This window comes from Alosa pseudoharengus, unplaced genomic scaffold (genome assembly GCF_046254945.1).
Source record: "Alosa pseudoharengus isolate Yale_2024_CS ecotype anadromous, Long Island Sound unplaced genomic scaffold, YU_APseudo_1.1 YU_APseudo_1.1_scf_2, whole genome shotgun sequence".
Taxonomy (NCBI): domain Eukaryota; kingdom Metazoa; phylum Chordata; class Actinopteri; order Clupeiformes; family Clupeidae; genus Alosa; species Alosa pseudoharengus.
This window is the reverse complement of record NW_027468663.1, coordinates 14,321,178-14,392,570: the sequence shown is the minus strand read 5'-3', so window position 1 is coordinate 14,392,570 and position 71,393 is coordinate 14,321,178. Positions and strand designations below refer to the sequence as shown.

The window sequence follows — 71,393 nt, the reverse complement described above, 5'->3', positions numbered from 1 at the left end:
CTAATCATTTTTAGCAGTTTTGTAAAAAATGCTAACTAGCATGCTAACATGCTAGCATGCTAACCATGTGACTTAGCTAACTTAGCTAATCATTTTTAGTAGTTTTGCTAAAAATGCTAACTAGCATGCTAACATGCTAGCATGCTAACATGCTAGTATGCTAACTATGCTAACCATGCTAACTAGCTACAGTGGGTAGGAATCATAGTTGATGACAAGTAACAGTTACAATGGCTGAACAGTTAAAAAGTTCAGTAGTTTAAAGGGTTAAATTGTTTAACAGTGAAATATTGTAGTGAGGACTTTTATTTTGAAACAGTTTTTGGCAGAGGAAGCAGTTGAACAGGATGTGTAGTCTTAATAGGGCCAGTTTGTATGCTTAAAGCCTGAAAGTGGCAGTTGATCCAGGTGGCCCGAACACCTGCCACAGGATTCTAATTGCTGTGATGTCATAAAGGGCAATGTTAAGTCAATGGGGAAATTTTTATAGTTTTTAATTAATAGTTTAAAAAGTATAAAAGTTACAAAGTTGAAAAATACATAGCACCCATGTCCTAAGTAAGACCTACGTAACATAGTTTGAATGAAGTTTCTACGTTAAACGGTTGAAGCTGCATTAAACGCGTTAGAAGAAGAATAAGAATAAGCATAAGAACTAGAAAAGCATTTCCTGAAGGAAATACAGTGCATGAAAATGCAAAAATATGATGAGTTCATATGGTTAAATTATTTGCTTGGTAGATAAGGTTTAATATAGTTGGAATGACTGAACAGTTAAATAGGTTGATAATTGAAATTGTTAAATTATTTAGGCAGATAGTTGACGATAACTGACAGTTGGAATGGCTCTAATGTTTGCTAGCAGTTATGCTAACTATGTTATCAAAGATAATAATGTTAACTAAGTTACTTAACTTAGTTAACTTAGCTAATGTTTTCATTTTTAGTAGTTATGCTAACTATTCTAACTAGCATGCTAACATGCTAACTATGCTAACCATGTTACTTAGCTAACTTAACTAATCATTTTTAGCAGTTTTGCTAAAAATGCTAACTAGCATGTTAACATGCTAGCATGTTAACTATGATAACTATGTTACTTAGCTAACTTAGCTAATTATTTTTAGTAGTTTTGCTAAAAAATTTAATTAGCATGCTAACATGCTAGTATGCTAACTATGCTAGCATACTAACTATGTTACTTAGCTAACTTAGCTAATCATTTTTAGCTGTTTTGCTAAAAATGCTAACTAACATGTTAGCATGCTAACTATGCTAACCATGTTACTTAGCTAACTTAGCTAATCGTTTTTAAGAGTTTTGCAAAAAATGCTAACTAGCATGCTAACATGCTAGCATGCTAACTATGCTAACCATGTGACTTAGCTAACTTAGCTAATCATTTTTAGCAGTTTTCCTAAAAATGCTAACTAGCATGCTAACATGCTAGCATGCTAACTATGGTAACCATGTGACTTAGCTAACTTATCTAATCGTTTTTAGCAGTTTTGCAAAAAATGCTAACTAGCATGCTAACATGCTAGCATGCTAACTATGCTAACCATGTGACTTAGCTAACTTAGCTAATCGTTTTTAGCAGTTTTGCAAAAAATGCTAACTAGCATGCTAACATGCTAGCATGCTAACTATGCTAACCATGTTACTTAGCTAACTTAGCTAACTAGCTACAGTGGGTAGGAGTCATAGTTGATGACAAGTAACAGTTACAATGGCTGAACAGTTAAAAAGTTCAGTAGTTTAAAGGGTTAAATTGTTTAACAGTGAAATATTGTAGTGAGGACTTTTATTTTGAAACAGGTTTTGGCAGAGGAAGCAGTTGAACAGGATGTGTAGTCTTAATAGGGCCAGTTTGTATGCTTAAAGCCTGAGACTGGCAGTTGATGCAGGTGGCCCGAACACCTGCCATAGGATTCTAATTGCTTAACGGCCGTATTGTGATGTCATAATCATAATGTTAAGTCAATGGGGAAATTTTGATTCGTTTTTAATTAATAGTTTAAAAAGTATAAAAGTTACAAAGCTGAAAAATACAAAGCACCCATGTCCTAAGTAAGACCTACGTAACATAGTTTGAATGAAGTTTCTACGTTAAACGGTTGAAGCTGCATTAAGTGCGTTAGAAGAAGAATAAGAACTAGAAAAGCATTTCCTGAAGGAAATACAGTGCATGAAAATGCAAAAAATATGATGTAAAATATCATACAGAGTAAAAACAAACTATATTGGTTGCTAGGTAGATGAGGTTTAATATAGTTGGAGTGACTGAACAGTTAAATAGGTGGATAGTTTATATGGTTAAATAATTTGCTTGGTAGATAAGGTTTAATATAGTTGGAATGATTGAACGGTTAAATAGGTGGATAATACTTAACTTAGTTAACTTAGCTAATGCATTTTTAGTAGTTAGCAATACTAACATGCTAACTATGTTAACCATGTGACTTAGCTAATCTAGCTAATCATTTTTAGCAGTTTTGCTAACTATGCTAACTAGCATGTTAACATGCTAGCATGCTAACTATGCTAACCATTTTACTTAGCTAACTTAGCTAATCATTTTTAACAGTTTTGCTAAAAATGCTAACTAGCATGCTAACATGCTAGCATGCTAACTATGCTAACCATGTGACTTAGCTAACTTAGCTAATCATTTTTAGCAGTTTTGTAAAAAATGCTAACTAGCATGCTAACATGCTAGCATGCTAACTATGCTAACCATGTGACTTAGCTAACTTAGCTAATCATTTTTAGCAGTTTTGTAAAAAATGCTAACTAGCATGCTAACATGCTAGCATGCTAACTATGCTAACCATGTGACTTAGCTAACTTAGCTAATCATTTTTAGCAGTTTTGTAAAAAATGCTAACTAGCATGCTAACATGCTAGCATGCTAACTATGCTAACCATGTGACTTAGCTAACTTAGCTAATCATTTTTAGCAGTTTTGTAAAAAATGCTAACTAGCATGCTAACATGCTAACTATGCTAACCATGTGACTTAGCTAACTTAGCTAATCATTTTTAGCAGTTTTGTAAAAAATGCTAACTAGCATGCTAACATGCTAGCATGCTAACTATGCTAACCATGTGACTTAGCTAACTTAGCTAATCATTTTTAGCAGTTTTGCAAAAAATGCTAACTAGCATGCTAACAAGCTAGCATGCTAACATGCTAACTATGTTAACCATGCTAACTAGCTACAGTGGGTAAGAGTCATAGTTGATGACAAGTAACAGTTACAATGGCTGAACAGTTAAAAAGTTCAGTAGTTTAAAGGCTTAAATTGTTTAACAGTGAAATATTGTAGTGAGGACTTTTATTTTGAAACAGTTTCTGGCAGAGGAAGCAGTTGAACAGGATGTGTAGTCTTAATAGGGCCAGTTTGTATGCTTAAAGCCTGAAAGTGGCAGTTGATCCAGGTGGCCCGAACACCTGCCACAGGATTCTAATTGCTGTGATGTCATAAAGGGCAATGTTAAGTCAATGGGGAAATTTTGATAGTTTTTAATTAATAGTTTAAAAAGTATAAAAGTTACAAAGATGAAAAATACATAGCACTCTTATCCCAAGTAAGACCTACGTAACAAAGTTTGAATGAAGTTTCTACGTTAAACGGTTGAAGCTGCATTAAATGCGTTAGAAGAAGAAGAAGAACTAGAAAAGCATTTCCTGAAGGAAATACAGTGCATGAAAATGCAAAAAATATGATGTAAAATATCATACAGAGTAAAAACAAACTATATTGGTTGCTAGGTAGATGAGGTTTAATATAGTTGGAGTGACTGAACAGTTAAATAGGTGGATAGTTTATATGGTTAAATGATTTGCTTGGTAGGTAAGGTTTAATATAGTTGAAATGATTGAACGGTTAAATAGGTGGATAATACTTAACTTAGTTAACTTAGCTAATGTTTTCATTTTTAGTAGTTATGCTAACTAGCATGTTAGCAATGCTAACATGCTAACTATGTTAACCATGTGACTTAGTTAACTTAGCTAATCATTTTTAGCAGTTTTATTAAAAATGCTAACTAGCATGTTAGCATGCTAACTATGTTAACCATGTGACTTAGCTAACTTAGCTAATCATTTTTAGCAGTTTTGCAAAAAATGCTAACTAGCATGCTAACATGCTAGCATGTTAACTATGCTAACCATGTGACTTAGCTAACTTAGCTAATCATTTTTAGCAGTTTTGCAAAAAATGCTAACTAGCATGCTAACATGCTAGCATGCTAACTATGCTAACCATGTGACTTAGCTAACTTAGCTAATCATTTTTAGCAGTTTTACAAAAAATGCTAACTAGCATGCTAACATGCTAGCATGTTAACTATGCTAACCATGTGACTTAGCTAACTTAGCTAATCATTTTTAGCAGTTTTGCTAAAAATGCTAATTAGCATGTTAACATGTTAGCATGCTAACTATGCTAACCATGTGACTTAGCTAACTTAGCTAATCATTTTTAGCAGTTTTGCTAAAAATGCTAATTAGCATGTTAACATGTTAGCATGCTAACTATGCTAACCATGTGACTTAGCTAACTTAGCTAATCATTTTTAGCAGTTTTGCTAAAAATGCTAATTAGCATGCTAACATGCTAGCGTGCTAGCATGCTAACTAGCTACAGTGGGTAGGAGTCATAGTTGATGACAAGTAACAGTTACAATGGCTGAACAGTTAAAAAGTTCAGTAGTTTAAAGGGTTAAATTGTTTAACAGTGAAATATTGTAGTGAGGACTTTTATTTTGAAACAGTTTTTGGCAGAGGAAGCAGTTGAACAGGATGTGTAGTCTTAATAGGGCCAGTTTGTATGCTTAAAGCCTGAAAGTGGCAGTTGATCCAGGTGGCCCGAACACCTGCCACAGGATTCTAATTGCTGTGATGTCATAAAGGGCAATGTTAAGTCAATGGGGAAATTTTGATAGTTTTTAATTAATAGTTTAAAAAGTATAAAAGTTACAAAGATGAAAAATACATAGCACTCTTATCCCAAGTAAGACCTACGTAACAAAGTTTGAATGAAGTTTCTACGTTAAACGGTTGAAGCTGCATTAAATGCGTTAGAAGAAGAAGAAGAATAAGAAGAAGCCTAGGAAGAACAGTACAGTGCATTTTCATGCACTGTAATAAGAAGAAGCCTAGGAAGAACAGTACAGTGCATTTTCATGCACTGTAATAAGAAGAAGCCTAGGAAGAACAGTACAGTGCATTTTCATGCACTGTAATAAGAAGAATAAGAAGCCTAGGAAGAACAGTACAGTGCATTTTCATGCACTGTAACTAGAAAAGCATTTCCTGAAGGAAATACAGTGCATGAAAATGCAAAAAATATGATGTAAAATATCATACAGAGTAAAAACAAACTATATTGGTTGCTAGGTAGATGAGGTTTAATATAGTTGGAGTGACTGAACAGTTAAATAGGTGGATAGTTTATATGGTTAAATGATTTGCTTGGTAGGTAAGGTTTAATATAGTTGAAATGATTGAACGGTTAAATAGGTGGATAATACTTAACTTAGTTAACTTAGCTAATGTTTTCATTTTTAGTAGTTATGCTAACTAGCATGTTAGCAATGCTAACATGCTAACTATGTTAACCATGTGACTTAGTTAACTTAGCTAATCATTTTTAGCAGTTTTATTAAAAATGCTAACTAGCATGTTAGCATGCTAACTATGTTAACCATGTGACTTAGCTAACTTAGCTAATCATTTTTAGCAGTTTTGCAAAAAATGCTAACTAGCATGCTAACATGCTAGCATGTTAACTATGCTAACCATGTGACTAAGCTAACTTAGCTAATCATTTTTAGCAGTTTTGCAAAAAATGCTAACTAGCATGCTAACATGCTAGCATGCTAACTATGCTAACCATGTGACTTAGCTAACTTAGCTAATCATTTTTAGCAGTTTTGCTAAAAATGCTAATTAGCATGCTAACATGCTAGCGTGCTAGCATGCTAACATGCTAACCATGCTAACTAGCTACAGTGGGTAGGAGTCATAGTTGATGACAAGTAACAGTTACAATGGCTGAACAGTTAAAAAGTTCAGTAGTTTAAAGGGTTAAATTGTTTAACAGTGAAATATTGTAGTGAGGACTTTTATTTTGAAACAGTTTTCGGCAGAGGAAGCAGTTGAACAGGATGTGTAGTCTTAATAGGGCCAGTTTGTATGCTTAAAGCCTGAGAATGGCAGTTGATGCAGGTGGCCCGAACACCTGCCATAGGATTCTAATTGCTTAACGGCCGTATTGTGATGTCATAATCTAATGTTAAGTCAATGGGGAAATTTTGATAGTTTTTAATTAATAGTTTAAAAAGTATAAAAGTTACAAAGATGAAAAATACAAAGCCCACATGTCCTAATTAAGACCTACGCGGCAATGTTTGAATGAAGTTTCTACGTTAAACGGTTGAAGCTGCATTAACTGCGTTAGAAGAAGAAGAATAATCAGAAGAATAAGAAGAAAAAGCCTTGGAATAACAGTACAGTGCATTTTCATGCACTGTAATAATAATAAAATGCCTTGGAATAACAGTACAGTGCATTTTCATGCACTGTAATAATAAAATGCCTTGGAATAACAGTACAGTGCATTTTCATGCACTGTAATAAAATGCCTTGGAATAACAGTACAGTGCATTTTCATGCACTGTAACTAGAAAAGCATTTCCTGAAGGAAATACAGTGCATGAAAATGCAAAAAAATATGATGTAAAATATCATACAGAGTAAAAACAAACTATATTGGTTGCTAGGTAGATGAGGTTTAATATAGTTGGAGTGACTGAACAGTTAAATAGGTGGATAGTTTATATGGTTAAATGATTTGCTTGGTAGATAAGGTTTAATATAGTTGGAATGATTGAACGGTTAAATAGGTGGATAATACTTAACTTAGTTAACTTAGCTAATGTTTTCATTTTTAGTAGTTATGCTAACTAGCATGTTAGCAATGCTAACTATGTTAACCATGTGACTTAGCTAACCTAGCTAATTAATTTTATCAGTTTTGCTAACTATGCTAACTAGCATGCTAACATGCTAGCATATTAACTATGCTAACCATTTTACTTAGCTAACTTAGCTAATCATTTTTAGAAGTTTTGCTAAAAATGCTAACTAGCATGCTAACATGCTAATTATGCTAACCATGTGACTTAGCTAACTTAGGTAATCGTTTTTAGTAGTTTTGTAAAAAATGCTAACTAACATGTTAACATGCTAGCATGCTAACTATGCTAACCATGTGACTTAGCTAACTTAGCTAATCATTTTTAGCAGTTTTGCTAAAAATGCTAACTAGCATGCTAACATGCTAACTATGCTAACCATGTGACTTAGCTAACTTAGCTAATCAATTTTAGCAGTTTTGCTAAAAATGCTAACTAGCATGCTAACAAGCTAGCATGCTAACTATGCTAACCATGCTAACTAGCTACAGTGGGTTAGAGTCATAGTTGATGACAAGTAACAGTTACAATGGCTGAACAGTTAAAAAGTTCAGTAGTTTAAAAGGGTTAAATTGTTTAACAATGAAATATTGTAGTGAGGACTTTTATTTTGAAACAGTTTTTGGCAGAGAAAGCAGTTGGACAGGATGTGTAGTCTTAATAGGGCCAGTTTGTATGCTTAAAGCCTGAGACTGGCAGTTGAGATCCAGGTGGCCCGAACACCTGCCATAGGATTCTAATTGCTTAACGGCTCTATTGTGATGTCATCAGCCCATGTTAAGTCTATGGGGAAATTTTGAACAGTTTTTAATTAATAGTTTAAAAAGTATAAAAGTTACAAAGATGAAAAATACAAAGCCCACATGTCGTAAGTAAGATCTACGCAACGCAGTTTGAATGAAGTTTCTACGTTAAACGGTTGAAGCTGCATTAACTGCGTTAGAAGAAGAAGAAGAAGAAGCCTAGGAAGAACAGTACAGTGCATTTTCATGCACTGTAATAATAATAAAATGCCTTGGAATAACAGTACAGTGCATTTTCATGCACTGTAATAAGAAGAAGCCTAGGAAGAACAGTACAGTGCATTTTCATGCACTGTAATAAAATGCCTTGGAATAACAGTACAGTGCATTTTCATGCACTGTAATAAACAATAATGTCAAATTAATTAACAGCCCAATTAAAATAAAACAACATTATATAAACCATAACACATAAGCGCTTAAACAACTAAGTATATGTTGAATAGGAATGTCTTTAGACCCCTCTTAAACGACCCAAAACTACCACAGGAACGGAGAGCACTGGGCAGTTCATTCCACCAACATGGAACCACTGAAGAAAAGAGTCTGGAATTAGACCCAGTTTTTATGACTGGTCGACACAACATACGCTCACCAGAAGACCGCAGTGGGCGGTTGGGGATGTAAGGCTTGATTATTGAATTAAAATAACTAGGAGCAGATCTAGTTAGTGTCCTATAGGCCAAAGTGAGAGATTTAAATTTAATTCTGGCTACTATAGGGAGCCAATGGAGAGTAACTAGGAGAGGAGTTACATGTGTCCTCTTTGGCTGATTGAAGACCAGGTGTGCTCCAGCATTTTGAATCAGCTGTAATGATCTTGTTACACAAGGGGGTAAGCCAGCTAATAGTGAATTACAATAGTCCAGCTTAGAGATGACCATGGTCTGAACAAGAAGTTGTGTGGAATCTTGTGTCAGATAAGGTCTGATCTTCCTAATGTTGTAAAGCATAAACCGGCATGATTTTGCAATAGAAGCTATATGCTCAGAGAAGTTAAGTCGGTCATCAATTACAACGCCCAAGTTTCGTGCCGATCTAGTTGGGGTCAGTGAAGTTGAGTCAAGCTGGATGTTAATCTGTTGGGGAATAGCTGTTTTAGCTGGAAACACCAAAAACTCTGTTTTTGAGAGATTAAGCTGAAGGTGCCGATCTTTCATCCAGGCTGAAATATCCTTAAGGCATGCAGAAATCCGGTGGGAAACACTAGAGTCATCAGGTGGGAAAGACAGGTAAAGTTGAGTGTCGTCTGCATAACAGTGATAGTCAAATCCATGGGAGCGAATGGTATCACCTAAGGAAGTGGTGTAAATAGAGAAAAGCAAGGGTCCTAATACTGATCCCTGAGGCACACCTGTGGTGAGGGCATGAGACTTAGATACCTGTCCCTGCCAAGACACGTTGAAAGAACGCCCTTTAAGGTAAGATTCAAACCAGTCAAGAGCTTTTCCAGAAATTCCCAGTTCAGATAGTATAGATAGGAGAATGTCATGGTTAACAGTATCAAAGGCTGCAGATAAATCTAGTAGAATTAATACTGATGACTGAGCAGAGGACTTAGCTACTCTCAATGCTTCAGTCACAGACAGAAGAGCAGTTTCAGTAGAATGACCACTCTTGAAACCAGACTGCATAGGGTCTAGTAGATTATTCTGATGAAGAAAGTCACAAACTTGCTTGAAGACCACTTTCTCCAAAACCTTTGACAAGAAAGGAAGAAGGGAGACAGGTCTGTAGTTCTTCACCTCAGTTGGATTAAGTGTACTTTTCTTTAGCAGAGGTGTAACCCTAGCCTGTTTAAAAGAATAAGGAACTATTCCAGAACTGAGAGAAGCATTAAATACATGTGTGACTGCTGGTAGAACAGCGGGTGAGATAGACTGTAGAAGAGTGGACGGGACAGGATCTAATGGGCATGTTGTTGGACGACATCGCTGAAGCAATTGAGAGACTGCTTCCTCATCAAGAGGAGAGAAAGAGTCAAATGATGGGGTCATACTAACACAAGGCAAAGCCCTCCTTATAGGAGCATCAAACTGAGCACTTATTTTAGCAACTTTTTCAGTGAAAAATGTTGCAAAGTCATTTGCTGACAGTGAAGTAGTTGATGGTGGTGGTGGAGGATTGAGGAGAGATTTGAAAGTAGAAAAAAGTTGTCTACTGTCAGTGGCGCTCTCAATCTTGCTTTGATAGAATGCCTTTTTTGCAAGTGTAACAGTGGATGAAAAGGATGACAGCAAAGACTGGTAGTTACTAAGATCATTTCCATCTTTGGATTTACGCCATTTCCTCTCAGCAGCTCTAAGTTCCTTTCGTACTGAGACTATACTGTTCGTCAGCCATGGATGGCGAGGTTTAGAACGAGTAGGTCTTGAGGAAAGAGGACATGCTGCATTCAGACAAGATGCCAGTGTAGAGCAGAGAGTCTTTGTAGCGTCATTAACCTCAAGTGTCAAGAATGAGCTAGGAGTAGGTAAAGCAGATGTTACTAATGTTGCAAAATGGTCACTTGAGAGGCTTCTGAGATTACGCCGGAACGAAATTATCGGAGGAGGAGCTGCTGGGTTATCCAGGAGACGCACAGAGAATCTGATAAAGTGATGATCCGATACATGTAATGGATTAACCAAAACGTTGTCTGTATTACAGTTACGTACCAGAATTAAATCAAGATCTTTACCAGCCTTGTGAGTAGGAGGACTGTGGACACGTGTGATATTAAATGAGGAGAGTAAGGACAGGAAGTCAATTGCAGACGAGTTATCCAAATGAATATTAAAATCGCCAAGGATTAATAATGGGCATGCATCCATTGGAATAGCAGACAGTAGAATGTCCAACTCGTTCACAAAGTTCCCAAGTTGTCCTGGAGGGCGATAAATAACCACCAAGTATAATTTGTATGGTTCAGTTATCATGATGGCATGATATTCAAACGAGTTGTGGACCTGAGCAGGCAGCAACTGTGTAAACCTCCAATCATCAGAGACGAGAAAGCCTGTCCCGCCTCCTCTACCAGACGAACGACTGGTATGCGAAAAAGCATAACTGGTCGACAACGCTGCAGGCGTGGCAGTATTCTCCGGCCTAATCCACGTCTCTGTAAGCGCAAGCAATTGAAGAGATAACTGTGAGGCCAGAGCAGGAATGAAGTCCGCTTTATTCACTGCAGATTGGCAATTCCACAACCCTACAGAAAAAGTAGGACAAGCCTGCTGAACTGATTGTTGCCTTTCAACACCAGTACGCTTATTAACCTGACCGGATACAGGGATATGTTGAAGGCACATTATTAGAAGGATTGTCAGCTAACAAGACAAGGTGAGACAAGAGTGAAACTTATCTGAGAGGTGCCTTGCTTGTGTCCTTGCTCGGTGGACTCGTCGCAGGTAGACTCGATTCGTCTTGACACGAGTAAGTCTTCACACGAGGACGGCTGCACACGAGCGCTGACGCCTCCGCTGACGCTCCAGCACAATAACCACTTTAAATGCTAGTCCTAATTGATCACGCGGATCATTGTTATAACAATATATTTTTCACGTTTTAACAAGATATGTGTCACGTTATTACATGAAATTATCACGTTATTTCATGATAATGATATATATCATGTTATTTCAAGATATTATATTTTCACGTTTTTACAAGATATTTGTTACATTATTACATGAAATTATCACGTTATTTCAAGATAAGATGTTCTAGTCTAGAATTCTATTGTCTTTCACGTCATGCTTCTCCAACTGGCAGTGAGTGTTCCAGTGAGTGAGTGTCGCCATGGCTCAGAATGTGGATTCTCCACTTTACAGACTTCTGCGAGTTCGTGGAGTACCCGAAGAATGTCTTGTTCGAATGGAGCAAGAACATGTAAGTGTGTTTTTTTACACCCACCGTCTAATTTAAAGCATTGTGTGTGGTTAGCTTACGGTGTCTATTGCTTTACCCAGTTAATAGATAGTATGCAATTACTTTCATCTGTAATATAGGCTACATATTTTTTTAGAATTTGTGATTTTGATGGCCTGTTACGCATGCGTGCATTGGTAGCCTACCTGTATAATGGCTAGGCAACTAAACAATATAAGCTGCTTGTCCAAGAAGTCTCCAGAGAAACAGTCATTGTCTTTAAGTTCCTAACGATTAATCCAGTACTGAGTATGATGTCTTCTCAAAAAGGCCCACCAGCTTTCGATCCGCTGGTTGTGATTACTGGACTGGAACAATTACTGACTGACGATGATCTGTACTCAATCGTAAAAACCTCTGCATTTCTGCCATTGTGACATTTTCTGTTACCAAATCTGCGCGAATTCTGGAAGGTGTCCCCATCTTCCTCTCAACTTCTCGTATGAAATAACCAGCGATTATGTTGGGATCGCTGTTTGTAGAATAGGCATGAAGCCATATCATGAGTCTTGAAAAGCCATCTGTGGCTCCATTTATACATACACCATATGGCTTTAGTCTGTCGTAAGAGTCAACATGCCACATAAAATTAGGCCCAGTGTTAAAGTACATGTGTTGCATCAGGCGATTTCTCCGTCTTTGTTCAACACCACGGGGGTCGAGGAACTTTAACAAATGCCTCACCATACTTTGGGTGACAGCATATCCAGCTTGGATGCAGTTCAGATGGTGGATCCTGTACCCATGGAGCCTTCCATGCCCCTCCAATTGATCAATGAGGAATGAGGCTACCTCAAGAGGGTCGGATTCGTTCTTCCGTCGGTACAATCCCAGGCGTTTTAAAATCCTCCTGAGTGTGTGCATACTTATAACAACGTCATCCATTGTGTTCAATAACTGGAGAATGTCACCATGTCTTAAACCAAGTTTAAAATAGAATGTGATTAACTCGTGTAAAGAAGCCATTTTTGAACTCGTGTAAGCCTATTCTTACCTCTAAATAGCCTACGTGAATGTGAAAATACCATAGCCTAGGCCTATCTTGAAATAACATGATATTTTCATGTTATAACATGAAAATATGTTATAACATGAAAATATCATTATCTTGAAATAACGTGATACTTTCATGAAATAACGTGATAATTTCTTGTAAAAACGTGAAAATATCATATCTTGAAATAACATGATATTGTCATGTTATAACGTGAAAATTATCATGAAATAATGTGATAAGTTCATGTAATAACGTGATGCATATCTTGTTAAAACGTGAAAAACATATTGTTATAACAAGAAACTTTCACGTAATTACATAATATTGAGCCCTTTTTTTTTTTAGTGTGGCAGCAATAGGCTTCCGTAAAATTGTGCTCACGATTTAGTAAAATGTGCACAAGATTTAGTAAATTGTGTAAATTTAGTAAATCGTACGTTTTACTAAATAGTGCGCTCATTTTAATTGTTGTAAATTGAGCGCACAATTTAGTAAAACGTGCGCACAATATAATAAAACGTGCGCACAATTTACTAAATCGTGCGCACGTTTTACTAAATTGGGAGCACAATTTAGTAAAATGAGCGCACTATTTACTAAATCGTGTGCACGTTTCACTAAATCGTGTGCACGTTTTACTAAATCGTGCACACAATTTACTAAATTGAGAGCACAATTTAGTAAAACGTGTGCACGATTTAGCAAAATGAGCGCACGTTCTCTCGATACACAAAAATATCTTGCAATGACACCTCCTGGGCTCCGTAGTTGTCAGCCTATTGCAGCCTACAACGATCTGATTAAGGTCACTACCAAACTTTTCTCAGTTGATCCTATAGCCTAGTACTTTTTTGTGTAGAATCCATTTCTGCTGGAGACATTTTTGTATCACGCATAGATAATAAGATAATTTGCATATTTGAATAAATTAGCAGATATAAATATAATCTCAAACTCAAAGACATATATTGATCATTTGAATGTAGATAGACAGTCATGTCTTCTGGCCTCAACATGTTTAAATTTAATCAAATAATTATGAAAAATTATGTTTTATTTCATGTAGTATTACAGATACAGTAGAAAAATCTAAATGTTTATTGTCAATGAATGAGTTCCTCTTTATAATTACAACTCAAGGACATGTATTGACAAAGTATTTGACTCAAGGTAGACTGAGCCCTGTCTTCTGGCCTCGACATATTCAAATTGTATCAAATGGTTACACAAAATTATGCGTTTTCATGTAATATTACAGATATGCAAATTAGGAAAATGTAAATGTTTATTGTCAATGAATGAGTTCTTCTTTATAAGTATCATACAAAGAGAATATTGATATTCTTTCACCAGATTAGTCTAGATATGCATTCTGTGCATTATTTTGTTAAAGTTAATATGCATATAAATGCAAATGTATCAACTAATTTGCATACAAGGATAGATTTATGAATTGTGAATTATATGAGAATTCCATCTCTCTTTGTTTAAGACATCCCAGAAACTCAGTTCATAATGGTCTTTTGGATGGGTTTTAATGCACATTCATGCATTTACCTTGGCATTATTCCGACAACTCTTTTTTGTTCAGTTCCATTATTTTTCGCTATGATTCTTTATCATAAGACAAAGCTCTACGTAAAATCTTCTTCAGCATATCTGAAAGATGGGAAGTCAGTACTCTGTGGTGGCCAATTTATCTGTGGAGATGATTCTTCATTCTGATGATCCACTCTTTCACAGGTTGAGGCAGATGATTCCTGGCATTGTCATCCGGACTTTGAGACATCCTGAGAAATATTCAAGGATGCCAATGTTATCCATGACATTATATGTTATCCATGACTATCCATCAGTATATATTAGGGGTGTAACGGTTCATGTATTCGTATTGAACCGAAACGGTACGGGCGTCACGGTTCGGTGCATGAATTTACACGGAGAATACACGGTATAAAAATACATAAAACTCGTGTGCGGATTAATTAATGTCATGCGCAATTACTGTTAAGTAGCGAGAGTTACGGGAGTTCTTTAGCGACACCTAACGCTAATCTGTAGCCTCGCCTTAGCTCTGAAGCTCTGATTGGCGCCTATGTTTTTTTTTGTCAGGTCGTCGGTCGAGTCCGTCAGTCATTAGCAGCACTAAGGTTAGACCTACAAGAGTTAGAGGATCCGCTGGTCTCTTTAAGATCGCAAGTTTGAGAACTTCAGTTACAGTAACGTTAGTACAGGCGAAAGAGTGGTGGATAAGATGAAATTGTGTGTCGGCGTTGTTCAGAATTGGGTATGTGAGTGGAAAAAATGCTACACATATTCGAAGCCATCACCCAGATGATGTAGGCTACCAATCACTGAAACGAGGGGAAAGAAACTTCCCGTGCGCTTCAGCAGCCTTTGGATACACATAAAAATAGGCCAAAACCTATGGCTTAAATTAAATGATTTCGTAATGACAGAAAGCTATGTAAATCGCGTGGTAATTACCTTTATGTTGGGGTAACTCGTAACTTCTCACATGAGGAGCTGGTAGTGTAAGTGCAGACAGTAAAATAAAGTGACAACGCTAACCAGGCTAATAAACAAACCATGCTACGGTGAGTTAACGTCAAAGGGCAAAGTCACGTGACTTCTAGTTGTAGTCTGTTTATGAAATGAACAATTTCGTTTTTTAAAAAAAGGCAAAATAGTGTGATATTTTCACAGTTAGTAGGCTAGATTATTACTTTACACACAATGAAAAATATTGAGGCAAATTGTAGACCCTTCCATATACAACTAAACACAGATGTTGAAGGTCTTGCTTAAGTGGATTTTTAAAAATCATTTTCTATGTAATTTGCACTTTCAGAAATAAGAGATGCTGTAGGCCTATTTTCAGTTTTATAGCTGATTGTCTTATTTTGTTTACAAGTTACAGATTGAGTCTGGGCACTTATTGTACTGTTTAGCCTACATCTTACACACTTCAGGCTGTTGCAGATAGCTCAGGGAAGAGACTGTATGACACTAGGTGGTACAGCCTGAGACATGTACAAAAAAAATGCTTTCTGCATTTTTGTTTTGCTTTTCCCTCCATTGTACCGAACTCGTACCGAACCGTGATGTCCGAACCGAGGTATGAACCGAACCGTGAGTTCTGTGTACCGTTACACCCCTAGTATATATCATCACTCCCTTTAATGTCCACGACTTTTGACCTCCTGCAGGGTGCTACAGTTTTTACTAAGTTGGACTTACGCAATGCCTACCACCTTGTCCGCATACGGCAGGGTGACGAATGGAAGACTGCCTTCAACACGCCTTCGGGGCATTATGAATATCAGGTGATGCCTTTTGGTCTAACCAATGCTCCAGCAGTTTTCCAAGCCTTAATGTTCTTCGAGACATGATTAATATTTTTGTTTTTGTCTATCTCGATGATATTCTTATCTTTTCTAGGACCCTGCAGGAACCCCATCAGCATGTGTGCCAAGTTCTTCAAAGACTCCTGAGGAACCACCTGTATGTCAAGCCTTTTAAATGTGAGTTCCATGTTCCAGAGGTGTCCTTCTTAGGACACATCCTGAGAGGGGGTGAGGTGCAAACATGGGCGAAGGACGTGTCCACACCAATATCAAATAATGACTGAAATGTCCCCACCAATATTCAGGTTGAAACAGGGGAAATTAGCGCCTCATGCGGTACACAAAAGGTTAAATAATTTCCCACTTCAGTACCGCCACCCAAAATACATCTTTGAGACAGGTCTGTTTTTTGATTGGCTTAGCTCCCTGTAGCCTATGCTGTCGATGCTGACTAAGTTTTTGGCACACTTTTGGCACGATATACTAAATTGAGAGCACAATTTAGTAAAATGAGTGCACAATTAAGTAAAACGTGCGCATGATTTAGTAAAATGTGCACACAATTTAGTAAAATGAGCGCACGTTTTCTGGATATATACCAAAAAATATCTTGCAATGACCCCTCTAGGGTTCCGTAGATTTGTTACTTTGTCAGATGACAGAAAAAGCAACCCAGCCGCTCCCTTTATCAGACAGCGGTGGTGTGGCAGGGTCACTCACAGCAGCAGGTGAACTTTATTAAGGACATGGTGTTTTTTTAGTGTTAGCTAGTTATAGGCTAGTTATAGACCTAGTGAATACTACTGGTCTTCGATATTTGAGTCATGCTATGTCACTGCTCATGACATCAATATTTTATTTATAAAGTGACAGAGGAACCCCGGTAAATACAGGTAAATTTGACATGGTGTTTTGACTAAATGTTTTACTGCATATGCATCAGTAGGTAATGCATCATACAAAGTTAAAGTCAGGCATGCATCATACATTATTTCAAAATTTTTTTTTGGGGGCTGGGGGGGGGGGGGCTGGGTAGTGTCCCCACCAAAGCTCAGACCAAACCTACGCCCTTAAGTGCAAATGGATCCTAAGAAGGCCCAGGTGGTGTGGGAATGGGCCTCTCCCAAGTCTGTTAAGGAGGTCCAACACTTCTTAGGGTTTGCGAAGTTCATAAGAGGTTTCAGCTCCGTGGCAGCCCCCCTCTCTGCTCTTACCAAGAAAAATGGAGGCTCATTTCGCTGGAATCCCCAGGCAGAGAACGCTTTCAAGGACCTTAAGCAGCGGTTCTCTTCAGCACCTATACTGGTTTTCCCTGACCCATCACAGCCTTTTATCGTTGAAGTTGACGCTTCAGATGTTGGGGTTGGGGCTATTCTTTCTCAGCGCTCCTCTGGAAAATTGCATCCCTGTGCCTTTTTCTCACATCGTCTAAGTCCTACAGAATCCAGTTATGATGTGGGGGATCGTGAGCTTCTGGCTGTGAAGATGGCTCTTGAAGAGTGGAGGCACTGGCTGGAGGGGGCTTAACATCAATTTTTGGTGTGGACTGATGACAGAAATTTGGAGTACCTGCAGCAAGCGAAATGTCTGAATCCCCGTCAGGCTCGCTAGGCCATGTTCTTCAGCCGTTTTGACTTCACCCTCTTGTACCGACCTGGCACTAAGAACGGCAAGCCTGATGCCCTGTCAAGACAGTTCACTGCCAACAATCAAGAGGATGAACTGAGGCCAGTCATCCCAATGTCAGTCCCTCCAGGAATTCGCAATGTTGCGATCGCAACAATTAACGCAAATTCAGCTAATTCTCGTAATTTCTGGGCAACCGCGCAATTTTGTCCAAACACTGCAACTTTTTCGCAAATTTGACCAATCATCATGGTTTCCCCGGGAAATGTCACCTACCACAACAGCCCCTCGCGCAGAATATTGACTCAGATGCCACACTCACTTCTGCAGACACCAGAGACTGCCCTATAACTTGTTCACTCCTCAGTTTTGATGACAATAAATAGAAATAGATGATCTGCTTTACTTGCATCTGTCATCTCAACCTAGTGTTGCTAACCTGCCTAAGCTATGAAAGTAAGTTAATTAAGGCCTACTTGGTTTACTGACATTTGAGTAGACTACAATATGCAACCCATTGGCAAACGTTTACACCTGGAGATGTCCTTTTAGCTCGTGTCATGTTTGCTAGCTTGTGGGCTCAGTTTGTGTAGTGCAGTGCTACCAAAATCATAGAAATGAATAACATTGTAAGTCATTTACCTCTTCTATTATCCAAGAATGATTTCATACGAGTTATTTTTAACATTTATTTTAACTAATGACAAAGAAAACATCCCGAATTCTATCTACATATCGTAATGCACTATGCAAAAAGTTATTTCCAGTCGTAACCGAAGTCGTATGACGCTACTCTCACGTCCTTAAAGTGGCAGGCAGTCAATTAGACTTACACCAATGTAATAACATTAAAGAAAAGTGAAGTCTAATATTTTAAATCAATATGAAATTACTAGATACTTAGTTGGCTATTAGTAATTATGCAAGTCACAGAATATGAATTATTAAAAATATATGAACTTAATATGAATTACAACATATATGGATGTATTGAAACATATGGCATTATGCCATCTCTTTAGGGGGCTTTCTTTTTTGGACAGTTCTACGAAAGGTTATACTGCTTTGTGAATTACCCCAGTCAAAGTATTTACACAAATAAAGTAGGCCTACTTTGATTTTCTGTAACCATTACTATTTACCTTTACTTATCATTTTAATAAGCATCAAGATGATCAGTGTAATTTTGGTCTTACTAGCCTTAATTACCCTCAATTAAAAAATAATAATAAAAAAAAGATCGCAACTATTTTTGCAATTTTCACTTCTCGCAATTTCTTCGCAACAAACGGCTAAAAACACCGCAACTTCCATCGCAATTTTTTAGAAAAGTTGTCGCGAAATCAGGCATTTTAGATCGCAACAATCTCAAAAAATCCTCGCGAAATCCTGGAGGGACTGCAATGTTCAGAATTGTGGCTCCTGTTCGGTCGGGCATCGAGTCCACAGTTAAACAGGCACAACGACAGGAGCCAGGCCCTGGAACTGGTCCAGCAGTACGTCTGTTTGTTCCCCAACGAGTGCGGTCCCAGGTCCTCCAGTGGGGACATTATTCCCATCTCACAGCACACCCAGGGGTCCGGAGAACGCTGGAGTTTCTGTGAAGAAAGTTCTGGTGGCCTGAGATAGAGAAAGAGACCAGGGCTTTTGTGATGGCCTGCTCAGTGTGTACCCACAGCAAGAATCCTCGTCAGCGTCCCCAAGGATTACTGCACCCTCTTCCCATCCCTAAGCGCCCCTGGTCACACCTGTCTTCTGACTTCATCGCCGGTCTGCAAGTCTGAAGGTAACACTGTTGTTCTTGTTGTGGTCGACAGGTTTTCCAAGGCCTGTCGATTCATTCCATTAAGTAAATTACCTTCTGCCTTTGAGACTGCCAAACTAATGTTCGATCATGTGTTCCGAGTGTTTGGGCTTCCTCAGGACATTGTCACAGTTTTCCTCTTGGGTGTGGCGGCTTTCTTCAAACTCCTCGGGGTGACAGCCAGCCTCTCATCCGGCTATCAATCCCAATCCAACGGGCAAGCGGAGAGAGCCAATCAGGAACTCGAGGCCACCCTGAAAAGCCTGGCAATGGACAACCCATCCACGTGGTGCTCCCAGCTGCTGTGGGCGGAGTACACCCATAACACCCTTTAGTCCGTTCCAGTGCCAGTTTGGCTTCCAGCCGCCTCTGTTCCCTGAAGGGAAGGGTGCTCTCATCACCTCATACCCCTGCTCCAAAAGTCCCCCCTCCTCCTCGAATCTTCAATGGTGAACAAGTTTTCACTATTTACCGGTTGCTGGACTCCCGCCGGGTGCGAGGTGGAGTTCAGTTCCTGGTGGATTGGGAGGGCTATGGCCCGGAGGAACGATCTTGGGTCAAGGCACGGGACATTTTTGACAAGGACTTAATTCGACAGTACCACCGTCAACATCTTGTTCGTCCAGGGAACGTCAGGAGACGTTCCTAGAGTAGGGGGTACTGTTAGGATTTTGGGACTTTTCTGGCTTCTAGTGGCCACTATGACCTTGTTTTTGTGTTTTTGGTTGTGTGTTCATGTGTCCTGATTTTTGATGTGCCATGTGCTCCAGTTTTCCCCCCCTTTCGTTATGTGCCATTTTGGGTTTGCCTGAAGTTCATCTTTGTCCGTCATGTGATTAATTAGTGTGTGTATTTAAACCTGGTTTTCTGTTACTGTGGTACTGAGTCTTTGTCAAACCGCTTTGGTGAGTTTTTGCTGAGAACTTTGCGCTGTCATTTTTTGCTTTACGTTTTACCCAGGGGCGTCACTAGACCTTATTCACTGGGGCACATGCATTAGTAAAAGTCTCCAGTGCCCCAGTAAAATTCTAGCGCTGCTCTCGCTGGAAACGGCATTCATGAGCACATCTCCGTGCCTGCTTTAGTCACTTACCAGCCAATAAAAAAAGGAAAACAAGAAAGGGGCCATAATAGCCAATCAGGAAATAGCACCTCCGTAGCTGGGTAAGATTGAACGCAACAACCAATGAAAATCGTTCACATGATTCTTCAGAGTATTTCGTTGTACACACATACTGTATAGTGGAAACCGCTGGAGCTCGTCATATCACTTTGAGCACACTGTAAGTTGTCCCCTGTTTTAATGTTACAACAAATTCACAACTTGTTTGACAGAATAAATGACAAGTTGATCGCTGTTAGAGAATGTTGCCCACATAATTAGCATCTGTTTTTCAATGCTTAGCGTCATAGCTTAAATTTAGCAACAGTTTACCAGCTTGTGCTCTCTCTCTAAAAATAAGCTTCTCTTGTGTAGGAAAGCCTATTAAAGTCATACTACTTATGCCTATGTGTTTGGATGTTGCTGCAGTGGCTGCTACAACAATTGAGGGAGAGAGTGCTGGAGGAGGAGGATAAGAAGGTTGAAAAGAATGAGAAAAGAGGGGAGAAAGAGCACATGCTGGGCAGTACAGTACCAGGCAGGAGGAGGAGGAGAGAGACAGGCAAGAAACAGATGAGGACATGATGGGGCTAGACGTAAAAGCCATTTATTTCATATTGCGCGCACATTTAAATGTTTTTTTTTTAATGTATTGGGAGTTGGGGGCCTGTGCCCCAGCAAAGCTCTAGGTCTAGAATCGCCCCTGGTTTTACCCTTTTGTTGATTTATGCTTTGGACTTTGTATTGAAGAACTTTGTTTTTGTGCCTTTGGATTACTTGGACCTTTTGACTGCTGGATTTTTCCTTTTTGGATTACTGCCCCTTGTCTTACTGCTCTGCCTTAGTTGGATTGTTCTTTGTTTTGAGCCTTTGTCTGGATCTACTGAGCTTTTTGGAATGCTTTATTAAATCTGAACTTTTTACGTTACCTCCGCAGCTGAGTCCTATCTTTAGCGTAGTGGTTAGCCAACTGCCCTAGCAATCCAGAGACCGGGGTTCAATTCCTGATCCAGGTGTTACACTACAGTCAAATGATATTTGAGATATATCTGCTAATTTATTAAAATATGCAAATTATCTCATTAACTATGGGCGATACAAAAATGTCCAAGCAGAAAGCAGATTCTCCGTGAAAAAGTACTATAAATCAACCTGGCGGCTACTATAAACTCTGGGCCTGGATGAAAGGAGGAAAAAACAAGCTGCTCCTCAGATGGGGGAGGAGGCAGAACGTGCCTCCTGCTGGATATGGAGTAAGCGGGAGGCGGAAAACTGGAAGCCAGGAGCACACACACTCACACACACATTAGATGCATCAGATGCAGTCAAAACAGGTGAAAAGACACAACACAATAGAATCATGAAGGGCACTTCTGCGCCTATTCATAGGTATTTCTGAAAAGAGGATTCAACACAAAAAAATAGAATTAAAAGAGAGAGAACTATATGACAGAAAATACAGAGTGGTGTTTACTATGTAGAAATGTTTGAATGTTTAACAGCACTATGTAGAAGAATAAAATATAATACACTATAACTTACTATAATAAGACAAAGTGAGTCCTTTGGAATAACTGACATTAGGTTATAAATGTATGTATTAAAATACTGACTTTTTATTTGAATTACAATAATGAATAAACATATTTTATTTTCACTGATAACACACATATGACTACATTGTTCCTGTCCATATGGAAACATTCAAACCTTCATAAAAGCTAAATGAACTTCAAGTCTAATGCCTTCAACAAAAGCTAATTTGAGTTTGAAGTTAACAAATATGGAGTTCAAATAATGACACAACTTTGAACATGTGGTTTAGAGCTACTTTAACTGATAAAAAAACAATTGAGAAGCATATTCTGATGTGAACCATGCCTGGCAAGTAAAATATATCAGAAGACCTGCAACAACAACAAAAATGCTGAGCTTAATAAAGCTGGAGAGTGCTACAATGTAATTGTAAAGAGTTTAAATATTCATCAGGCCACAGATCAATTGTCATACAAGGAGATGATTCAGTATTCTGGCTAGTCGCCCTTAGGTGGGCACCCAGACAAGAAGTCAGAGTGGTTATGTGCGCATCCCATCTATATTTAGGCCAGGTGCAGGACAAAGTATACAAAAATGTAAAAACAAAAGTGTTTTTACACAAGAAGACACCACATGCACAATGCAGAATTGTCAACAAAGTAAAGAAAAACCATGTAACAGTTAAATGCAAAGATTCATTGGAGCTGGTTAACATATTTGTTCATGAGTTCACCATACTGTAACGTAAAAATATTGTTTTGAAATAGTTTACATGCAAATATTTTTAAGGCAGACCGTGGTTCATGCTGTGTTGTGTTTAAACTCCTGAAGTAAGAGTGATCCGCACAGGAAGGTAGCCTGAGGAAGAGCCAGGGGCTTGAAACGTTGCACGCAAAATAAAAACCTTTCAAGGGAGCGATATGGTGTGTGGATCACTCTCTTCTACTTTTGGAGTCATTTCTCTGATCCAGCACCCATCCAAAACGGTGAAAAGGGATATGCGCGGTCACACGTTTACTTGTTTAAACTTCTGACCTCAAATAGTGGTTGTCTTCAGCAGCCATTTAACCCTTCCACTTCAACACAACACTGTAAATTGAGAGTGGAAGTAACATACAAACAAACAAACAAAGCTGACAAAAAGATTTAGAAAATTACAACATATTGCCTTGTTTACAGCATAGCTAATTTATATTGAATCCTAATCCCGAAATCATAATAATAATATATTGAATTACAATGATGTGTATCATCTTGCCAGGTTCTTGCCAATACATGTTATTTGATAGCAAATATCTAGCAGTGTTATTTACTTTTTCTTTCGCTTTGTTATGACTAATCTCCTCAAGGAGCTGAAAACACAACAATTACAGTATAGCACTCGAACATTAACATGCATTTAAAATAAAATCACCCATCATTCCAACACACTGAATACCATCCTAAAGTTCATCCATTCAACTACTTAAACAATGTCAGATATTTAATGTCCCAGGATTAGTCTTCATGCTTATGTGTACAGTCTGGTGTCTTACAAGATTACTAAGAACTGAGAAACTTTTCCCGCACTGAGTGCAACTAAATGGTCTGACGTTGGTGTGCACCCTCTGATGAACCTTTAGGCTGCAAGACTGTGAGAACCTCTTTCCACACAACGCACAGCCAAATGGCCTCTCCCCGGTATGAACTGTCATGTGTCTTTTAATGTGGCTCGACTGGGAGAAGCGTTTGCCACACTGAGGGCAGCTGTAAGGCTTTTCTCCCGTGTGAACTCTTCTGTGTGTCTTCAGCTGATGGAGATGTGGAAACTGTTTACCACAGAAATTGCAGCCAAACAATCTCCCTGCCTGACCAGGTTGTGGGGGCCCAGCATGGTCAGGAGAACTGGAACCATCTCCCAGCCTGAGCTGAGAGGCCGTACCAAAGTCAACAAAACTCTCCTCGTAGCCTGGCAATGACTGCAGTTCTCTTCTCATCATTGTTGGGTGGATCTTGGTTGCCCTTGCATTGAACATTTCATTGACATCAGGTAATGCACTGAAATCTAGCCCTACACAGTCATGCCTAATTTGAGTATCTACTCCAGTCTTGAAATTGAGGGGATTCAGGTCGCTGTTGTCTCCTACTCCCATCATGCCAGCTTTATACCCTTTAGTGTGTGACTCAAAAGAGCTTCCCTCCTTCCATGCACAGTCATCTGCCTCCATTTTCAACGAACTTGAGTCAGTGGGTACTTCAGGCCTCCATCCAACGAAATTCAGAGATGATGTGCTGTTATAAGAACTTGTCTGGCCTGTACTGGATATCAGCTCAAGGTCTGGGTGAGGAGACTGGGAACTATTCTCCTCTGCAGATGACATGATTCTACTTTGGCTGGAAATAGGAGGCACTTCAATCTCTGGACTATATTGACTGTCATTTTGACACAGGGTCCTCTCATTAGCAGCCAAAACAGGGGCCTCCATGTCAGCACTTTGATGTCTACCTGTGGCCATGAGATCATGAGGGTAATCAGATATTATTTGGGAAGCTGAAGGTCTTTCACCTTTGCTGGCCTTTGACGTATCTGTGTGAAGAAAAGCAAAGACACAGGAAATCCTCCTTTTAGTGGGTGAGTTGTCATGAGCACTTGTGTGATCTTGGATCAGAATTAGGACTACGCTCTGGGAAAAGTTGTGAGAAACATTTTTATTGACTGGATCAATCATTACCTACATATTATTAAAAACAAAGCAATATCAGGAAAGTTTGTAGTAAAAGTGGTGCAGGGTGAGACACCAGGTCCATCCATTGTAGGGAAATGTTAGGCAATTTCTTTTTATCATTATTAGTATTTGTAACTTACAGTCATTTCTATAATGTTCATCTTCTTGCGTTTGACTTCTTATATTTTGTTCAACCATCTCTTCTTTTATTACTGGAACATGTGAGTGTGTTGGTGAACTGACTGCAGGCTTAAGAAAAAACGAAAATACACCAGACATGTTAATGTAAATGGAATATCTGCATAGGCATACAACCATCAGTCCAATGGCACATTAGTTTATGCTAAGTGATCCTGTTACAGAAGCCTAAGTTTTGCTCTAAATAGGCTAATAAAAGATGTAAAAGATGCAAAAACCTTACAAACACCAACAGCACAGTTCACAACATTTAAATGCTAATAAATCTTGCAAATATGCCAGCTAGCTTCGTTTGAGCCAGTTTCATCTTAAAAGACAAAAAATTGAACCAGCATAATGGCCTAGAAAAATAGCCGAGCAATGCAATTGCAGAAAACTGGGAGTTCTTTAATGAAGCGTTTCAGTCTCAAGCATTTGGACCTATGCTTGTATCAAAAGTTTCATGGGACCCTTGAAATGGTCATAAATAGCTTGTGTAGAACTAAGTGTGAAACAAATTTTCACTAACCATGCAAGACTGTGCAGAGCCCAAATCATCATGGAAGGCAGTGATTCCCTTTCCTCCAGAAGGTGTCTCACTAGTTCCAACTGTAAAGACATGGACAAAGATAGTGGAACACGACCTCATGAAAGATACCCGTGGATTTATTTAGCTGTTATTGGTTATCTTGTCATAGGCTACGTAGGCTACACTAAGGCAAATTAACCTGTATCTAATATCTAAAATATGCATAATTCCAACTGTGATGTGGATACACGCAGCTCAACCCTTACGAAAAAGGAATCTGAAAAACACAATTGTGGTAGGCTAGCTAATAGAAGTAGGGACACTAGAGGACAAGGACATCACAGAGTTATTACAGTAGGTATTACTATAGTATTACAGTAACCACGATGTGTAGTATAGCTATGATAATTATAGTTATACTAGAAATGTAGGCCTAGAATATTTCTTTTTCGTAAGGTTGGCTAGTCTGAGGAAAACGTCGGGACTCGTGCACTGAACTAGCCTATATTAGAAGAGCAACCTTACCTGCTAAATGAGTTTGTTCTTTGGTCTGCTCTTGATTAATAGTGGCGGTTGTTCCTTCTGTCCCGTTGTCTATATCTTGAGATAAGAGAAGCTCTATTGATTTTAATTTTCTCTTCAATGATTCGTTTTCTCTCCTGCTTCTGGTCATCTCCAGTCGAAAAACAGCATAGCCTTCATTAACAACTTTACAAATTTCCACCACTGCTGCATTTGCTAAAACCTCCATTACTGCGGAGATCTGTGAGCGGAAATCTATAGAATTAGACATATTGTAAAATTGCGTGCAATCTGAAAGAGTGCGTAAGGCTATGCGTTCACCAAATCCCCATTTCATAAACTATTATTTTCTCTTCCGGAATACCGTAATTATTCTGAAAGCAGCACCGTTCCACATAAGACGTTTTAGAAACAAGAGTAGGCTACAAGTTTAGACAACCTTTATTCTTTGCAGTCACACACAAAAAAATGCATGTTGTTACAACATTATTATTTTTTAAATTATTTATTGGTATATGTGATGGTTACATAATTTACAGTTATATCTATATAATAAAAAGGGTTATTTTGCTACATGAATTGCCTGATGTCGGATGAGATTACTCAAGAAGGAGAAGTTTTTCCCACACTGAGCACAATGGAAGTTCTTTTCACCTGTGTGGACGGTCTGGTGAACTTTGAGGTTGCTGGAGTGAGCAAACTGCTTTCCACACTGGCCACAGCGGAAAGGCTTCTCCCCTGTGTGCACCCTGTGGTGCCGTTTAAGGCTGTATAGCTGGATGAATCGCTTGCCACACTGTATACAACAGTAGGGCTTCTCTCCAGCATGGATCTTCTGGTGTACTTTGAGTTGTTTGACAGTCATATAGCGTTTGCCACACAGCGTGCAGCAGAAAGATCTGCTCCTCCTTTGAGAGGGGACTGTAGCAGAGGTGGCATTGTCTTCTGAGTCTGATAGCACCCATGGAAGTTGCTGCCCCTGTGATTCACCAGATGAATTATCAAGGCCAACACACATATTATAAGACCCAAGTGTGTTCATGTCCATTGAATAGGACTCTGACTCAAAGACATTTCCCCCCTTCTTTTGAGAATGTGACTGGCTTTGGTCTCTTAGCCCTTGCATATCTTTGTCCGCGTATTCTTGTCTACAGAACTCAGGTTGTTTATTGGCTCTTTGCATCTGTATGTCACTGTGCCACTGGGACTGTGTATTCTGCTCCTCATTAACTGTAGACGGGTCAATTATTATGACATCTGGCTTTTCATCCTGGCGTCCTGGGCTCAGCTCACCCATGGTTCCATGGACATGCCCAAGCCTGCTGCTGACGTGGAATGATGAATGGTCTAGACTAGGCCTAGTGGAACAAGATGGCCACTCAGAGTGATTGCGCTGTGACTTGGAGAAATTTCTAGAGCCTGCGAGTTGCGGTTTTTGCCTCATGCCATCTTTCCTGCTCTCTGGTTTGACAGCTTTGTCTGGTATGTTGACCTCAACAACATGGAAGACTTCTGTGGAAATAGATTTCATAATTTTGAAACCATACATACTACATACTACATATATCAATATATTATTTCACTGTTATCCGTCAAGAGTATTCTTAAATGTCTCAGCTAGTTTTCCACAAACTCACCTTCTGCACTGATTCCTGGTTTATCAGAACCTTCACTGATGTCTATTGTCTCTTCTGTATTCTCCTGTTTAACTGGTTTGGTTATGGTCTTCCTATCATCCAGGACTTTATCCTGGAAAAAGAAAAGTGATGTTGTGAATCGAAAAACGAAAACAAAGGTATCATTATTCACCAAAACCACCATCAAGGTGATGACATGTATTACAACTTGAGCATTTATCATATATACCTCTTTCTACAATTTTGCATGGAATGCTCATTTGTTGTAGTGCCCTATTCAAATCTATTTATTGTGGGTCTGGGTCTGATTATGGTTCATATATCACAAATTGTCCACAAGCTATTAAAATGGCTTTACTTTCGCATCCCCAAAACATAGCACACCAGACTGATCAACCAAGTGTTATGTATTTTATCATTAGAAATTCAGTCCCAGTGAAGACAGTGGTGTTTCTATGAGAGTTTCATTGTAACTATGAACGAGTCTAATAATACTAATAATGAATATGACTGGGAAAATCTAAAGGATTAAAAGTATCGCTTGTAACATAGAAATGCAACAGATAAAACGTTATTGGAAGCAAGTGATATGCTTTATTGTTATAAAATCTAAAAACATTTTTTACAGCAATGACTTAAATTTTTCTTTAATTAAAAAATTCCAATAGAAATGAACACATAAATACTGTATTAAAGGATAATAAAAACCCACATTGTTATAAATGTTCTATAGTGCTAATGCACTTGCTTTTGGTGTCTCTTAAGGTTGCTGGGATGAGAGAACCTTCGCCAGCACAGATGACAACTGTATGGTTTATCCCCTGTATGGACATTCCTGTGCATGTGTAGCTGACTTGCGCTTACAAAACTCTTTCCGCACAGTGAGCAAGGGAAGGCTTTTGCCCTCCTATGAATAGCTTGGTGTTTCTTCAAGTCCTGTTCTGTGACAAACTTCTTCTGGCAAACTGAGCACCCAAATGGACGTGGCAGAGTAAAGGAAATGGGCTTTTTGCTTCTAATATCGCTGAGTGGCACATTTCTGGCCAGAGCTTCGACAACTTGAGTGTGATAAATTTCGTGGGTCTGGGTCCCCTCCACATGTACATGATTACCTACTGTTGTGGCAATCATGGGACAAGGCCTAGAACTGTGATCCGAGGAAGAGCTTATAGGAATATACTGTGGCTGCATAACATTCTCTCGATGTGATTCATGACACTGCTGTAAGCTAGTATTGGTAACACCTTGAGCTTTACTGTTACTCCCCTGCCTGATTTCTCTTATTTCCCCATGACTGGACAACAACTTCTGCCTCCAACTGATGCTGCTTTGCACAGAATGCCCTGGCGTTTCAGGCTCAACCACAATCACATCAGGCTGCAATTCTGATGCTGAAGAACAAGGTCTGCTTATGCTATTACCATCACCTACTCCGCCTGGTCTTTCCTCCAGATTCATGGAGCCTGTTTCAGTGGCTTGACAAAGAGATGATGGAATGACTCCCAAATCTGTCCACTCTTTATTTACGGGTAGTGTCGAAGGACTTTGGCCTTTATGGACTAGTTGAGCCGTGTTTGTATGATACAGTCTTTTAGTACTGAGCTCAGATCCAGTGTGCGGCAGACTGTGCTTTAGCCCTTCAGACTCTGCCTCTGACTTGTGGACGGAGTCTGATCCACTGACCTCCACGTCTGCATGCCTGGTCCTGGGCTCCACGGGGACTGCAGAAGGCAGGAAAGGTGCATCATCATCAACATCATAGGCACTTTCAAGACAACGACCAGATTCTGCAAAGAGAGAAAACAGGCTCCCAGTGTGGGCTTTGGAGAACTGTGTACATTTTTCCATACAACTCTGCTTTGAATATACAAATGTGATTACAGTGGGCAAAAGGCAACATAATAGCTTTAGATATTGATTCAGGTGTTGAGATGGTATGCCTAAAACTCCTTACCCTCAGCCTCTTGATCAAGGGGCTTTGGTTCCTCTGGCTTCTCCTCCTTGATAATCAGCAAATCTGGCTCTCCCTCCTCCATGTCGTCTGACTACGAGGCAAAAAAGATCTTTATCAACACATTGAAATGTTTTTGTGCACCTCATTTCAGTGAACACACTGTTGAACACAACCAAATTCACATATTGAAACTGTATCAGAAGCAGCTCATGGGGGAACCTCTGACTTACCCCAACTTTACTGCTGGCAATTACATGTGGAGACTTTTCTACCGGCGCTTCTGTAGGTGGCGTATGAGTGCGGACATCCCAATTCCTGAAGCGACTCTTCACAGTCAATCCTGCTGCTGATCAAAGTAATTAGTGATTAAAAATTGTTATAACTGTTAGAAAATCTCTTCTGTAAAGAGTCAGATCCCAAAAGAAGCAGCAACAACAGGTACAACATAGGCTAATAAGCAATTATAGTCTACGTATACACATGGTCAAGGAAATCAGTGCAGTCCGGGAATAATTAAAAGTAAAACAAAATGTTACCCTCAATCTACCTCACTTTCTGTTTATTTTAATGCATGAACTGGAGACATGTATGTAAAGACACATTAAGGTCTTTAAACCATAGCCTACCTCACCTACAGTTAGCACCTCTACCACTAGGGCCTGCATCTTGTTATCCCAGCCTCAATGGCCATAGGAATAGAACAGTTTCATAAAAGATCGTAGGCTAACAGATTTATCTAGATTCTATCACTCTTCTCGATCCTCACATTTTTTAGACCTACACGCACGTCACTTAGTAATAGATATATCATCTCTATCTCAGTGATCTAACCAAGTATATATCTATATCTAAATTGCATGGCCTAGCCTACACATCTCTCAACAATTTCGTTGATTCCGCGATAGGCTCCCGACCAAAATAAATGTGACTTTAGGCCTAGTACCTAATGTTGGAGTGATAACATCATTCCACTGCCAGTGACAACCACATAAACCTCAAACCAAAAACGCAGGCCCTAAATTCAGAACATGTGTATGCCTAATGTTAAAACAACTATCAAGCATGCAAGATCAGATTATGTGTCGCGATAGCCTACCTGAATTAGCCCTCTCTCTGTTTTGTCTGTTCAGCAATTGCACACCATGGAAACGATTTAGAAAAGTCCCGTCTTGACATCTTCGTTCTGCACGAAGTTTAGCAATCTGAAGCTCCATTAATTTTATCTTTCTCTTCAGAAATTCGTTCTCTTTGTGGTTCTGAGACATCTCCAGCTGAACGACGGCATAGCCATCGTCAACAACTTTACATATTTCTGCCACGGCTGCATTGGCCAGGACCTCCATAATAGAGGCTATTTGCCCCTGAAAATCCATGGAGTGAGACATTGTTGTCTCTGCCCACGGTCAGATCAAATTCCTTATGTGAAATTAAATAAACAATAAAGGATGAAAACAATGTTTAAAATGGTAAAGGTTAGGCCCTCTTTTTCATTACAGCCAGTGATGGAAGGCGGCGTCAATAGTAGTGACGCAAAGGGCTTGTTTTTTTTGTTAGCTTTTTTACCGTACACCTCCTAAAAGACGATCGCATTACTTTTTGTGCCAATTCGCTCAGCATCATCTCAAGAGTAGTGGCTGGCGAATGTATGTGCACTGTACAAAACCTGTACTTCTATTTGTCTTTATAGTAGCCTATTATAAAAGTAACAAGGGGTTGTGTTACTGCTAGGCTTTACAACAACAGATTCTCCTTTAGAATACTATCAGTGCAATATCCTTCTCATATCAGTGATGTGATAGTGGGAGAAAAAATAGACTGCATGTGTTTAATATTACATTTTTGTATTACGTTTTAGTTCAGGTTCACATTACATACAATTGTTAGAACTAGATGCTGGGCAAAATCTAAAGTCTAATTGAAGCTTGTAATAACTATGCAAAATCTATTTGCAAATTTAATACGAGAAAGATGCTAAACACAAACAGGGTCAGCTAAAAGCTGTCCCACGCCACAATGCCCTTAGTTCATGCAAGAGAACATTGCTCATAGACTGACTTTGCACCTTGCCCGTCATTTTAAATTAGGGCCCCTGGTGTTCTGTATTTGAGTTTCTCACTAATGCAACACAGGTCTACATTATGTACATACAACTTAAATCTCTCCATGAACGGCTCTCTAATGAAGATCAGGTGACCGTGACATCCATTGATAGGACAGTGAGAACATTCCCTAAGGCAGACAAGTGACTATTTAATATGCATTACCTATGCCTCTGCAGAGAATAGTGCTTACATATAATAAACAGCCTCCAATAGCAGGGGCATTTTGTTTAACCTTTGAGTTGTGTATTGTCTCTGCTGGAAATGACGGTCATGGGTTTGTAATCCACAATGTATGATGGATTTGTAGAAACAACGTAATTATGTGTGATGAACTGCTATAAAACAAGGCTTCGCCCAGAGAACTTTGGAGTTGCTGCTGGAACTTTACTGGTGGTAACATGTAGCCAGCCGTGGTTTCCATCCCTGATCGTAATTAATCTTCACTGCTGCCTGGATTGCCTTGTCTTTAATCATTTTCACTACATGACTCTGGAAGTCAAGATTTCAGTCAGCCTTGGAAGGCTGATCTTCACTGCTGCCTGGATTGCCTTGTCTTTAATCATTTTCACTACATGACTCTGGAAGTCAAGATTTCAGTCAGCCTTGGAAGTTTAGCCACAAACATTTTAGTTTAAAGTTTGTTTTTTCTTTAATCTTTCCTCAGCAAATTACATATGTGCACATTTTAGATATTCATAGGCAAGAGTCTCGAGTTCCAGAGACCATATCCAAAACATTCAACAATAGCAACATTTTATTGATCTTTCTCAACTTGTGACATTTATAGAGAAATGGAAAGAGAGAACACTACTATTATTTACATCAAATTTCTTTCTTAACTAGGCTACAACACCCCACCCCCTTACAAATGTATACACTGAAAAAAGGCTTAATACCATGAGGGAAAAGGTCTCCCATAGATCTCAACAAAAGGTCTCAACATTTTAAAAATCTCATCAGCAAAAACACTTCAAGTAAATCTACACAAGTTGTATATTCTTGCAGCCACTTTATAGAAAAAACCTCCAACTTGGTAACCTCATACATTTTACAACCCCATTTCCAAAAACGTTGGGACACTGTGTAAAATGTAAATAAAAACAGAATATGATAACTTGCAAATCATTTGCACCCATATTTAGACTTTAGACGACATATTAAATGTTGTAATAGACCAATTTCACAATTCTATGAAAAATATATGCTCATTTTGAATTTGATGCCTGCAATACATATTATTAAAAAAATGGGATGGGGCAACAAAAGGCTGGAAAAGTTGTGCAATGCTAGAGAAAACAAGGAGGAACATTTCACAACTAGGTTAACTGGCATCATCATTGGGTAGAAAAAGAGCATCTCAGATTGGTTGAGCATATCAGAAGTAAATATGTGGTGGTATTCATCACTGATATATCAGATGACACTACATTAAAAACACAGCTGTCTCTGTAATTCAAATCATTGCATGGGCTCAGGAAAACTTCTGATTATCAATCTACAAACACAGTTTGATGTTCCATCCACAAACTCTGAAAAACTCTACCATCCAAAGAGGAAACCACATTTAGACATGATCCAGAAGTTCCACAATCTTATCAGACCTATTAAAATGAACTGAGGCGAAGTAGGACACTGTCCTGTGGTAAGCCCAATCAAAATGTGTAATTCATTTTAGAAATACTGGGCTCTGGGCTGAAGAGGGACCATCTAACTTGTTATTAGTGTACAGTTCAAAAGCCATCTAAGATGGTATGGAGGTGCTTTAGTGCCTGCCCATATGAGCAGCTTGCACATTTGGAGAGCCACAATTAATGCTGAATGTTATACAGGTTTTGGCCAACATATGCAATCATGCAGGCAATGTCTTTTTCAGGAAAGGCCTTGAATATTTCAGGAAAATAATGCCAAACTGTATTCTACACATATTACAAGAGTTATCGCTCCATAGTAAAGTCCAGGTACTAAAATGGCCTGTTTGCGGCCCAGACCTGTCACACTTGATGTATATTGGGATGGAAAACACTATTATGAAGACCTCAGACTGTTGAGCAGCTGAAATATATAACATCTCTTGCTTAAAACTCCAATAACTAGTCTCCTCAGTTACCAATGTTTAGAAAATGTTGTTAAAAGACTAGGTGACGCAACACAGTGGTAAACATGCCCCTGTCCCAACTTTTTTAAAACATATAGCTGGCATTCTCCATTTGAGAATGACCATATATATATTTTTTTTTAAAAACAATACAATTGATGTTATCTTTGCACTATTTTCTATTAAACATATGATTTAGGCTGCATATCTTGAAAATCATAGCATTCTGTTAATGTTTACATTTTACACATCATCACAATTTTGGAAGGGGGGTTGTAAGTCTATAAGCCCAACTGGATAAACATATTGTACAATTCAGCAAATTGCTCCACACAGCCTGCTTGGCGATGGCGCTGTTTGTGCATTAAAAAAAAACAAAAAAATGACTGTGCACAGGAACTTTATCCTTTTAAACAAAAAAATGACTCCGGTATTCATACACAGTTCTGAAAGCTCAAATATCAACAATCTTTCAACAGAATCATGGACAGTCTCTTGAATGCAAGCCTATGGCTAGAGACTAGAGCTGGGCTAGAGGCACAGCGGAAATGAACAAACTGGTGGTTGAGAACACTGCTAGTTCCCAAAACTACAGCCTGACCTTTGGTGCCTGATGAGGCTGCCCTGTGTAGTGTACCATCTCCCACAGCCAGCGCAGCTGTGGGATCGTGTCTGGCCCGTATGGATGCTCAGATGTCTCTTCATGTGGCTGGACTGTGTGAAGTGGCGGCCGCAGTGGATGCAGCGAAAGGGCTTCTCACCCGTGTGCACACGCACATGGTTTGTAAGCTGGTGGCGGTGTGAGAAGCGTTTTCCACAGCGGACGCAGCCAAACGGCTTTTCACCTGTGTGCACGCGCTCGTGTCGCTTGAGGTGCGCCATCTGGAAAAAGACTTTCCCACACGATATGCAACGAAAAGGGGCATTGCCAGTGTTCCCTAATGAAGCCCGGCCAAGCTGCTGGGACCTCTCAGCCTGGTTTGCCTGGTGAGCTTGAGTCAGGTGGCAAGGTGATGTGGTGGGCATTTCACCTCTGTGATTTAAGGGAGGGCATGTTATATTGGAGCCACTTGTACTGTTACTGATCATATTCCCATGCTCAGATATGTTCCAGTCTGAGGTCATGTCTGTCTCCACTTTAATGGGCACTGAATCAACAAGCACCAGATCTGGCTCCCAGTCTATGGAACCAGCTGAGAGCAGACAGTTAGTGGCACTCTCAGAAGTGCCCTTATTTCTGGAGAAAGTCCCATGATCCACATCTGCATTTGGTATGTTAGTGTTAGCACCTGACTTTCTCTGTTCCTGGGCCCATGCTAAAGGATCTTCTAGTAACTGACCAGCTTCTTGCCAAGTCCTGAACTGGGAATCATCTTCTGTTTGCCTCTCTGCCTCTCTGTTGTGCTTCAAAGTGTGGGCTTGAGGATGAGGGTGACTGGTCTTGTCGGAGTCTGATTTCTGAAGGGGCCTTGTCTCTTCCGTCCTGACTTCTTCGGAGGAATTGACACAGCCTTCATTGTAGTCATCTGTCACAACATTTTCTAAAACACCAGCAAGAAGTTACACACAACAAGATGTCAGTGTTAAGCTTTATGAGGATAGAGAAGTGCAGTAATGATTTGATATATATTATGAGAAGCTGTTGGCATTTGTCATCAATGGGTTCTAGTTCGCCTTACGTCTGCCACTCATGCTGTAGCCTAGACTACAATGGGAATGATGCATATGCTATATCATTTTCAGTTATTGATAAAAAGTGTTTGATTATTTGATTACTATGAGTGTTTAATAATAGATTACACAATGTACAATATTAAAGGTGACAGAATGGAGAAACAAAGTATTCTGTTCTCTGATGTTAACATAAAAGATAAGCAGCTTTGGTCTGTCAAGAAACATGGTCAGCTGCTATTTCTTTTCACAAGACCATTTATAACTCTATAACTAGGTTGGGGAATAAAATGGCCCATTTTAGCAGATATCTAGCACCCCTTCATGCTTATCTGGTTCTCAAATGAATAATTAAATGACCTTTACATTGATTGGCTGGCAGCCAATCACCGTGCATTACAGGCTCCAACAACTTCTACCAGAGACAGTTCTTTGCTTCTACCTGAATCTCTAACTCAAAGTGGTAACGTAATGTGTGGAAGGGGCCAGTGATCAGAGAGATGGTTTACGTCACACTCTCCGTCTTCTTTAAATTGGCCTGTTTTTAGTAGCCATTTCAAAGTCAGAGATTTCCATATGAAGGAGGAAACAACAATGTTTTGGGTACACAGTAGCTGTGCGGCCATAGACCAAACTCTCCTTATTCAACAAAGCCAAGGTAAAAATTTTCTTAAAAATAGACCTCCTAGCAAATGTATATCCGGGTTAATTAAATTTCCAAGCAAAATCTTTGTTTATGTGATTGAAACATATAATTTAATTTGAGGTTGTTTATATAGCTCACTTTCTTTTATAATTTCTGTTCTTAAAAAATTAAACACCATGAACGGCATGAATGAAAGAACACAACCCAATGATATGTGGACATGTGTAATGAAGTATTGAGCAACAAGATGTAATTTCCCAACTTGGCATTGCCTACCTCTTGATAGACAAGATGTGGTATAATCTGCAGTGTTATCTTCAGTCTTGACTGTTGCCAGTTCTTTGCTTGCACCTGTTAACTAAAACATAGGAAGTTGCCATGAGTCATACAATAACTATTACATTTTGTCACTTTTAAAAGGTTATCTGTATATATATCTCACTTGCTGCTGGCCATGAGTATTTTGATTTCTGTGCAAGGGCCGCTTCTGACTGGTATCCTGATTTTGTGACACAGAACCATGTTCCACTTCTGGTATTGAATTGCTATTCTCTGTAAATAGAAAAAAACACCACTCCCATGAAGTTTTAATATCAACATTGCATTTAGAACTAAATTTGCCCTGCCCTATTAAGGAAAGCATACAGCCTTTCAAGATGCATGAAACAAACTAACCCATGAGAGGCACAGGCCTACAACGTATTGAGGGTTAGGCTCCTGGCTTAGGAGTAGGCTAGGCACTGATGTCGAAAGAACATGATCAAGATAATTTAGGGATCAGTGACTCCTGAAGTTATCTGGATAAGCCAGTAACCTTGCTTCAAATAGTAGCATTCTTGTATCAAGATACCCTCCAAACTACTAGGCCTAGTAGGCCTACAGACTAAACCCATGAAATGTGGGATAGGCTACTAAGGATACTATTTACAGACCTCTGCTATAATATCTGAAATCTCTAGAACGGTCAGATAGTGCAGCTGTCCATAAGACCACATACTATGGGGGTCGCCCGATAAAATCTCATCGCCACAAGACTTAAACACAACATCTGGGCGACTCACGGAAGCTTTGAATGGAGTGGAATGTTTTGCCCCGCATATGGACACCAGCAGGTGAAGACAACCTTCCTAAACCATATCCCTGTGCTCCATGCCTCTCCGAGCATACGCGCCGACAACGAAGTTTCGTCATGTGCAGTTTTTTCTTCAGAGAGTCGATCTCGTTTTGACTCTTCGAAATTTCAAGGCGCAAAACTGCGTAGCCATCATCCACTACTTTACAAATTTCTGACACTGCTGCGTTGGCCAAGACCTCCAGTATAGAGGCTATCTGACCGTGGACATCAACTAAGTTAGACATTGGAGAGGACATTGTTATCAACTGAGATTGTACACCGATGTCAGCGGCTGTAGAATGTAAACACACATTTTAAGGAACCACTGAAACATTTCCGGGTGAGTATCGTAAAATATCAAAATAAAAGTATGAAGTAGCCCAATCCATGGGGATGGCTAGTGTGACGTCAGGAATTGTTAGGAATCAAGGTCACGTAAACAAAAATGGCTACAGCACAGGAACCATTTCCCCCAAACAATCTTTGGTTCCCCTTTCTTTTACTGTCTATGAACCGGTCACGTAGTGCTAGCCATGCCCATTGATGTCCACGGCTGGTCCACGGTGAAATTTATTTAGGCCTACAACAAAAGTAGACCACAGCAAAGCACAAATCTGTAGAACATTTTCAGATCAGTCAAGGCAGGTCTTCAGTGTAGGTTTTTCTTCACATAGGTTCATAATTTCATGATAAGATGATTTCAGGTTATTTCATAAGACATTCTCAGTAATGTGAAAATAGCCAATGTTAAAACAAAATTAACTTTTAATGTTTTTGTATCTTTTCCTATGGAGTTTTCAATATGAATATAATATCTGTATTTGTCAACCAAACTAATATCTCTGACACTTTGTCTCATTCTCTTATTTACACACAATAGCCTATAGGCTCTATAGGCCTACACAGACATCCACAACAGCAGTTTTGAAATAGGCCTATAATAAACCGCTATATGTTATGTTTTTGGTTCTTAGATGCATTTGAGGCAAACAATGCCCTATAGGATCAGATACAGATAACATTTTATCTTGGCGTCACCAAGTCTAAAAAAACCATCAGAAGTTACCTCCAGACTTTCAAATGCATGCCAGGAAAGAGCTTTTGTAGTCATTGAACTACTAAGGTATATTAACCTGCTCTGCATCTGGAAAACTGAAGCTCGCGAGATCAGGATGGTCTCACGAGGCTAAAGGTATATGGCTGGAGTTGCTATAGGCTGGTAGCCTGGGTGCCATTCCGAACTTAGTCCCGCCCACAACATTTGAGGTCGGGAAGTTCGATCTGGCATTGTTCCATTGTGGTGGAAGTATGCTCGCCCTATATCGGGCGGACCAATCAAATCAGGCTTTACCATGATGGACAGGTGAGCAACAGCGGCTGGTCTATCACGTCATCTGAACACGCTTTGATTAGGCTTATGTTTGAAACAAAAACGCTGTGGCTAGAAGGATACGGCTTTTAAGACCCCATATGGAAAATTCATATTATTTAATGAGGTTGTATCACTGAAAACGATTATTTCTGAAAACACTGGCCAAAGGGAAAACAGCGCTGTTGCATTGCGACATGTTCCCTCATTCGTTTGAAATCTCTGATTGACCACCTGTTCGAGGGATTTGCAACAGCCTTTCCCAGCTGTTTAACATGTTTGTAGCATACCACTGTTCAACAGAATTATTTTTAAAAACGGTGGGATATATAGGGGAAGAAGGATGGTTTGTGTGTTTTCTTCCTACACCTCACGGTAAGCTATTTTGTTGCTCTGATTGGTTAGGTCTATCCAATTGAGTGCAGAGGCATTCCCCCCCCTGTATCGGTTGAAACACGCCCCATAATTACGTCCCAATGGAGCAGTATCAGACTCATATTCTGACTAGAATTGAGTATGACTACGTCAGGCTAGGCTACTGGGGCTTTGCCTTGAATAGTGTTCTGGTCAGATGAAAATACGATTGAGATAATTTGACAATAAACAATCCACATGGGTTTGGCGTAGGCTAAGTAGAAGAATTACTCATACTTAAGTATAAGTATGGGTAGGGTCATAAATACCATCAAATTCCAACACATTCTTTAATGCAGTGTTTTTCAACCTTTTTTGTGCCACGGCACACTTTTGACACTTAAAATGTCCCATGGCACACTAACATCCTGTGTGAAGAAAAAATAAACATACCATAGCCAAAAATTTCAAATAATACACAGATATGGCCTTATTATGGCTTCTATGGAAGACCTGCTCAATAAAACAAGCGACCTCTGTTTCATTTGTAGGTGACTATATCTAATTTAATTGTTGTTATGAACTGGATATGTGATGATTCTGTGAATACTGGATATGGGGCCCCCGTTGTACAATGCCTGCATACCACAAATAGTGCAATCATACAATCAATGAGTTCAAACAGTTGCTTTTCTGGACCAGTGAGTGACATTTGGGTAATTTTCTGCGGCACACCTGATGATCTCTCACGGCACACTAGTGTGCCCCGGCACAGTGGTTGAAAAACACTGCTTTAATCAATCCTCTTCATTGCTGTGTCTGTTTATGATCTAATCAGCAACATAACTAGACAAACCACATGCCCTTGATGTTGGCACCATCAAATTCCAACAAAGTCTTCAATCAATCCTCTTTGTTGCTGTGGTCATTTATGATACAATCAGTAACCCAGTAATCAACATAAGCCATTGGTGCGGGCACCAACAACCACCACTCGAGAAACAAGATTTCACAAGTCAGTGAAAGGTTACAAATGACCCCAAGTAGTCTGGGATCGCCTCAGCCATAGCCATTGGCTTGCCTTTTCAGCATCTTTGGATAACTCTTTTACAGATCCTTTCAGTGATCATCCTCCAAAACCAAAATCCAACAGAAGCGTTGTGGCTGACTGTTACAAAGCAAGGCCATATCCATGGAGTAAACATTGGGGGGGACAGATGTGAAAGGGGGCAGAGGGTCAAAATGAGGAAAAATCAGGTTATGGTATTTGCCAGATGCTTTTGTCCAATGTGACTTACAGTAGACCTATATCAGGCTGAAAGAGGCTAAGGAGGAATACAGAACGAAGGTGGAACAGAAATTGCAGGAGAACAATGTGAAGGAGGTCTGGGATGGAATGAAGACCATCACTGGTCTGAGGAAGAGTAGCAGCTCTGTTAAGGGAGATCCTCACCCCTCCCCCACAAGATGACCATGAACAATGCAACTACACTGACGCTGGTCACAAGCCACCAGTCTCCAGCCACCAGACGCACCCCCCCCCCCCCACCCCCTCTGGTTTTGGGGATACTCAGACCCTATACGCCATGCACTAGACCCGCTACAGTTTGCATACCAGGAGAAAGTTGGCGTGGATGATATCTCCTACATAGGACACATTCCCACCTGGACAAGGGGAAAAGTGTGAGAATCATGTTCTTTGACTTATCCAGTGCTTTTAACACCATCCAACCCCTCAGACTGGGTAACAAGCTCCTGCAGATGGGTATGGATGCTCACCTAGTATCCTGGATTGCAGACCTGACAGAGTGGCCACAGTTCATTAGACTGAAGAACTGCCTTTCTGACATACACTGCGATCAGCAGCACCGGAGCTCGACAGGGAACAGTGCTCTCTCCAGTCCTGTTCACTCTGTACACGTCTGACTTCTGCTACAACACAGAGTCATGCCACATGCAGAAGTTTTCAGACGATACTGCAATTGTGGGGTGCATCAGGGATGGACAGGAGGAGGAATACAGGAGCCTGGTGGAGGACTTTGTGCAATGGTGCAAACTCAACCACCTACAACTCAACACTGCTAAGACCAAGGAGATGGTATCCGGAGGTCTAAGCCCTCTCTGCTGCCAGTCACCATTGAGGGGGTCAATGTGGAGGTGGTAAACACTTACAAGTATCTGGGGATACTGGACAATAAATTGGACTGGTCAGCCAACACTGAAGCACTCTACAAGAAAGGGCAGAGCAGGCTGTACTTCCTGAGGAGGCTGCGTTCCTTCAACGTCAGTAGCAAACTCCTCTGGATGTTTTACCAGTCTGTTGTTGCTAGTGTCCTCTTCTATGCTGTGGTATGCTGGGGAGGAAGCACTAAGAAGAGGGATGCTGGGCGACTGGTCCCGCTGGTAAGGAAAGCTGGCTTTGTTGTGGGAGCTGAACTGGAGTGCATCACTTTAATTTCAGACAAAAGGACCCTGAACAAACTGATCAGCATTTTGGACAATGACTGTCATCCACTCCACAGAATCATCATAAAGCAAAAGAGCTTGACCAGTTGGAGACTACGCTCACTGCCATGCACAACTGAGACTGAGGAAGTCATTTGTCCTCATGCAGGGCCGGAGTGGGGCCACTTTTCAGCCCGGGAGTTTCAGGCCCAAGACCGGCCCATGTTTTCCATAGTGGTGGAAATTGGATAAATGAAGCAACATTTCAGCTTTTACTATCCTGTAGTTTTTATTACTACCATGGTTCAACAAATGTGTAAAGGTTATAATTCACTTCAACTGAGAAGTTAACAAAAAATATTCCACTATTCCACAAGTTAACAAAAACAGAAAGAAAGAAAGAAAGAAAGCCTTTGAAATGTAGCCTATCCCACGCTTCCCACAAAGAGGCATATTGAACTAATGTTTAGGCTATGTTTTTGCATGGGTAGGCTATAATGTTGTTAGGTGATTTAGCCTACTCCTTTACTACACCCTCTTCTGAGCAAACAAGGCATATATGTTTATCATGTAGCATAATTGCTCTTTCTTACATTAAATAACTATAAATTATCCTCTATACTTGTCCCTGTAGTCATGGCCTCCTCATCACTAATTTCGGGCTCATCATTTTCAGTGGTCGACTGGTTGATCTGCTGCTCAGAGGCTACAATTTTTATTGCATAGGCCTACACAGATCATGCTTCAGTTTTGTTATCAATATTTGCATACTGCAAAGTCTATGAATCGGATACAAAAGGCTCATTTTAAAGTAATTTAATATGTTGCTTGCGAATAGCTTGACAAACGTCCAATATTAGCCCAATAATTACATTGTCAATAGGCTAATCATTGCCTATAGGCTATCTCTCTTTACAGTTGCCACTTTTGTCTGTAATCTGGAAGCTTGGCACATTTAGCAGCATTCTACCTGGCCGTTTCATCCCTCCTGGCCTCTTTCTACATCCATCCTTCCTGACGCTTATGGCTACTGGGCCGGCCCGGATATCCGTAGCTATCAGAGAAAACTTTTTGGAAAAGACTGGCCATATGGACCCAACCAACTCTTTTTGGGAGGGGAGAACTCCCTCACATGGTAGGCTACAACCCATACAGAGGCAACGGTGTCATGCACAGAATGCGGAACGTGTATAGCCTACTTTAAGAGAAGATAGACTAACGTGACAAATGTCAATATTTCTTTTCCTCGACCGCCCCAAAAGTGAAGCGGCCCACCGGGAATTCTCCCGATTCTCCCGATTACCCACCCCGGGCCTGTCCTCATGGACCATACAACTCTTCAATGCTTCACTAAAGGGAAGAGGAAAGATAGACTTTTCTGCATAGACAAATTCCCCCTTAGGGCAATAAAGGTTTCATTCATTCCTCTACACTTCCATGACCTCTGGCTGTCCACTGTGTTACTGCTTACACTGTATACTAGCTATTTTAGCCCACTTGAACAAACTTCCCTCCAGGGTGCGATTTGTAGTGGGGGATGGTGAGGATTTCCCCCCCTCTGGTTTTCCTATCCCTACCTCTGCTAAATTATTTTTATCGTCGGGGGGGACAACATTTATCCCCCTCTGCCCCTCATATTGATTAATGCTACTTCATATAAGTAAAGCGCTGCAACGTGAGAACAGTCTAGTAGGCTAGCCTACATAATAATCTGACATCAGAAACGCACCGTCACCGTCAGCACTGATGCTGCTGACACAGTGGCTGCGTGATAACTTAATTTGGCCTTGATCGTGCAGGACATTTCAGAATGTCGAGTGTAATCCATCATAAATGGCTAGGTTCAATGGAAAAGTTAGCTGGACAAATGAAAGAAAACGAGAAGGATTCAGTGAAGCATAATGTTTTAGAACCTTCAAAATTAGAAAACCGATGCAACTGAGATGAAGGACAACTGCACGTAGAGTAGAACGTAGGCCTATTGTCCGAAGGAACTTATATTAAATGAGGAGATATTTGCTGAATGTCACAAAAAGTGTTACAGAAATTGCTTGGCATCGCTTATTCAATGGCTCTCTACCGAAACACCTTTAGTTTGCGGAGGACGAACGAGAAAGCACTCGTTTGATAAATCAGCCAGTAGTAGACAAATAACTTTTAGAAATAATCTGTACTGCAAAAACGAATGTTGGTGGGTATTTAAACTATCTAGCGGGTGTTTTAACAGCTGCAAGAAATAGAAGCTTCATGGTCTTTATGTTCTGGTTCGTAAATTATTTTCATAAAACTTCAAGTTGCCCTATAACTTTACTCTCCAAACTCTTCACTGCACTGTAGGCAATTAACTGACAGTATGATAGGCTATTTATTTTCTGTAGGCTACAATAAACACATTTATTTTTTCAACTTTTGCAATATTACGCACTTGGCTACTGAACGCAAATCAGCAGGAGAGAGAATGCACGTAGCCTACGCAGCGTGTAGCGCAATGTGGTTACCAACTAACACTGTTAGCCAATTCACTAACTTAAGACTTCAGTGCCATCATATACAACGTTTTTTACACAACAAATACAGAAAGGATGGAGGCAGCAAAAGTAGAGAAGTCATTTCAGATGGGGCAAGAACAAGGTGAATTTGTATGCTTGTCAAAACGTAGTCCTACCCTGCATTAGATGAGCTGATCATCATACCAAGCACACTCGCTGTTTAAAGTCATACACCACGGTAAACTAAAACTAAAACGTTACAAAGGTTGCAAAAATAATATAGGGTATTATTAGCCATGACATTACTAGGCTATGAATCGTTCGTTCATTTTTTTTTTTTTTTTGGGTGGGGGGGTTACAAACTTATTCAAAATCATCCCCCCCTCTGGTTTTTACACAAATCGCACCCTGCCTCCCTCCATCCCCTAGTCCGGACTGTGGTCTAACTTCATACTTGACCAATGGCTGATACCCTATTACATTAAACCAAACCTATCCTTGCACTGCTGCTATAATTCTTATATTACATTTTTTGTGTATATTGCCCATATAGTTATACTACCGGACCAGCATCCTTAGTACAATCATGTGGATCCTTGATTTATCTTTTACTTAGTATCTTTTACTGCCCTTATTAGTGATGTGGATTTGTTTTCTTTTTATCATCCTGTTTATGCTGTAGTGTATGTTGTGTGTTATGTCTTGAGCTACTGGGACCTTGAATTTCCCCTTGGGGATCAATAAAGTATCTATCAATCTATATCTATCTATCTATCTATCTATCTATCTATCTATCTGTATCCAGTAAACACTACTAGTTAACAATAGTTAATAAGTTTAAAATAAAGTTGAAAAACCTATATTGAACATAATAACTAATAATAACAACAGTATCAACGTTAATGACAATATCACATTTCAACAATGAAAATACTAGTTTTAACAAAACCCACCATACACGACACCATAACCCTGTAAGAGAGTTCATTAATTAAGTGCATGGTGAACAAATGAGTCATTAATTAAGTGCATGGTGAACAAATGAGTCCATGTCTTGAAAGTACTAAAACCACCACAAGGTACAACTTCAGGTAACCCATTCCCATTCTTCAGTTTTTACTGAAAAAAACAGTCTTGACTGTCTTAGCATTAATGGACAGGCAACACAGCAAACACTCTGAGGACCGCAGTGGATGAGACGTTGAGCTGAAAAATGGAATTTAGGCAAGGCAAGGCACGTTTAACCACAGTGTTGGTTTTGGTTAATTTTGCCAAGTAATTAAATTAGCTGTTATACGTAAGACTTTGCACTTTGTCCTTCACTAAAATTAGGGCCCATGGGGTGAAATGTTTATTTTTCTTTTTCACAATAATGTCTAACAGTATTACACAGCTGTTTTTCTCCTCTTTCTGTGGGGGTAGAAATGTGATGCCATTTATTAGGGATTAATAAATAACATATATCTGAGACACCCTACATTTACACAACCTGTTTTACATGTATTCCACAACACAAGCATTGATAAGTGTAGCAGAGCAGGCACTTTATTAATGTTTGATAAATAGTCAAAATGTGTGTGCATGTGTGTGTCGGTACAGTGAAGGGAAATACTTGATGTAAATTCCAAATAACCTTAACTTCATCACAACATTATTTTGCTCGGGTATATTTGCATACATGAAAAAGATTCAGCATTTTGTATATTCATCCAAATGTCCTGGTGGTTTAAAATGAGTGTTCATGTTCTGGTGAGGTAAAAATACTAAATGTACTGCATAACGGTACATAATATAACCGAGTGTGACATTTTAGACATGACATGACATGACATGAGTACATTAAGCAACTTCTTAAACAATAATGGGTGGGGGGTAGATGGAACGAGTCACTGCTGATGAACTCCGGAAACAGGCCCTTGATCACCACATTGCAAATAAACCAAATTACCTGTCAATCATCTACCAAAGTATAAATATCTTTTCACATACTTGCATGTTACAAATTGACCAGTTTTTACACATCTCTATGACCTTTTGAGGGAAATTAAATACTAGAATCCAGTCTTTTCTCCATGGAAGCCATGTGCATTTGTCCCATCAAGTTCTGCTCACCTAAGCAGCTCTTTAGCTGGTGATTCACTAAACTTATCTTATAGGCAAACACCTGGCCACAGCCCTCACAGCTGAATGGCTTTTCACCTGTGTGAATCTTCATGTGTGTTTTAAGGTTGGACGACTGGTTAAATGTTTTTCCGCACTGACCACAACGGAAGGGTCTTTCTCCAGTATGAATGCTGACATGTTTGCGGAGGTTGCTGGGGTCCGAGAAGTGCTTCCCGCAGTGTGAACACCGGAAACGCTTCTCCCCCGTGTGAATGCTCTGGTGCTTTTTGAGACTGGAAGCCTGCGTGAAGCTTTTGCCACAAAGAGGGCAAACAAAGCGGCGCTCTCCAGAATGCACTCGCTGGTGCTCGAACAGACTGCTGCCACTCGGGCAAGCCTTGCCCCCCTTCTTACCCGCAAACCACTGCTTATGCGGTCTATACTGAACGCCTGTGTACTCTAGAGTAGTAGAAAGAGCACTGAGTGAGGGCATTTCACCAACCATGGTTGATTCAGGAGATACACTTCCAGGGTCTCTGGACAATTCACTTCTGTGCCTGAAACTGTCAACATGATAGATTTTCTCTTGGTGTAGATCTGTTGCTGTGGTGTAGGAACAGTTGGAGCTATTTCCTTCATGGCATAGAGAGTTGACAGGATGGAAATTGCTGAAGGAGCCTGTGTCATGGTCAGGGTTTAACAAAGAATGCTGGTTGATGGTGTCATTGCTGCCTCTATAAGATGTTGATAATCCTTCATGTGTTTCTGAGAGAGTGTCCCTTGTGTCATCTTGCATTTCTGATTCTGGTTTGTTCAGGGAACAACAATCCAAAGACATGACTTCAAAAACATGAAGACATCAAACACATGAAAAACATATGACTGTATGGGGTCAAACTATAAAAATGGCATTTTTATTTCTTTCGATACCTTCAAATATATGGGGCTCATCATCTTTGATATACGCATCCAGGCTCTCATCCTTGATATGTTCACCTGTGTCAATGGCAGCACACTGCAACACATGACAGGTAACACAGAGATTATAATGTAAACAAAATAACTTCTGTCGGCTCAAACATCATCCTTTATCTTACTTTCAAGCATGCCTTTACAGTAAAACACAATACAATATGTAATTCTTTACATCTCATTCATTGATAATGACAGCTGTTTTCTAGTTTCCAGGGTCAAATGAACCAGATTAATGATTGTGAGTGTGTGTACGTGTGTGTGTGTGTAAACCTATTTGACCACAGGAATTCAAAAAAACAATGTAACTGTATAATAAGAAGAGAACCTGCCCGACAAACCTCTATGTTTCTGCAGTCCAACATTTCCGGCATCGTGTCTATTGTTCTGTGCTGAGCATCCACTGATTTGTCTCCGTGTTTTTGCACTGTAGTATAGCAAGAAGATCAGAATAATTTTGTGATTATGGAAAAAGAAGTTCTCTGTGAAATGCATTCATCTGCATTTGCTTACCTTCCATGTCATCCACATGTATACAGTCGCTTGTGTTTACCATTCGTTCTTCTTTGATTGTAATGACATCAGGAATCACCCCCACTGTGCAACCAGACTGACAAACATAACATGAGATTTACACAACTTAGAGCCAAACTATTTTCTACTGGACACCTGCTATACATACTTTTAGTTAACAGACCTATACATCAACATTTTCTTTTTAATGAATTCTCAACACATTTCATCTTCATTTAAAAACAGCAAGAGTTATTCAGCATCGTGTATAGAAGCATAATGCATAAACATTAACAGTAAAAATGCCCTGTATATCTTAATTAATGACGTTCCTATCTCCTTAATTCGGAAAGCTCTTTTTTAAATTAACAAGATGATACACTAGTAATTCAGAAAAGAAAGGAAAAAAAACATAACAATTGATTTCCTCAAGTGAATGCATATTTTTCCACATTCATACATTTATTTTTCTGGCATCTTCACTGTTGAATCCAGACGTTCCATCCATTTGATGAACTTCGACTGCTTCATTTTCAGGATTGTCTGGTGGAAAAAAAAAATGTAGTCTAAGATGGCTCGTAGAAGGCTGTCTTCTGGCCTACTAATCAACTCCTCTAGCCTACACTGTGCAGCAGAAACCTGGCAAAGTGGCATGTAACGGTAGTGACCCTTTGGAATGATGACTGACTGATAGATTGAAATGAAGCAAATAAAATACATCTGTGAGAAGGTGTGGGCCTACAAATCTGTGAATTCTAGAGCAGGAATTGATTTGGGCCAGCCTAACGCCATGTTGATTGACAGCATGCCCCTTCAAGGAAAAACAATGGCAGTAGAGAAAAAGCAATGGCAATAGAGCAAAAAGCATATCAATAGTAATACAGGAAAGGCAAAACCTAGTGTAGGCTACAACAAAAGCCTTATAGAAAAAAAAGTAATTGAAAAAACAGAATGCTGAATTGAAAAACAATCTTCCTTCATATGTCCTTATTTTGTTTTTACTTATGTATTCATTTGTTCTTCTTCATATTTCCACATTCATTTTTGTAGCCCATTCTTTCACAGCTTTATGTTTTTGTCTCACTCTGGTCATTCCGTATACTGCAGCATTAATTAACAAGCGTTAATTCAACAGTTTAGAATGTTTTTTTTTTTTAGAAAAGAAAGAAAACCACCAAGAAATTACAGATACATTTTGAAGAACTTAAAGAAATTGCTAAGTTCCCTTGACAAGGCATGATAGGGACATGCCATGATATAACATAACATGTTCTCCATCATCAAAAGAGAGTGAAACTCAAGGCGAGTAGCCAGCCTGAAACTTACCCACTGTTCTGGCTCTCTTTTTCGGTGACTTTTTAACAGGAATTTTACAAGTTTGATTAACTGATGAAAGTCTATCCCGGTTGTATTTCGATGCAAAATCCCTGTCAGCCTCTAGCAACTGTATCTTTCTTTTTAAAGCGTCGTTTTGTTTGCGGCTTTGGGATATTTCTATTTGTAAAATAGCGTAGCCATTCTCCACAACTTTACAAATTTCTGCAACAGCGGCATTGGCAAGGTCCTCTATTATACCGGCTATTTGCGTTTGGAATCCCACGTGTGTCATTTTTGTCTAAAGATGATTTCTTACAGACAAACAATATCTTTTTGGTCACATTCGTTTGGCCCACATCAATGGCAGCAAAATATCCTAACCTACTGCTGGATCAAGATCCTACTTCCGTGTCAGAGTAATCAAAATAAAAGCCTCTAATTTCAAACAGACATACACTTTAAATTACATATTTTTGTTCCTAGAGATAAAAATGTAACGCGCGTTCTCAATTTCTAGAAGTTATTTATCCAAGTTACTTTTTTTTTTATTACTAAGTATATGAAATATTATCTCAAATGATAGTCCAGGTTTCGATGGGTCCAACCTCAGCCCAGTAGATGGCAGTAATGCATTTCGTTTTCCAATTTACAGTAGGTCTACAATAAGAGAAAAAGAAGAATTTTGCTTTTGTAAAATTAGAAGAAGAAAGGAGTAGCCTAGCCTTGAGGTCCTGGTAACTCTCGCCAAAAGGAATCCCCTTCCTTAAAGTTTACACAAGATCTGATAACAAAGCTATAACTGAGCTATACATAATAGACTACACGGTCATACACGTCTGAATGCAATAATGCTGTTTGTAGACGAATTTGAAGGGGAGGTTATCGAGATCGTTGAGAGATTTACAAAAGCAGCTATGATAGATATTCTGGAGGTATTTAATAGACGTTCCTCAGCTTTACGCGAAGAGAATGAGGCGCTCAGGACATCACTGGTGTTGATGGAGCGCGAAATGCGCGCAATACGCAACGCATGCAATAAAGGCAGCACTTTAGATGTGTCAGTCGAACTTCAGGTACATGGAGAGCCAGCTACAGCGGGGACATGTAAGTTCTGATCAGCATCAATTTCCATTATGTTAATGATCAGTCAATTAACAGAGCCATAACCTTATTTCCATGCTGTCTTCACCAGTGAGTTGTCTGAAGAGAGAAAGAGATCCTTCACCCTCACCAACTCCCCCCTTCAGCAACGCCTCAGCTAGTGACCTGCCAACAATGGATGGGCAAAGTATCCCACTAACTGTGACAAGCCAGGTTGGTCACTTGTTTCTGACTTATTCTTTCTACTTTTGGGATAGTCATTAGAATACAGTCTAGCCTCGAGTAGGCTTTGCAGGGTAGGGAGTATAGGCTAATTCTAGAGTTAATACAATTACCAACTAAATGTATTTGTAATCTCTGTAGTTCCTTGGAAAATATACTTTGGCCTTATTAATTTCACACTATTGTATTGCATCTTAAAGGAATTATCCGGAGTAAAATGCACTTTAGATCGATTTACGGATGATTGGGGGTACATACATTGAGTTGACATCAAAATCATGTCATTCGGATGTGTTTTGAGAAAGTTCGATTGTACCGTTTTCAGTCACACAACTGGTAGCCTGGAAGTGAGCAGGGCATTTCAATTTCGCCACTACAAAACTCTATTTTTATACCTCTTCTACAGTTCCAAACAACATAACACTTAAGTGGTAGTGAGTAGAGTGTCCCTAAAGCCAAACCGAAGTATCCCGATGTCTTTATGTGGTCGAATAGAGAGTCCAGAATGAATTTCATCAAGCCAGTACCTTTCCGGAAATGTTGCCATCTTTGCTGTAGGAGTCTTATTGCTGAGTGTGTTGTAACACGCTCTGGAAATTCACAATTTCGTCGCCTTTTTAAAGAAAAAAAAAAAACATAGTCCAGTCCATACAACTTCATTTCAATTTCGAAAGAAATACTGGACTATGTTTTTTTTTTTTTTAAACGGCGACGAAATTGTGAATTTCCAGAGCGTGTTACAACACACCCAGCAATAAGACTCCTACAGCAAAGATGGCAACATTTCTCAACTTTCTCAAAACACATCCGAATGACATGATTTTGATGTTAACTCAACGTATGTACCCCCAATCATCCGTAAATCGATCTAAAGTGCATTTTACTCCGGATAATTCCTTTAACACATCTCCATGATTTCACAATATGGAGAATCAATATGTTCTTGTTGTTACAGGGTGACTGTCCAGAATCCTTCCCTTCTACAGATGATATCTCAGAGAAGATGGGGGACGGTTATACAGATAGGCTCTCATCCTATCCCGACGCTTACTATACGGAGATTGAGCCTGTGGAAGAGTTTGGGCACGGCATAGTGCATCAAAAACAGGGGTTGCCCTTGAAAAACAGCATCAGAAATGCTATTGTGATGAGTCAGATAAGCATGCAGAGGAACCACAGACCCGTGGCCCACAGAACTCCAACATCTGATAAATCACCATTGGTCATGATGTCTGATGCACCTGTTCAACCCACAGAATATCCGTGTTCATCCTCTGATGAACCCCATGTTGATTCATTCAGCTACACACAACGCAACAAGGTCGTCAGCGTCACAGACAAGTTTAAGCAGCACCCACATACACATCAAAAGAATTCTACATCCCTGCCTGGGCGACCATTCAGGTGCACGTTATGTGGGAAGGCATTCACTGCTAAGAGCAGTCTGACTGCACATCACATCACACATACTGGAGAGAAGCCCCATAGATGCAGCACCTGTGGAAAAGGATTTGGTCTCGTCTGCAATCTCAGAACACACGAGAGGATCCACACTGGCGAGAGGCCTTACGTCTGCACACACTGTGGAAGGAGCTTCACTCAGAAACACGTGCTGAACAGGCATGTCTGTCTGTCGCATAAAACCAAGGCCTCATTGTCCACTTTGCAGAAGAGCAGTTGTGCTACTCATATTTGAGTCCGACCATCTGATGCACAGGGGTAGACAAAATTGAGTTAGAAAAAGACAGTTCTGCAATATTTTCCCCTCTGCATAATTAATAGTATGAGTAGAAAGTCTAGTGGCCCTGTTATTTTCTGTTCTAAGTTGCAGATTCAGAAGAAAAGAAATTGACAATATCAGGGGGGTTCTGTTGTAATACATTTTGGGGGAAATGGGGTTGCTATAGGCATCTGTTTTTGAAACTAGAAACCCTGATGGTTTAATTATCCTGCACATTTGGACTCCAGGCCCTCCCATCTCTTTACATTGTGCCATCTTAAGTTTCTTGGCAGTGTATTGCATGGAATAGCCTAAATATTGCAAATACATGAAGGCTTCTGAAGAAAGCTCTTAATTTGTGACCATTTTAGGCCATTAACAAACCCAAATCTGATACTAAAAGAAGTGTTTTCTAATGATGAATATTGCCTAGAAATAACAGTGTTTTAAAACTTTAAGTCTTAAATTATGTGAAAAAAAAAAGTTTCAGTGATTCCAAAGTTCTAAACAGCACATAGGCGTAAACAGTATCATTCCCATGCACTTTCCCATTTCCATGCGGCAACAAAAGGCTGGTTTCTATCCGCACTGCCTATAGTACACAGTGTTACATAAGATGTTCTGTCTTCTTTGTGGCTTGATTCTTGTTTCTTTGTGCTTTTGATTAATTGCACATGTGCCCTCCTGTATATTGTCTCTATAAATATATGAAATATGAGAAAAGTATCCTGTGTCTGGCCTGGTCATTGTCTGGAAAAATTTGTTTAGGTGTGGTCAATACAAAGAATCATCGGGCATCTGATGTCACTAAATGACTGTTAGACTAATGTGCTCTTTAATGGTCGCTACAGTCACTTTAAACAGGTGAAGTTACAGACATTTACTTATGATTCTGTTATGGTGTAGAGTAAAACTAGAGTGATATAAATTCCACTAAATGCTGAAAAAAATAAGCCTTTAAAATAACCTGTAAATATAAATACAAGCCTTTAAAATAACCTATATCTGTTGATAAATAAATACAATAAATAATCACAAGCATACAATCGTGCAAGCATACCAGCATTATTGTTTAAATATAAACTGTCATTCAAAGCATTTAGGTAGTGCCCTGAATACTAAAAGCCTAATAAATTGTTGAATAATCAGCGGTGTTCTTAGAATAGGCTGCTAATGGTGTACTGAATGTTGTACAAGCGTCTTCTCTTCCATCGTCTCTTAAAAGCAGCGCAGCAGCCACAAAGCATACACTAAAAATGGATAGAGAAAACACACAATCACATATATTGGTGGTCAATGTGTCACTGTTTTTCTATTTTTTTTATTCTAAGTAAGAAAAATCATGACTAATTTATAGTAGTGCGAATGGAATTAGAGCTTGATATGTAAACTATAGCACTCAACCCCAATCATGACTGAAGAATGATTCATTCCAAACCTAGAGTTTTGTGCAGAATTTGAATGTGAACAAATTTAACAAAGCAGTCAAAAAAACATGTAAGAACCATGTAATTAATATAAGAAGAGACTGTTTGGTGGGCCTCACACAAACTGGAATCCAAAAAGTGAGAAGTACACAAGGCATAATGGTGAGGAATGCCCAGCCCTGGAAGCCCCCCTCTGCATCTGTGCTGTTTCCAGTGTTTGTCATGTTCTGGGCTGTGAGGCTCAGTGTGGTGGCAGTAGTGATTGTGGTGTTCACTGTGCTCTCTAAGCCTGCAGTCACAAAAGTGAGAATCCAGGGAGTCAACATAAATCAATAGAAAACACTAGTAGGCTATTTTTTTTTCAGAGAAAATATAGGCTATACCTACCACTAACTTTCATTATCTCAGTCAGGAAACTGCTAGGTGAGGGGATGTCGCCCTTCTTAAAGACATATTCCACATCAGCCTGAATCTGCCGGTCGGAATTTCTACATAGACACAAGCACATTCTCATTCTTATCAATAACACAGCTGTTGCTGTTAGTATAAACAACAAACATTCATTGACAAAACTCACGTATAGTTTCCTTGTGCAAATGTGTATGGTGTGTCTGGGTTCCCATTCAGTAGCGTGTTCAGCTGACGGTCAATCGAATAAGTAGGTTAAGGCCATATCCAACCAAATTATATTGTCCTTAAAGTACACAAGGTTGTTGACTTACCAGACTGTTGATTGAGGCTTGAATTGAATCATATGTAGTGTTTCTGAGCTCAACCTTCTCAGGCATAGCAACGTTGCTGAGACTGTATGCTATGTTGATGGAATATGAGTTGTTGCTTATTTCTTTCAGAAAACAATGAACTGTTATTATTTGGTCATGGATGCATTTGATAACATTTACATAGGAATTCTAACTTCAATATGTCAAATTCATTCATGTTTTTTGTGAGTCCACATGGTGCATAGGTTTCCTTGTGTTTGCTATGTATGTCCTATATGTCATTCTGTTCAAACCATAAGAAAGTGACTTACTCTCATAAGTGACTTTAGGATTGCTCAAATCTCTCCTCTGAAGGTGAAGTCCTAGTATTGTTTTCACAATATTAAGGACCAGACTCTCACTAGGGACAGACTGAAAAGTGTTGAACACCAGTCTGATGTAGATCATGACATTTCCAAGTCTAAAGGTCACAAAAGAATATTTAGTAGTGGAGGTGTGCACATCCCCACCGCTGAGGTGCAGGGCAAATTGAACTAGAACTGCAAAGGAATGAAATGCCCGCACTCTGCTAAAACTCCCATATATTTAATGTGTTGCAACGTTTCAACCCGACTGGGTCTTCCTCAGGCAAATGTGGAAATGCGGGCATTTCATTCCTTTGCAGCACAAAAGAATATTTGGCATTATTTTAGACACATTGGAATGGGACTGAATGTAGTATTGTCTTACACAATAAACTCACATTGACGCAGCCTTGGTTAGTATGGATGTAGCTGTGTGGCTAGTGGACAGCAAGGCTGGTTCTACAAAACAAAAAAACACACATATAACCTTTTAACTGACTGGTACAGTACAACAACAAGTATTTATCATTGCAATAGAACCTTGAGATGTACCTGAATGTTTTATTGTAATTGTAGCCATTGTAGTTGTTGAAGATGATGTTGTTTTTGAACTGAAAGTTGTGATAGTGAGTTTGATCGTTGAAGTGGAAGTTTCAATCATATCTGTTGTGTTCTTTGGAAACTTGAGTACTTGTGAAGTTGTTTTTTTAAGAGTCATAGTTGAATTTATGGTTGAGGGTTGAACTGGTACTGTAGACAAAGCTGATGTTGTAGGATTTACTGTTCCTCTTTGAGGTTCGATCAAAGATATAGTTGTTGTTGGAGATAAGGTTGTGGTGGTTGTTGAAAATGTTTTTATGGTTGAAGATTTTATTGCACTTTTTGATTTGATAGTTGTATTGGGATTTGTTGTTGGGTCTGTGGCTGAAGTCATAGCACTGGATGGATCTGCAGGTCCTGTCATGGTGGTGACCACAATAGTTGGAGATAAGGTTCTGTTTTTAGTTATTGTAGACAAACTTACAGGGAGAGATGTGGATGTTGGATATTTGGATAAAGGTGTCATTGTAGTGCTATTTTTAGGTATTGGAGATAGGTTGAGAGTTGGTGAGCTTTCCTTTGAAGTTGTAGACTTATCTGTTTTAGTTGCATCTTCTGTTGAGGTTGAGGTTTTGATTATTTCAAGACTTTTGGTGTTGTGAGCTGTACTTCTTGTTCTTGAAGAGGATGTAGTTGTAAATATAACTGCAGTAGTTGGTAGAACGGTTGTGGAGGCAGGTTGTGAAGCTGTTGTGGCTACTGTTGTACTCATAGGATTTATTGTTGTCATTGAAGCTGCAGCAGTAGAATTATGAATAGGCCTATCTGAGGCAGGTAGGATAGTGGAGTGGATTGCTGTACTTGATGATGGATTTGTTGGCTTATCTGTGGCAGATAGGATAGTGGAACGAATTTCTGTAGTTGATGATGGATTTGTAGGCCTTTTGGCAGGTAGGATAGTTGAGCGGATCGTTGTAGTTGATGATGGATTTATAGGTATATCTGTGGCAGGTAGGAGACTGGAACAGATTGCTGTAGTTGATGATGGATTTGTAGGCCTATAGGTGGCAGGTAGGATAGTTGAGCGGATTGCTGTAGTTGATAATGGATTTGTAGACCTTTTGGCAGGTAGGATAGTTGAGCGGATTGCTGTAGTTGATGATGGATTTGTAGGCCTATCGGTGGTAGGTAGGATAGTTGAGCGGATTGCTGTAGTTGATGATGGATTTGTAGGCCTATTGGTGGTAGGTAGGATAGTTGAGGGCATTGCTGCAGTTGATGATGGATTTGTTGGCCTATCGGTGGTAGGTAGGACAGTTGAGGGGATTGCTGCAGTTGATGATGGATTTGTTGGCCTATCGGTGGTAGGTAGGACAGTTGAGGGGATTGCTGCAGTTGATGATGGATTTGTTGGCCTATCGGTGGTAGGTAGGACAGTTGAGGGGATTGATGTAGTTGATGATGGATTTGTAAGTCTTTTGGCAGGTAGGATAGTTGAGCGGATTGCTGTAGTTGATGATGGATTTATAGGCATATCTGTGGCAAGTAGGAGAGTGGAACTGATTGCTGTAGTTGATGATGGATTTGTTGGCCTATTTGTGGCAGGTAGGAATGTTGAGCGAATTGCTGCAGTTGATGATGGATTTGTAGGCCTATCGGTGGTAGGTAGGATAGTTGGGGACATTGCTGTAGTTGATGATGGATTTGTAGGCCTTATGGCAGGTAGGATAGTTGAGCGGATTGCTGTAGTTGATGATGGATTTGTAGGCCTATCGGTGGTAGGTAGGATAGTTGGGGACATTGCTGTAGTTGATGATGGATTTGTAGGCCTTATGGCAGGTAGGATAGTTGAGCGGATTGCTGTAGTTGATGATGGATTTGTAGTCCTACCGGTGGTAGGTAGGATAGTTGAGCGGATTGCTGCAGTTGAGGATGGATTTGTTGGCCTATTTGTGGCAGGTAGGATTGTTGAGCGAATTGCTGCAGTTGATGATGGATTTGTAGGCCTATCGGTGGTAGGTAGGATAATTGAGCGGATTGATGTAGTTGATGATAGATTTTTAGGCCTATCGTTGGCAGGTAGGATAGTTGAGCGAATTGCTGCAGTTGATGATGGATTTGTAAGCCTATCGGTGGTAAGTAGGATAGTTGAGGGCATTGCTGTAGTTGATGATGGATTTGTAGGCCTTATGGCAGGTAGGATAGTTGAGCGGATTGCTGTAGTTGATGATGGATTTGTAGTCCTATCGGTGGTAGGTAGGATAGTTGAGCGGATTGCTGCAGTTGAGGATGGATTTGTTGGCCTATCGTTGCCAGGTAGGATAGTTGAGAGGATTGATGTAGTTGATGATGGATTTGTTGGCCTATCGGTGGTAGGTAGGACAGTTGAGGGGATTGATGTAGTTGATGATGGATTTGTAAGTCTTTTGGCAGGTAGGCTAGTTGAGTGGATTGCTGTAGTTGATGATGGATTTATAGGCATATTTGTGGCAAGTAGGAGAGTGGAACTGATTGCTCTAGTTGATGATGGATTTGTTGGCCTATTTGTGGCAGGTAGGAATGTTGAGCGAATTGCTGCAGTTGATGATGGATTTGTAAGCCTATCGGTGGTAAGTAGGATGGTTGAGGGCATTGCTGTAGTTGATGATGGATTTGTAGGCCTTATGGCAGGTAGGATAGTTGAGCGGATTGCTGTAGTTGATGATGGATTTGTAGTCCTATCGGTGGTAGGTAGGATAGTTGAGCGGATTGCTGCAGTTGAGGATGGATTTGTTGGCCTATCGTTGCCAGGTAGGATAGTTGAGAGGATTGATGTAGTTGATGATGGATTTGTTGGCCTATCGGTGGTAGGTAGGACAGTTGAGGGGATTGATGTAGTTGATGATGGATTTGTAAGTCTTTTGGCAGGTAGGCTAGTTGAGTGGATTGCTGTAGTTGATGATGGATTTATAGGCATATCTGTGGCAAGTAGGAGAGTGGAACTGATTGCTGTAGTTGATGATGGATTTGTTGGCCTATTTGTGGCAGGTAGGATTGTTGAGCGAATTGCTGCAGTTGATGATGGATTTGTAGGCCTATCGGTGGTAGGTAGGATAATTGAGCGGATTGATGTAGTTGATGATAGATTTTTAGGCCTATCGTTGGCAGGTAGGATAGTTGAGCGGATTGCTGTAGTTGATGATGGATTTGTTGGCCTATTTGTGGCAGGTAGGATAGTTGAGCGGATTGCTGCAGTTGATGATGGATTAGTAGACCTTTTGGCAGGTAGGATAGTGGAGCGGATTGCTGTAGTTGATGATAGAGTTGTAGGCTTTTTGGCAGGTAGGATAGTTGAGCGGATTGATGTAGTTGATGATGGATTTGTTTGCCTATTTGTGGCAGGTAGGATAGTTGAGGGAATTGCTGCAGTTGATGATGGATTTGTAGGCCTATCGGTGGTAGGTAGGATAGTTGAGGGGATTGCTGCAGTTGATGATGGATTTGTAGGCCTTTTGGCAGGTAGGATAGTTGAGCGGATTGCTGCAGTTGAGGATGGATTTTTTGGCCTATCGGTGCCAGGTAGGATAGTTGAGCGGATTGATGTAGTTGATGATAGATTTTTAGGCCTATCTGTGACAGGTAGGATAGTTGAGCGGATTGCTGTAGTTGATGATAGATTTAAAGGCATATCTGTGGCAGGTAGGATAGTTGAGGGAATTGCTGCAGTTGATAATGGATTTGTAGGCCTATCGGTGGTAGGTAGGATAATTGAGGGGATTGCTGCAGTTGATGATGGATTTGTAGGCCTATCGGTGGTAGGTAGGATAGTTGAGGGCATTGCTGCAGTTGATGATGGATTTGTTGGCCTATCGGTGGTAGGTAGGACAGTTGAGGGGATTGATGTAGTTGATGATGGATTTGTAAGTCTTTTGGCAGGTAGGATAGTTGAGCGGATTGCTGTAGTTGATGATGGATTTATAGGCATATATGTGGCAAGTAGGAGAGTGGAACTGATTGCTGTAGTTGATGATGGATTTGTTGGCCTATTTGTGGCAGGTAGGAATGTTGAGCGAATTGCTGCAGTTGATGATGGATTTGAAGGCCTATCGGTGGTAGGTAGGATAGTTGAGCGGATTGATGTAGTTGATGATGGATTTGTTGGCCTATCGGTGGTAGGTAGGACAGTTGAGGGGGTTGATGTAGTTGAGGATGGATTTGTTGGCCTATCGTTGCCAGGTAGGATAGTTGAGCGGATTGATGTAGTTGATGATGGATTTGTTGGCCTATCGGTGGTAGGTAGGACAGTTGAGGGGGTTGATGTAGTTGATGATGGATTTGTAAGTCTTTTGGCAGGTAGGATAGTTGAGCGGATTGCTGTAGTTGATGATGGATTTATAGGCATATCTGTGGCAAGTAGGAGAGTGGAACTGATTGCTGTAGTTGATGATGGATTTGTTGGCCTATTTGTGGCAGGTAGGAATGTTGAGCGAATTGCTGCAGTTGATGATGGATTTGTAAGCCTATCGGTGGTAGGTAGGTTAGTTGAGCGGATTGCTGCAGTTGAGGATGGATTTGTTGGCCTATCGTTGCCAGGTAGGATAGTTGAGCAGATTGATGTAGTTGATGATGGATTTGTTGGCCTATCGGTGGTAGGTAGGACAGTTGAGGGGATTGATGTAGTTGATGATGGATTTGTAAGTCTTTTGGCAGGTAGGCTAGTTGAGTGGATTGCTGTAGTTGATGATGGATTTATAGGCATATCTGTGGCAAGTAGGAGAGTGGAACTGATTGCTGTAGTTGATGATGGATTTGTTGGCCTATTTGTGGCAGGTAGGAATGTTGAGCGAATTGCTGCAGTTGATGATGGATTTGTAAGCCTATCGGTGGTAGGTAGGTTAGTTGAGCGGATTGCTGCAGTTGAGGATGGATTTGTTGGCCTATCGTTGCCAGGTAGGATAGTTGAGCAGATTGATGTAGTTGATGATGGATTTGTTGGCCTATCGGTGGTAGGTAGGACAGTTGAGGGGATTGATGTAGTTGATGATGGATTTGTAAGTCTTTTGGCAGGTAGGCTAGTTGAGTGGATTGCTGTAGTTGATGATGGATTTATAGGCATATCTGTGGCAAGTAGGAGAGTGGAACTGATTGCTGTAGTTGATGATGGATTTGTTGGCCTATTTGTGGCAGGTAGGATAGTTGAGGGAATTGCTGCAGTTGATGATGGATTTGTAAGCCTATCGGTGGTAGGTAGGATAGTTGAGGGGATTGCTGCAGTTGATGATGGATTTGTAGGCCTTTTGGCAGGTAGGATAGTTGAGCGGATTGCTGCAGTTGAGGATGGATTTTTTGGCCTATCGGTGCCAGGTAGGATAGTTGAGCGGATTGATGTAGTTGATGATAGATTTTTAGGCCTATCTGTGACAGGTAGGATAGTTGAGCGGATTGCTGTAGTTGATGATAGATTTAAAGGCATATCTGTGGCAGGTAGGATAGTTGAGGGAATTGCTGCAGTTGATAATGGATTTGTAGGCCTATCGGTGGTAGGTAGGATAATTGAGGGGATTGCTGCAGTTGATGATGGATTTGTTGGCCTATATGTGGCAGGTAGGATAGTTGAGCGGATTTCTGCAGTTGATGATGGATTTGTAGGCCTTTTGGCAGGTAGGATAGTTGAGCGGATTGCTGCAGTTGAGGATGGATTTTTTGGCCTATTGGTGGCAGGTAGGATAGTTGAGTGGATTGATGTAGTTGATGATGGACTTATTGGCCTATCTGTGGCAGGTAGGATAGTTGAGCGGATTGCTGCAGTTGATGATGGGTTTGTAGGCCTTTTGCAAGGTAGGATAGTTGAGCGGATTGCTGCAGTTGAGGATGGATTTGTTGGCCTATCGGTGGCAGGTAAGATAGTTGAGCGGATAAATGTAGTTGATGATGGATTTATTGGCCTATCTGTGGCAGGTAGGATAGTTGACAGAATTGCTGCAGTTGATGATGGATTTGGAGGCCTATCTGTGGCAGCTAGGATAGTGGAGTGGATTGCTATAGTTGATGATGGATGTGTAGGCCTATTGGTGGTAGGTAGGATAGTTAAGGGGATTGCTGCAGTTGATGATGGATTTGTAGGCCTTTTGGCAGGTAGGATAGTTGAGCAGATTGCTGCAGTTGAGGATGGATTTTTTGGCCTATTGGTGGCAGGTAGGATAGTTGAGCGGATTGCTGCAGTTGATGATGGGTTTGTAGGCCTTTTGCAAGGTAGGATAGTTGAGCGGATTGCTGCAGTTGAGGATGGATTTGTTGGCCTATCGGTGGCAGGTAAGATAGTTGAGCGGATCAATGTAGTTGATGATGGATTTATTGGCCTATCTGTGGCAGGTAGGATAGTTGACGGAATTGCTGTAGTTGATGATGTATTTGTTGGCCTATCTGTGGCAGCTAGGATAGTGGAGTGGATTGCTATAGTTGATGATGGATGTGTAGGCCTATTGGTGGTAGGTAGGATAGTTAAGGGGATTGCTGCAGTTGATGATGGATTTGTAGGCCTTTTGGCAGGTAGGATAGTTGAGCGGATTGCTGCAGTTGAGGATGGATTTTTTGGCCTATTGGTGGCAGGTAGGATAGTTGAGCGGATTGCTGCAGTTGATGATGGGTTTGTAGGCCTTTTGCAAGGTAGGATAGTTGAGCGGATTGCTGCAGTTGAGGATGGATTTGTTGGCCTATCGGTGGCAGGTAAGATAGTTGAGCGGATCAATGTAGTTGATGATGGATTTATTGGCCTATCTGTGGCAGGTAGGATAGTTGACGGAATTGCTGTAGTTGATGATGGATTTGTTGGCCTATCTGTGGCAGCTAGGATAGTGGAGTGGATTGCTATAGTTGATGATGGATGTGTAGGCCTATTGGTGGTAGGTAGGATAGTTAAGGGGATTGCTGCAGTTGATGATGGATTTGTAGACCTTTTGGCAGGTAGGATAGTTGAGCGGATTGCTGCAGTTGACGATGGATTTTTTGGCCTATTGGTGGCAGGTAGGATAGTTGAGTGGATTGATGTAGTTGATGAGGGATTTATTGGCCTATCTGTGGCAGGTAGGATAGTTGAGCGGATTGATGTAGTTGGTGATGGATTTGTAGACCTTTTGGCAGGTAGGATAGTTGAGCGGATTTCTGTAGTTGATGATGGATTTGTAGGCCTATCGGTGGTAGGTAGGATAGTTGAGGGCATTGCTGCAGTTGATGATGGATTTGTTGGCCTATCGGTGACAGGTAGGACAGTTGAGGGGATTGCTGCAGTTGATGATGGATTTGTTGGCCTATCGGTGTTAGGTAGGACAGTTGAGGGGATTGCTGCAGTTGATGATGGATTTGTTGGCCTATCGGTGGTAGGTAGGACAGTTGAGGGGATTGATGTAGTTGATGATGGATTTGTAAGTCTTTTGGCAGGTAGACTAGTTGAGCGGATTGCTGTAGTTGATGATGGATTTATAGGCATATCTGTGGCAAGTAGGAGAGTGGAACTGATTGCTGTAGTTGATGATGGATTTGGTGGCCTATTTGTGGCATGTAGGATTGTTGAGCGAATTGCTGCAGTTGATGATGGATTTGTAGGCCTATCGGTGGTAGGTAGGATAGTTGAGGGGATTGCTGTAGTTGATGATGGATTTGTAGGCCTTATGGCAGGTAGGATAGTTGAGCGGATTGCTGTAGTTGATGGTTGATTTGTAGGCCTACTGGTGGTAGGTAGGATAGTTGAGCGGATTGCTGCAGTTGAGGATGGATTTGTTGGCCTATCGGTGCCAGGAAGGATAGTTGAGCGGATTGATGTAGTTGATGATGGATTTATAAGTCTTTTGGCAGGTAGGATAGTTGAGCGGATTGCTGTAGTTGATGATGGATTTATAGGCATATCTGTGGCAGGTAGCAGAGTGGAACGGATTGCTGTAGTTGATGATGGATTTGTAGGTCTATCGGTGGCAGGTAGGATAGTTGAGCGGATTGCTGTAGTTGATGATAGATTTGTTAGCCTATTTGTGGTAGGTAGGATAGTTGAGCGGATTGCTGCAGTTGATGATGGATTAGTAGACCTTTTGGCAGGTAGGATAGTTAAGTGCATTGCTGTATTTGATGGATTTATAGGCCTATCGGTGGAAGGTACGATAGTGGAGCAGATTGCTGCAGTTGTTGATGGATTTGTAAGTCTTTTGGCAGGTAGGATAGTTGAGCGGATTGCTGCAGATGATGATGGATTTGTAGGACTATCGGTGGTAGGTAGGATAGTTGAGGGGATTGCTGCAGTTGATGATGGATTTGTTGGCCTATCGGTGGCAGGTAGGATAGTTGAGCGGATTGCTGCAGTTGATGATGGATTTGTAGGCCTTTTGGCAGGTAGGATAGTTGAGTGGATTGCTGCAGTTGAGGATGGATTTTTTGACCTATTGGTGGCAGGTAGGATAGTTGAGTGGATTGATGTAGTTGATGATGGATTTATTTGCCTATCTGTGGCAGGTAGGATAGTTGAGAGGATTGCTGCAGTTGATGATGTATTTATAGGCCTTATGGCAGGTAGGATAGTTGAGCGGATTGCTGCAGTTGAGGATGGATTTGTTGGACTATCGGTGCCAGGTAAGATAGTTGAGCGGATTGATGTAGTTGATGATGGATTTATAGGCATATCTGTGGCAGGTAGGATAGTTGAGCGGATTGCTGCAGTTGAGGATGGATTTTTTGGCCTATTGGTGGCAGGTAGGATAGTTGAGTGGATTGATGTAGTTGAAGAAGGATTTATTTGCCTATCTGTGGCAGGTAGGATAGTTGAGAGGATTGCTGCAGTTGATGATGTATTTGTAGGCCTTATGGCAGGTAGGATAGTTGAGCGGATTGCTGCAGTTGAGGATGGATTTGTTGGACTATCGGTGCCAGGTAAGGTAGTTGAGCGGATTGATGTAGTTGATGATGGATTCATAGGCATATCTGTGGCAGGTAGGACAGTTGAGCGAATTGCTGCAGTTGATGATGGATTTGTTGGCCTATCGGTGGTAGGTAGGACAGTTGAGGGGATTGATGTAGTTGATGATGGATTTGTTGGCCTATCGGTGGCAGGTAAGATAGTTGAGTGGATTGCTGCAGTTGATGATGGATTTGTAGGCCTTTTGGCAGGTTGGATAGTTGAGCGGATTGCTGCAGTTGAGGATGGATTTGTTGGCCTATCGGTGGCAGGTAAGATAGTTGAGTGGATTGATGTAGTTGATGATGGATTTATTGGCCTATCTGTGGCAGGTAGGATAGTTGAGCGGATTGATGTAGTTGGTGATGGATTTGTAGACCTTTTGGCAGGTAGGATAGTTGAGCGGATTTCTGTAGTTGATGATGGATTTGTAGGCCTATCGGTGGTAGGTAGGATAGTTGAGGGCATTGCTGCAGTTGATGATGGATTTGTTGGCCTATCGGTGGCAGGTAGGACAGTTGAGGGGATTGCTGCAGTTGATGATGGATTTGTTGGCCTATCGGTGGTAGGTAGGACAGTTGAGAGGATTGATGTAGTTGATGATGGATTTGTAAGTCTTTTGGCAGGTAGGCTAGTTGAGCGGATTGCTGCAGTTGAGGATGGATTTTTTGGCCTATTGGTGGCAGGTAGGATAGTTGAGTGGATTGATGTAGTTGATGATGGACTTATTGGCCTATCTGTGGCAGGTAGGATAGTTGAGCGGATTGCTGCAGTTGATGATGGGTTTGTAGGCCTTTTGCAAGGTAGGATAGTTGAGCGGATTGCTGCAGTTGAGGATGGATTTGTTGGCCTATCGGTGGCAGGTAAGATAGTTGAGCGGATAAATGTAGTTGATGATGGATTTATTGGCCTATCTGTGGCAGGTAGGATAGTTGACAGAATTGCTGCAGTTGATGATGGATTTGGAGGCCTATCTGTGGCAGCTAGGATAGTGGAGTGGATTGCTATAGTTGATGATGGATGTGTAGGCCTATTGGTGGTAGGTAGGATAGTTAAGGGGATTGCTGCAGTTGATGATGGATTTGTAGGCCTTTTGGCAGGTAGGATAGTTGAGCAGATTGCTGCAGTTGAGGATGGATTTTTTGGCCTATTGGTGGCAGGTAGGATAGTTGAGCGGATTGCTGCAGTTGATGATGGGTTTGTAGGCCTTTTGCAAGGTAGGATAGTTGAGCGGATTGCTGCAGTTGAGGATGGATTTGTTGGCCTATCGGTGGCAGGTAAGATAGTTGAGCGGATCAATGTAGTTGATGATGGATTTATTGGCCTATCTGTGGCAGGTAGGATAGTTGACGGAATTGCTGTAGTTGATGATGTATTTGTTGGCCTATCTGTGGCAGCTAGGATAGTGGAGTGGATTGCTATAGTTGATGATGGATGTGTAGGCCTATTGGTGGTAGGTAGGATAGTTAAGGGGATTGCTGCAGTTGATGATGGATTTGTAGGCCTTTTGGCAGGTAGGATAGTTGAGCGGATTGCTGCAGTTGAGGATGGATTTTTTGGCCTATTGGTGGCAGGTAGGATAGTTGAGCGGATTGCTGCAGTTGATGATGGGTTTGTAGGCCTTTTGCAAGGTAGGATAGTTGAGCGGATTGCTGCAGTTGAGGATGGATTTGTTGGCCTATCGGTGGCAGGTAAGATAGTTGAGCGGATCAATGTAGTTGATGATGGATTTATTGGCCTATCTGTGGCAGGTAGGATAGTTGACGGAATTGCTGTAGTTGATGATGGATTTGTTGGCCTATCTGTGGCAGCTAGGATAGTGGAGTGGATTGCTATAGTTGATGATGGATGTGTAGGCCTATTGGTGGTAGGTAGGATAGTTAAGGGGATTGCTGCAGTTGATGATGGATTTGTAGACCTTTTGGCAGGTAGGATAGTTGAGCGGATTGCTGCAGTTGACGATGGATTTTTTGGCCTATTGGTGGCAGGTAGGATAGTTGAGTGGATTGATGTAGTTGATGAGGGATTTATTGGCCTATCTGTGGCAGGTAGGATAGTTGAGCGGATTGATGTAGTTGGTGATGGATTTGTAGACCTTTTGGCAGGTAGGATAGTTGAGCGGATTTCTGTAGTTGATGATGGATTTGTAGGCCTATCGGTGGTAGGTAGGATAGTTGAGGGCATTGCTGCAGTTGATGATGGATTTGTTGGCCTATCGGTGGCAGGTAGGACAGTTGAGGGGATTGCTGCAGTTGATGATGGATTTGTTGGCCTATCGGTGTTAGGTAGGACAGTTGAGGGGATTGCTGCAGTTGATGATGGATTTGTTGGCCTATCGGTGGTAGGTAGGACAGTTGAGGGGATTGATGTAGTTGATGATGGATTTGTAAGTCTTTTGGCAGGTAGACTAGTTGAGCGGATTGCTGTAGTTGATGATGGATTTATAGGCATATCTGTGGCAAGTAGGAGAGTGGAACTGATTGCTGTAGTTGATGATGGATTTGGTGGCCTATTTGTGGCATGTAGGATTGTTGAGCGAATTGCTGCAGTTGATGATGGATTTGTAGGCCTATCGGTGGTAGGTAGGATAGTTGAGGGGATTGCTGTAGTTGATGATGGATTTGTAGGCCTTATGGCAGGTAGGATAGTTGAGCGGATTGCTGTAGTTGATGGTTGATTTGTAGGCCTACTGGTGGTAGGTAGGATAGTTGAGCGGATTGCTGCAGTTGAGGATGGATTTGTTGGCCTATCGGTGCCAGGAAGGATAGTTGAGCGGATTGATGTAGTTGATGATGGATTTATAAGTCTTTTGGCAGGTAGGATAGTTGAGCGGATTGCTGTAGTTGATGATGGATTTATAGGCATATCTGTGGCAGGTAGCAGAGTGGAACGGATTGCTGTAGTTGATGATGGATTTGTAGGTCTATCGGTGGCAGGTAGGATAGTTGAGCGGATTGCTGTAGTTGATGATAGATTTGTTAGCCTATTTGTGGTAGGTAGGATAGTTGAGCGGATTGCTGCAGTTGATGATGGATTAGTAGACCTTTTGGCAGGTAGGATAGTTAAGTGCATTGCTGTATTTGATGGATTTATAGGCCTATCGGTGGAAGGTACGATAGTGGAGCAGATTGCTGCAGTTGTTGATGGATTTGTAAGTCTTTTGGCAGGTAGGATAGTTGAGCGGATTGCTGCAGATGATGATGGATTTGTAGGACTATCGGTGGTAGGTAGGATAGTTGAGGGGATTGCTGCAGTTGATGATGGATTTGTTGGCCTATCGGTGGCAGGTAGGATAGTTGAGCGGATTGCTGCAGTTGATGATGGATTTGTAGGCCTTTTGGCAGGTAGGATAGTTGAGTGGATTGCTGCAGTTGAGGATGGATTTTTTGACCTATTGGTGGCAGGTAGGATAGTTGAGTGGATTGATGTAGTTGATGATGGATTTATTTGCCTATCTGTGGCAGGTAGGATAGTTGAGAGGATTGCTGCAGTTGATGATGTATTTATAGGCCTTATGGCAGGTAGGATAGTTGAGCGGATTGCTGCAGTTGAGGATGGATTTGTTGGACTATCGGTGCCAGGTAAGATAGTTGAGCGGATTGATGTAGTTGATGATGGATTTATAGGCATATCTGTGGCAGGTAGGATAGTTGAGCGGATTGCTGCAGTTGAGGATGGATTTTTTGGCCTATTGGTGGCAGGTAGGATAGTTGAGTGGATTGATGTAGTTGAAGAAGGATTTATTTGCCTATCTGTGGCAGGTAGGATAGTTGAGAGGATTGCTGCAGTTGATGATGTATTTGTAGGCCTTATGGCAGGTAGGATAGTTGAGCGGATTGCTGCAGTTGAGGATGGATTTGTTGGACTATCGGTGCCAGGTAAGGTAGTTGAGCGGATTGATGTAGTTGATGATGGATTCATAGGCATATCTGTGGCAGGTAGGACAGTTGAGCGAATTGCTGCAGTTGATGATGGATTTGTTGGCCTATCGGTGGTAGGTAGGACAGTTGAGGGGATTGATGTAGTTGATGATGGATTTGTTGGCCTATCGGTGGCAGGTAAGATAGTTGAGTGGATTGCTGCAGTTGATGATGGATTTGTAGGCCTTTTGGCAGGTTGGATAGTTGAGCGGATTGCTGCAGTTGAGGATGGATTTGTTGGCCTATCGGTGGCAGGTAAGATAGTTGAGTGGATTGATGTAGTTGATGATGGATTTATTGGCCTATCTGTGGCAGGTAGGATAGTTGAGCGGATTGATGTAGTTGGTGATGGATTTGTAGACCTTTTGGCAGGTAGGATAGTTGAGCGGATTTCTGTAGTTGATGATGGATTTGTAGGCCTATCGGTGGTAGGTAGGATAGTTGAGGGCATTGCTGCAGTTGATGATGGATTTGTTGGCCTATCGGTGGCAGGTAGGACAGTTGAGGGGATTGCTGCAGTTGATGATGGATTTGTTGGCCTATCGGTGGTAGGTAGGACAGTTGAGAGGATTGATGTAGTTGATGGATTTGTAAGTCTTTTGGCAGGTAGGCTAGTTGAGCGGATTGCTGTAGTTGATGATGGATTTATAGGCATATCTGTGGCAAGTAGGAGAGTGGAACTGATTGCTGTAGTTGATGATGGATTTGGTGGCCTATTTGTGGCAGGTAGGATTGTTGAGCGAATTGCTGCAGTTGATGATGGATTTGTAGGCCTATCAGTGGTAGGTAGGATAGTTGAGGGGATTGCTGTAGTTGATGATGGATTTGTAGGCCTTATGGCAAGTAGGATAGTTGAGCGGATTGCTGTAGTTGATGATGGATTTGTAGGCCTACTGGTGGTAGGTAGGATAGTTGAGCGGATTGCTGCAGTTGAGGATGGATTTGTTGGCCTATCGGTGCCAGGATGGATAGTTGAGCGGTTTGATGTAGTTGATGATGGATTTGTAAGTCTTTTGGCAGGTAGGATAGTTGAGCGGATTGCTGTAGTTGATGATGGATTTATAGGCATATCTGTGGCAGGTAGGAGAGTGGAACGGATTGCTGTAGTTGATGATGGATTTGTAGGCCTATCGGTGGCAGGTAGGATAGTTGAGCGGATTGCTGTAGTTGATGATAGATTTGTTAGCCTATTTGTGGTAGGTAGAATAGTTGAGCGGATTGCTGCAGTTGATGATGGATTAGTAGACCTTTTGTCAGGTAGGATAGTTGAGAGGATTGCTGCAGTTGATGATGTATTTGTAGGCCTTATGGCAGGTAGGATAGTTGAGCGGATTGCTGCAGTTGAGGATGGATTTGTTGGACTATCGGTGCCAGGTACGATAGTTGAGCGGATTGATGTAGTTGATGATGGATTTATAGGCATATCTGTGGCAGGTAGGATAGGTGAGCGGATTGCTACAGTTGAGGATGGATTTTTTGGCCTATTGGTGGCAGGTAGGATAGTTGAGTGGATTGATGTAGTTGATGATGGATTTATTTGCCTATCTGTGGCAGGTAGGATAGTTGAGAGGATTGCTGCAGTTGATGATGTATTTGTAGGCCTTAAGGCAGGTAGGATAGTTGAGCGGATTGCTGCAGTTGAGGATGGATTTGTTGGACTATCGGTGCCAGGTAAGATAGTTGAGCGGATTGATGTAGTTGATGATGGATTTATAGGCATATCTGTGGTAGGTAGGATAGTTGAGCGGATTGCTGCAGTTGATGATGGATTTGTAGACCTTTTGGCAGGTAGGATAGTGGAGCGGATTGTTGCAGTTGAGGATGGATTTTTTGGCCTATTGGTGGCAGGTAGGATAGTTGAGCGAATTTCTGCAGTTGATGATGGATTTATTTGCCTATCTGTGGCAGGTAGGATAGTTAAGTGGATTGCTGTAGTTGATGGATTTATAGGCCTATCGGTGGCAGGTACGATAGTGGAGCAGATTGCTGCAGTTGATGATGGGTTTGTAGGCCTTTTGCAAGGTAGGATAGTTGAGCGGATTGCTGCAGTTGAGGATGGATTTGTTGGCCTATCGGTGGCAGGTAAGATAGTTGAGCGGATCGATGTAGATGATGATGGATTTATTGGCCTATCTGTGGCAGGTAGGATAGTTGACGGAATTGCTGCAGTTGATGATGGATTTGTTGCCCTATCTGTGACAGGTAGGATAGTTGGGTTGATTGCTGTAGTTGATGATGGATTTGTAGGCCTTTTGGCAGGTAGGATAGTTGAGCGGATTGTTGTAGTTGATGATGGATTTATAGGCCAATCAGTGGCAGGTAGGATAGTTGAGCGGATTGATGTAGTTGATGATGGATTTGTTGCCCTATCTGTGGCAGGTAGGATAGTTGAGGGGTTTGCTGTAGTTGATGATGGATTTGTAGGCCTTTTGGCAATTAGGATAGTTGAGTGGATTGCTGTAGTTGATGATGGATTTGTAGGCCTATCGGTGGCAGGTAGGATAGTTGAGTGGTGGATTGATGTAGTTGATGACGGATTTGTAGGCGGATTGGAGGCAGGTAGGATAGTTGAGCGGATTGATGTAGTTGATGATGGATTTGTTGGCCTATCTGTGGCAGGTAGGATAGTTGAGTGGATTGCTGCCATTGATGGTGGATTTGTGGATTTGATTTCTGAAGTTGAAATGTCACTTTCATAATCATTGTCTGAAGCAGATACTGCAAATGTTGATGATGTGGTGGTAAGTGGAATGTCTGTCGCTGTTAGATTTCGTGATGAAGCTTCCCATGCAGGTTCAGAGTAACTAATCAATGAGTTAGTAATCAATGAAGCTGCCTTTGAGGTGGGAGTGACTATTGAAACGGCAGTTTTTGGTTCTGACGTAATTTCAATACCTGTTTTTGTTATTGAGACTGAAGTACTGGGAGGAGTAGATGAAATCATAGGTGTAGTTTTGGGGCTTATTTTTGGGGATAATGTTGTAACACCAGTATAGGTTGTGTTATGTAGACCTTTGAGTGTTATCAAAGATGCTTTTGTAGCAGTTTCAACTGCAGTTGCCAAGGATGAAGATTTTGATGGGCTCACTGTGGTTGTGTAGTTTTGTAAGCTACTGGATGTATCTGTTGGAATGTGATATATCTTAGGGCATGTACTTGCAATAGTAGGATCTCTAAGTTCAAAAGTTGTAGGCAGGCTTTTGGAATTATCTTTTGTTGATGGTGAAAATTGTGATGAAGAGATTGATGTAGCCTCAGGAACTGATCCCCTTTTACAAAAATAGGACAAATTAATAAAAACATTACATATTTTCTCCATTAATGATATTCAAATGTTGTTTATTTTACTTACGTTTCTGCTGTGAGTATAGTGAACTGTTTGATTATTAATACTGTAAAAGGAAAATAAATAATTGTTTGCAAATACATTAAAGTTATATTGTGATTTATTTGAATGTAAGAGTCCAGGATCATTGCATATCTGATATATGTAGTGATAATGATATGAACATACAAATTGACATAAAAGCTCTTGCACTCTGCATAGCTGTTGTCCCATGAGGATTTGAGAGCATAAACCTGAAATCATACACATAACATTTTATACCGTTGTGCCCGGCAGCTTAGACATTAAATATAAACTCATCCAAATAAA

The 71,393-nt window shown here is 40.6% G+C and overlaps 4 protein-coding genes across 4 annotated transcripts; 1 reads left to right on the top strand and 3 right to left on the bottom strand.

The window, feature by feature from the left end:
* Positions 1-22,171: 22,171 nt before the first annotated feature.
* LOC143133386 (uncharacterized) lies at positions 22,172-31,140 on the bottom strand. The gene is made up of 11 exons (XM_076293152.1): positions 30,732-31,140; positions 29,866-29,981; positions 29,636-29,726; positions 29,365-29,468; positions 27,682-27,793; positions 26,616-27,556; positions 26,409-26,418; positions 26,048-26,335; positions 25,523-25,602; positions 24,957-25,065; positions 22,172-24,677 (listed from the first exon to the last, which is right to left on the bottom strand). Exons 1-11 carry the CDS (start codon positions 31,018-31,020, stop codon positions 23,587-23,589), a joined length of 3,231 nt encoding a protein of 1,076 aa, XP_076149267.1. The 5' UTR covers positions 31,021-31,140; the 3' UTR covers positions 22,172-23,586.
* A 1,333-nt stretch (positions 31,141-32,473) lies between these two features.
* LOC143133903 (uncharacterized) lies at positions 32,474-37,566 on the bottom strand. The gene is made up of 4 exons (XM_076293852.1): positions 37,211-37,566; positions 36,592-36,701; positions 36,426-36,507; positions 32,474-35,373 (listed from the first exon to the last, which is right to left on the bottom strand). Exons 1-4 carry the CDS (start codon positions 37,518-37,520, stop codon positions 34,409-34,411), a joined length of 1,467 nt encoding a protein of 488 aa, XP_076149967.1. The 5' UTR covers positions 37,521-37,566; the 3' UTR covers positions 32,474-34,408.
* Positions 37,567-45,443: 7,877 nt separating this feature from the next.
* LOC143133902 (uncharacterized) lies at positions 45,444-49,216 on the bottom strand. The gene is made up of 6 exons (XM_076293851.1): positions 48,835-49,216; positions 47,969-48,051; positions 47,509-47,605; positions 47,337-47,422; positions 46,954-47,038; positions 45,444-46,827 (listed from the first exon to the last, which is right to left on the bottom strand). Exons 1-6 carry the CDS (start codon positions 49,115-49,117, stop codon positions 45,965-45,967), a joined length of 1,497 nt encoding a protein of 498 aa, XP_076149966.1. The 5' UTR covers positions 49,118-49,216; the 3' UTR covers positions 45,444-45,964.
* A 196-nt stretch (positions 49,217-49,412) lies between these two features.
* On the top strand, positions 49,413-52,559 carry LOC143135064 (uncharacterized). Its single transcript, XM_076295794.1, has 3 exons — positions 49,413-49,929; positions 50,018-50,139; positions 51,104-52,559. Exons 1-3 carry the CDS (start codon positions 49,674-49,676, stop codon positions 51,842-51,844), a joined length of 1,119 nt encoding a protein of 372 aa, XP_076151909.1. The 5' UTR covers positions 49,413-49,673; the 3' UTR covers positions 51,845-52,559.
* Positions 52,560-71,393: the final 18,834 nt, after the last annotated feature.

What these genes read in the sequence shown, in the direction of transcription:
- LOC143133902 (XM_076293851.1), bottom strand. Translation starts at nt 49,117, where the DNA reads ATGACACACGTGGGATTCCAAACGCAAATAGCCGGTATAATAGAGGAC. An exon ending in AAAGAGAGCCAGAACAGTGG is followed by an intron (nt 48,052 to 48,834) that starts GTAAGTTTCAGG and finishes TTTTTCCACCAG; the next exon opens with ACAATCCTGAAAATGAAGCA. An exon ending in TGAGCCCCATATATTTGAAG is followed by an intron (nt 46,828 to 46,953) that starts GTATCGAAAGAA and finishes TGAACAAACCAG; the next exon opens with AATCAGAAATGCAAGATGAC.
- LOC143135064 (XM_076295794.1), top strand. Translation starts at nt 49,674, where the DNA reads ATGCTGTTTGTAGACGAATTTGAAGGGGAGGTTATCGAGATCGTTGAG. An exon ending in GCCAGCTACAGCGGGGACAT is followed by an intron (nt 49,930 to 50,017) that starts GTAAGTTCTGAT and finishes TGTCTTCACCAG; the next exon opens with TGAGTTGTCTGAAGAGAGAA. An exon ending in CACTAACTGTGACAAGCCAG is followed by an intron (nt 50,140 to 51,103) that starts GTTGGTCACTTG and finishes TTGTTGTTACAG; the next exon opens with GGTGACTGTCCAGAATCCTT.
- LOC143133903 (XM_076293852.1), bottom strand. Translation starts at nt 37,520, where the DNA reads ATGTCCTCTCCAATGTCTAACTTAGTTGATGTCCACGGTCAGATAGCC. An exon ending in CCACTCCATTCAAAGCTTCC is followed by an intron (nt 36,702 to 37,210) that starts GTGAGTCGCCCA and finishes TTCTATTTACAG; the next exon opens with AGAATAGCAATTCAATACCA. An exon ending in CACATCTTGTCTATCAAGAG is followed by an intron (nt 35,374 to 36,425) that starts GTAGGCAATGCC and finishes CTGGTGTTTTAG; the next exon opens with AAAATGTTGTGACAGATGAC.
- LOC143133386 (XM_076293152.1), bottom strand. Translation starts at nt 31,020, where the DNA reads ATGTCTCACTCCATGGATTTTCAGGGGCAAATAGCCTCTATTATGGAG. An exon ending in CAGAGAGAGGGCTAATTCAG is followed by an intron (nt 29,982 to 30,731) that starts GTAGGCTATCGC and finishes TACTTTGATCAG; the next exon opens with CAGCAGGATTGACTGTGAAG. An exon ending in TGAACATTATAGAAATGACT is followed by an intron (nt 24,678 to 24,956) that starts GTAAGTTACAAA and finishes TTCTTCACACAG; the next exon opens with ATACGTCAAAGGCCAGCAAA.